General features: G+C 34.6%; 1 protein-coding gene across 3 annotated transcripts; it reads left to right on the forward strand.

Moving 5' to 3' along the window:
• Positions 1 to 11,103: 11,103 nt before the first annotated feature.
• Positions 11,104 to 29,748, forward strand: LOC148953622 (uncharacterized). Of its 3 annotated transcripts, XM_089087756.1 has the most exons (4): positions 11,122 to 11,207; positions 21,178 to 21,302; positions 27,766 to 27,921; positions 29,504 to 29,748. In XM_089087756.1, the coding sequence occupies exons 1-4, from the start codon at positions 11,173 to 11,175 to the stop codon at positions 29,545 to 29,547; spliced, it is 360 nt and encodes a 119-aa protein (XP_088943882.1). In that variant the 5' UTR covers positions 11,122 to 11,172; the 3' UTR covers positions 29,548 to 29,748. The 3 variants fall into 3 exon arrangements, 1 of the variants encoding a protein (XP_088943882.1); XR_016141660.1 differs by lacking the exons at positions 21,178 to 21,302; positions 29,504 to 29,748 and adding an exon at positions 18,437 to 18,632 and having other exon boundaries at positions 11,104 to 11,207; positions 27,766 to 27,968; XR_016141661.1 differs by lacking the exons at positions 21,178 to 21,302; positions 29,504 to 29,748 and having other exon boundaries at positions 11,114 to 11,207; positions 27,766 to 27,968.
• The last annotated feature ends 37,300 nt before the right edge of the window (positions 29,749 to 67,048 follow it).

Raw genomic sequence — 67,048 nt, forward strand, 5'->3', positions numbered from 1 at the left:
TTTAATCTAAATAAATGGTAGACAAAAAATGGATTTATAGACACTTAATTTTCAGGACCGGTATTTCTAGCAAAAAATATAGTTAATTCTAATTAATGGTACGCAAAATTGGGGTTTACAGATATCTAATTTACAGATCTGGTTATCTCTTAATGTCTAAGGACTGCTAAAAATAACTATTTCTGGCAAAACAAATAGTTTATTCTAAACAAATGATACCCAAAAATGAATGCGGGCTCGGGGGGTGTGGGCCCCGCATCTCTGATCGGCCTAGACTTACGGTGTAATTAGAGAGAGAGAGAGAGAGAGAGAGAGAGACAAGGGAACCACAATTAAGATAGAGCGATGGAGAGGGTTTTGGGGATGCTATGCTGATTAGTGACGCTCAAAAACAACCCCATTATAAAAAAATAGACCAGAAATTAGGACCAATGGGAATACCCCCTCCTCAAGACATCACTCTTTACACAACTTTTTTTAGAATTTAAAAACAAAGCTTATTATTATTAAAAATATTGAATGAAACTTTTCTATTTGATTATCTGAAGCTTAGTTTAATGTTTTACTTTGAACAAACTACTTTGTTAATGCATTACTTTTATAAACAGAAAGTCTAAAGGCATTTAATTATTTAGGTGTTTGAAAACCAAGTTCAAAACTAACGATACTGTTTTTTAAAAATTAGGTCCAACGCTTCGGCGTTGCTCGATAGAATTAAATGCTGAGAGTTTATATATTAGTTTATGTAAGTAGGCTATTGTTTGTGTATAGTTTAATCTAAATAAATGGTAGAAAAAAAATGGATTTATAGACACTTAATTTTCAGGACCGGGTATTTCTAGCAAAAAATATAGTTCATTCTAATTAATGGTACGTAAAATGGGGTTTACAGATATCCAATCTACAGATCTGGTTATCTCGTAATGTCTAAGGACTGCTAAAAATATCTATTTCTAGCAAAAAATATAGTTTATTCTAAACAAATGATACCCACAAATGAATGCGGGCTCGGGGGGTGTGGGCCCCGCATCTCTGATCGGCCTAGACTTACGGTGTAATTAGAGAGAGAGAGAGAGACAAGGGAACCACAATTAAGATAGAGCGATGGAGAGGGGGGGGGTGCTATGCTGATTAGTGACGCTCAAAAACACCCCCATTTTTTTTTAAATAGACCAGAAATAAGGACCAATGGGAATACCCCCCTCCTAAAGACATCGCTCTTTACACAACTTTTTTTAGAATTTAAAAACAAAGCTTATTATTATTAAAAATATTGAATGAAACTTTTTTATTTGATTATCTGAAGCTTAGTTTAACGTTTTACTTTGAACAAACTACTTTGTTAATGCACTACTTTTTATAAACGGAAAGTCTACAAGCATTTTAATTATTTAGGTGTTTGAAAACCAAGTTCAAAACTAACGATACTGTTTTATGAAAATTATGTCTAATGCTTCGACATTGCTCGATAGAATCAAATGCTGGGAGCTTATATCTTAGTTTTTGTAAGTAGGCTATTTTTTGTGTATAGTTTAATCTAAATAAATGGCATACAAAAATGGATTTATAGAAACTTAATTTTCAGGGCCGGGTATTTCTAGCAAAAAATATAGTTAATTCTAATTAATGGTACGCAAAATGGGGTTTACAGATACCTAATTTACAGATCTGGCTATTCCAAAATAGTCTCGTTTTTGCAAGAAAATTATAGAAATAAAATATATTTCTCTGGTTCAAATATGTAATATCCATAGGGGAAAATATAAATTAAAATTTAAACGTACATTAACCATCGAAGGACCGGTGAGTTCATTTGGACTATTCATTACTTTATATATATATATATATATATATATATATATATATATATATATATATATATATATATATATATATATATATATATATCTATATTTCAATATGCACTGAAGTTACAGCCATCAAAACACTAAATAATATGCGCTAATAACGGTATATTTCCTTTCCTTAATCAAATTAATAAATACTGACCTATAGGATCATGGAAAACAAGTTCATTTTATGTCTTCTTTTCATTTGCATAAGACCCCCAATGACATAAGCCATTCTATGACTTGTTTTTCAGAAATAAAGTTATTTCTATGTGAACAAAGTAACTTCTTATATTTGAAAGTTCTTGTCATAATGTGAATATTTTTCCAAAATCGTCTAATCAATTTTTAGATGGATTTTTTCTTCAACATAATTAAAAGGCACAATAAATATGTCTTTAGAGATAAAACGGACTCTTCAGCACCGGGGGGATAGGTTTTTAAGTTATGAAATTTATACATAAGCCGATAAAAGTTGGGGTTGAATAAGATTTGTACTCCAACTCGAAACACAACAGTCGAGAGAGGGTTCATTCTAATTGAAAAAGATTCTAGTGACCCTTTTAAGTAACAAAAAATAATTGGAAGGACAACTAGGTCCCCCTCCCGCATCACCTTTTCCCAAAATCGTCTAATGGGAGCCACGGAGCTGAAGGCCGACCACGGACGGGACCCACATCACCCTGGATCACAGACTGAAGGCCCACCGCAGGTGGGACCCCCCCCCCCCCGGAGTCATAGGCTGAAGGCCCACCGATGGTGGGACCCCCCACCCTCGGGGTCACAGGCCAAAGGCCAACCACGGAACAGGATCCCCCAGGGGTCACAGGCCGAAGGCCAGCTGCAAACGATCGGAGCCCCAGTGGGACCCCCACCCCCCGGAGTCATAGGCTGAAGGCCCACCGATGGTGGGACCCCCCACCCTCGGGGTCACAGGCCAAAGGCCAACCAAGGAACAGGATCCCCCAGGGGTCACAGGCCGAAGGCCGGCTGCAAGCGATCGGAGCCCCACATCCCCAGTTTAGTTTTGGTTAACTAACTTTTTTTGGGTTAGAAACTTCGGTTAGGTTACAATAGGTTAAGTGAGGCCTCACTTAACCTAATGTAACAAGGGCCCATAGAGAGGGGGGGGGCATACTATTGAAAATACTAGTCCCTAAAGATTTACATCGTATTTTAAATATTTTCGTTGGAAAACATACTGAAAAGCCATACTAAGAGCTATATTTGTGAGGTTAGGTTAGGTTAGGTCTAGGAATAACAGGTTAGGTTAGGTTACCCTCGCTCTTGAAATCCCCCCAGCCCCCCTCCCCCCAAACTCAAATTTTCCAGAGGATTTTAAAATCCTCCACTGAAAAGCCATATTAAGAGCTATATTTGTGAGGTTAGGTTAGGTTAGGTTAGATTAGGATAGGTTAGGTCTAGGAATAGCAGGTTAGGTTAGGTTAGATTAGGTTAAGTGTTCGGCCACTTGCACAAGTAGTAGTAAAAACTGTGTAGTTTTTAATCAAGTAGTTTTAAACGAAAAAACTGTGTGCTTGCAAGAATTAAAAGGGCATTTAAGCAATATCATAGCCAGCGCTGCTCTATCATAGCTAGTAATATCATTGAAATTTTGAAGGAGCTAATTTGACTGGAAATTAAAAGTTCTTGTACCCTTTGAAGTTAAAACTTACAAGGTTTGTTGTGGGGGATATTGAACTAACCAAAAGACAATATTTGCATCATAATACTACTGCTTCTACTCCTACGGCTAATATTAGTATTACTGCTGCTACTGCTACTAAAGCCATGACTACTACTACTAAATATCCCGCAGTATCCCGCAGTAGTCTTTTGGCTAGGATAAAGAGGGAGCATGCATTGTATAAGGTTACCAAAATTTCTGACCGAGAATTAGACCCAAATATTTATAAGAATTATAATAACGCGCTTAATAAATTGTAAAGAAAAGCAAAAAAGGATTATTATTCGGAAATATTTGAGTTGTGTAGAGATAGCACTTTGAAGACTTGAAAAGTTATTCGGTTGATAATTGGAGGAATTGACAAGGAGCCTTGTGCAAGTGGGGGGGGGGGGGGCTGTCATCCTCACAGACCTAATTTCCAGAACTTTCTACTACGTTGAACAAAAAGGCTATCTGAAAATTTTGATTGGATGTGTTTTGGGGAATGGTGGGTGTGAGAGAGGGGTTAGTTACCGTCTAATCGCTTTCAACTATTAAAAAGGACACTAGCCCTCTGAATTTCCAATTGAATGAACCCCTTTTGAAGTTTTTACGACAACTCTATCATTAAAAACCTTATATGCCCCGAGGGTATAACTTACAACCTTCGCCCTGGGGACTCTGGGGGGTTTGTCATCCTTAAATACATAATTTCCAGAGATTTCAACTACATTAAACAAAATGGCCATCCTAATACTTTGATTGAATGTGTTTGGGGAATTGGTGGGCGTAAGAGGGGGGTTAATTACTCTCCACTCACTTTCGACTATTAAAAAGGGCAATTTCAATTTCCAATCAAATGAGCCCCTTTTGAAATCAACAACTTTCTATATAAACCTTATGTGCCCCCAGGGCATAACTTACAACCCATGCGCTGAAAGCTCTGATGGGGTTATCATCCTAAAAGACCTAATTTCCAGATCTTTCGACTACATTAAACAAAATTGATATCTCAAAATTTTTATTGGATGTGTTTGGGGAAATGGTGGGCGTGAGAGGGGGGTTAGTTGCCCTTCCACTTTCTACTATTAAAAGGGCACTAACCCTTTCAATTTTCAATTGAATGAGCCCTTTTGGATGTTTTTACAACATCAATTTCAATAAAAACCTCACATGCTCCCAGGGCATAAATTAAAACCCTTGCCCTGAGGGTTGTGGGGGGATGGGTTGTCACCCTTAAAGACCTAATTTCCAAAACTTTCAAGTGCCTTGAATAAAATGGCTATCTAAAAATTTTGATTGTATGTGTTTGGGGAAAGGGTGAGCGTCAGAGGGGGGTTAGTTGCCCTCAAATCGCTTTCGACTATCAAAAAGGGCACTAGCCATTTCAATTTCCAATCGAATGAGCTCTTTTTCAAGTTTCTATGACAGACATTTCAATAAAAACCTTATATACTCCATCAGCATAACTTACAAGCCTTTTTATAAAGACTGTGGGGGGAGTGTCCTGCTCAAAGATACAATGTTCAGAAGTTTAAATTGCATTGAACAAAATGACTATCTAAAAATTTTGATTGGTTGTGTTTGGGGAAATGGTGGGCGTGGAAGGGTTGTTAGTTGCCTTCCAATCACTTTCGACTATTAAAAAGGGCATTAGCCATTTCAATTTCCAATCGAGTGAGCCCTTTTTGAAGTTTCTACGACGACGTGTTCAGTAAAAACCTTATATGCCCCCAGGGTATAACTTACAACCCTTGCTCTGAGGGCTGTGGGGGGAGTGTCCTCCTCAAAAAATATAATTTCTATCTGGAAATCCACAACACTGAACAAAATGGCTGATCTAAAAATTTTGATTGGATGTGTTTGAGGAAAAGGTGGGCGAGAGAGGGGGCTAGTTGCCCTCAAATCACTTTCGACTATTAATAAGGGGACTAGACGTTTGAATTTCCAATCGAATGAGCCCTTTTTCAAGTTTCTACGACAAAGATTTCAATAAAAACTTATATACCCCCAGGGCATAACTTATAATCCTTGTCCTGAGGGTTGTGAGGGGGTTGTCATCCTTAAAGACCTAATTTCCTGAACTTGCGTGGAACAAAATGGCTGTTTCCAAAATTTGATTGGATTTGTTTGGGGAAATGGTGGGCGTGGAAGGGGTTTTAGTTGCCTTCCAATCGTACTTTCGACTATTAAAAAGGGCACAAGCCATTTCAATTTCTAATCGAATGAGCCCTCTTTGAAGTTTCTGCAACAACGCTTTCTATAAAAACTGTATATGCCCCCAGGGAATAACTTACAATCCTTGTCCTGAGGGCTGTGAGGGGGTTGTCATCCTCAAAGACCTAATTTTCAGAAATTTAACTATGTTGAACAAAATGTCTATCTCAAAATTTTGATCGGATGTGTTTGGGGAAATGGTGGGCATGAGAGGGGGGTTAGTTGCCCTCCAATCACTTTCGACTATTAAAAAGGGCACTAGCCCTTTCAATTTTCAATAAAATGAGCCTTTTTTGAAGTTTCTATGACAATGCCTTCTATAAAAACCTTATATGCCCCCAGGGCATAGCTTACAACCCTGGTACCGAGGGTTTTGGGGGAGTGTCCTCCTCAAAAACATATTTTCTATCTGGACATCAACCACACTAAACAAAATGGCTATCTCAAAATTTTGATTGGATGTGTTTGGGGGAATGATGGACGTGGGGGGGGGCTAGTTGCCCTCCAATAACTTTTGACTATTAAAAAGGCTACTAGCCCTTTGAGTTTCCAATCGAATGAGCCTTTCTTGAAGTTTCTACGACAACGCCTTCTATAGAAACCTGATATGCCCCAAGGGCACAATATAAAACCCTTACCCTAATGTTTTTGGGGTAGTTTCTTACTCAATAACTTATTTTTTCCCAGAGAATCCAGTATGCTGGACAAGACGATTATCTAAAAATTTTGCTGAGCGGTAATTGTGGGAATGATGGGTATGGGGGGGAGCTAGTTGCCCTCCAATCACTTTTGACTATTAAAAAGGGCAATAGCCGTTTGAATTTCCAATCGAATGATCCTTTATTGAAATTTCTACGACAACGCCTTCTATAAAAACCTTATATGCCCCCAGGGCATAAGTTAAAACCCTTGCCCCGAGGGTTGTGGGGGAGTTTCCTCCTCAAAAACATATTTTCTAATTGGAAATCAACTACGCTGAACAAAATGGCTATCTCAAAGTTTTGATTGGATGTGTTTGGTGGAATGATGGGCGTGGGGGGGGGCTAGTTGCCCTCCAATCACTTTCGACCATTAAATATGGCACTAGCCCTTTGAATTTCCAAACGAATACACCTTTTTTGAAGTTTCTACGACAACGCCTTCTATAAAAACCTTATATGCCCTCAGGGCACAACTTAAAACTCTTGCCCCGAGGGTTGTGGGGGAGTGTCCTCCTCAAAAACATATTTTCTATCAGGAAATCAACTAAGCTAAACAAAATGGATATCTCAAAATTTTGATTGGATGTGTTTGGGGGAATGATGGGCGCGGAGGGGGGGCTACTTACCCTTCAATCACTTTTGACTATTAAAAAGGGCATTAGCCACTCGAATTTCCAATCGAATGAGCCCTTTTCGAACTTTCTACGACAACTCCTTCGATACGAAGTGCCCGGGTATGGAGAAAAAAACCAAAAACACATTGTGCCCACATCGTTCTTTAATTAGGCAGCGCATGATTTCAATTTCTAAGGTAAACTCTAAATTTCTATCATATGTCTTAAGGTGATCTAAAACATTCCTAAGTTTATTTTGCCCATAATTCCAATGTGATATTACGTTATCCATGTATCGTCCTTAATAGATATGCTTCAAGAAATATGAATTTAACCCCCAATTTTCAAGGTGTTCCACCCCTTTCCATGATAACAAACAGTAGCTGAACTAGAATTTTACACAATGGAAAGGGTTTAGGTTAGGAAAATGTTGAGCGGGGAGGGGGGGGGATGTTAAACTAAATCAGAAGACACTAAGCCTTTTGGATTTACACTTAAAGCAAGAGGTTAGACCTTATAGTTGAAATGAAATAAGCAAAATTGTTAATCTTCATTTGGACCGATATAATAATTCATTAATGGTTTAAAAAGGCATAAGAGGATGATGGATGCCCTTGAATCACTTGCCTCTTAGAAAGACGCAACAACGATTAATTACCAGTTATTTCACTCCCTACTCCCTTTTTTGTGGCCAGGTTTAGCCTGTACAAAAAAACGTGTGTAGGGGGGGGGGCTACAGATTTTTGAATTTACTATGTGAAATTTTGTTGTTTTTGAATTGTGTTTTTATCATCAATGAAATTAAATGCCTTTCACTTAAGGAAAGCTAGTTTTGAGCATATTTCAAGACGATTTAAAATTGGCAATACAATTTACTTTCTGTGCTTGGTTATAAACTAATATAGAGCCATGATTATAAGAGCTGCACATTAACTTGCCCAAGAGAAGTTGTTTAATTTATTTGGCAATACCCTAATTAAATTGGCCTAAGGCCCAAAGTTGATACAGCTTATGTGTATTGAATATAATTTAATAATCTACCTAAACCCTCTATAACAAAAATTATAAAAGTTTATAAAAGAGGAGTAAAGGGGAGAGAGGAAAAAAGACACACAAAACAAAGAGACTAGAAAAAACAAAACTAGAAAAATATAAGAAATGAACAAAGAAAAATTAAAAAAACATAGTCATAAAAAAGTAAGAAATACAAACAATTCAACACGCTATAAAATATCTTTATTAGAAGGAGATGACAAGGGATGGACCTAGCTAATTAACGATGCCATTTGAAAGTTAGGAATTTTACTATTCCTGCAAAAGAAACGGTTATGAATACCATCCATTTCTAAAGTATGTTAAAAATACTAAATACTATTGAGATTTTGAAGTTCCTATACCTTGGAGGTAATTGTAAAAAAAAACTTTGCAAATTTAAAATACATTAAATTAATGCATCTTTTTCCTTGACTGGAGAGAAAAGACCACACAGTGGCCAAAAAGAAAATATGTGGGCCAAAGAGAGTGTTCTAAAAGTAGCCTAGTGTACTTCGGTCGAACTGACCTCTGACTCAGGCAAGGGCTCCATATGTCTTTCTAATTTTTTCTTTGAGACTATGGATTAATAGGTGTTTTGTATCACAAAGAGTTTTGCCATAAGGAAGGCCAACATATACCAAAGAATTTTCTTCCAGAAGTACAGTTCCATCTATATTAATTGAGAGAGGACCTCTAATATGTCGGTTAATACCAAAGATAAAAACTTAGTTGTGGATGGTGCAATGGTTAACCCTATGGAATTCAAACTCCTAGAAATTGAGGCCAAAGCTTTCTGCAACCCAGATAGATTCTCCCTAATAATAGAAGGTCATCAGCGTATGATATATGACTGATATTAAGGCCATCTAGATTGACCAAAGGATGCAAAATTGTTGTAGCCAAGCAAAGACCTACATTAAAAATTATTGTACTAATCACTGACCCCTAGTTAACCCCTCTCCTAATGGGTATCTTGCTGGAAGTTAAACGGCCACCTCTGATTCGAGTGGTAGAATTTTATTTCCTTGACCAAAGAGACTTGAAATGAACAAATTCACCCCGAATTTCAAGAGAGATAAAATGTATTGGGGGTGAAATATGGAGTCAAAGGCTCCAGATATATGGAGTGCACAAGCGAATAATTCTTTCTTGGAGTACTCATACTGACGAAGAATTGAAAGAAGTGTACCATGAGCATTCCGAGCACCAAGACCTCTGCGGAACCTGAACTAATTGTCCCCCATATTTGCTCTATCATAAATCTGTTCAAAAATAATTTTTTTCTAAAAGCTTCCCAAGAACCAAACAAACTGTAATAGGCCCGTAGGAAGATCAAACAGAAGTGTGTTTACCTTGTTTTGGAACACAAGAAGTTAGACCCTCACAAAATGAATTTGGTACGTAATTGTGAGACAAAGCAGCTTGAAATGATAAAGAAAGCTGTAAGAAAAGCTTGGGTGAGCCATGCTTCAAATGTTCGGACATGATCCCATCAAGACCCGCAGACTTACCAAATTTCAGAAGTTGTATCCGGTTTTTAATATCAGAAGGTGAAACTGTAATAAAATTTATATGGGGATTTCAAATTTCTATAGAAATTTAAATCACGAAATCGCTTAATAGTTTTGATCTAAAGATGATGTCTTGCAGTTGCAAAGTATTTAGAAAAAACTTTTGCAAGGTCAGTTGCAAAAACTTTAGAAAAAAGTTTGATCCAATCGTCCATTGAAATAACATTAGGAGAAGAGGTTGAAAAGGATGTCAATTTAGACAAGTAGTGCCACAAATAGAAAGGGGTTATACTGAGATTACATGATAGCTCAGTGAATTGATGCTTTTACCGCGAATGAATGAGCTTACGGAATTTGTTCTTTGTATACTTTGTACGAAGGAAAAGGACCCCAGACCGCGGCTTATGAGCCTCAATCCACACATTACGTGAGAAACAGTGACATTCTTTTGCCTCTTTAAGGCCTTGATACTTAGACCATCCTATTTTCCTGGTACCCCTCCTTATTCTTCCACGTTTAACGAAAGCAGTGGCTGCGATTTTTAGAAAGCGAACTATCTGGGCCAGATAAAGCTCAAGATCTAGGAGATCAGATGAAGGAGAAGTAGCTAGAAGATGGAAAAAACGTGACAAGTTGGAGTTTTAGAGAGAAACGATAGCGAAAAACTATGTGCTTTTGCTTGCTGCTTTCTTTAGTACGGTACAACGAAAACTGAAGCTAGTGTGATAGCCACCACCTTCACCCGAACCCTGTGGCAGGGCTCCTGTTTTGAAGAGCAATAATCATATAGACGGAAAAGAATGTCCGTTTATCACAAGGTCTCCTGGTGTTTATACCTTATTAAGTCCCATTAAGGCTTTTCTGTCTATTTTTTTTTTTGACCATAAGAACACGTTTTTTATCTTTCAAGGTGATGGGTCAAGATTACTTTTCTAAGAATTATCTATTTTGACCAGCTGTTGATTTAGATGAGGGGAAGACCCTCATCTAATCAACATCTAATCAAACCTAGAATTATTTTTTACTTCCTCTCTGCTCAAAGAACATTCCTTTGAAAGCTGATTAGAGTAATATAATTTTACTACATTGCTAACTAAAATAATGGACTGTGGAGTCATCTAATATAAACACCATATATTTCAAATCTATTTAGAACTACCTTTTACTCATTGTTTTATGTTATACAGCAAACCAAAAGTAGTAAGTAGTAAAGTAATAAGTAAAACCAAAGTAAGAGAAGTAAAACTAGTAAACAAAACCAAAGTAATAAATAGTTAAGCCAAATCAAATTTTGTAATAAAATCCAGTTGGTTTACAATTTATTTCTTGCTAATTGCTTTCTCTCAATTCTTTTCTTACAAATTCATCTACTCTGATATCGTTAGAAAGTAACTTCAATTGAGTAATTGTAGGTCAAAAACTTAAAATTTAGTTGAGCTTTTAACCTCAGATCAAATGTATTAGGCATAAATTAGAATGATGCTTTGACTAAAAAAATATTAACTGATAATTTATTTCAGGATTCATGTCAAGAGCTTGAAGATGATATAAGTGAAGCAGTATTTATTAATTCATGGGATGAAGGTGAATTGGAGAAGAAAGTTGCAAAAAAGGTATTAATTTTTTTCTTCATTTGGATTTTGAATCTGCATACTTATCTGTGCCCATCCAGTACGTTTTAAGAGTTTAATAGTTGTCTAAATATACTCCAAATACCTTTGTTTCTTTAAGCATGGCTTTTTTTTACTGGAGACATAAGCATAAAACTATAATAATCTGATGTCCATTTTTATTAAGTAAGTAGGGCTTGAATGGTTGTGGTGTTGGGGGAAGGGTCTCAGAGGTTAGAAGGGTTTCAGATTCAAAGAAATATTATTATTATCAGTAATAATATTTTATTTTAGACCAAGGCTGGATTTTGTATGGTCTAACCTTTAAATAAACTTGAATCGAAAGGGCATACACTAATATCCTGGGCACAGTGCTGGTCAGTACAACCTCAGTGACGGGGGTTAGGGGGAGGTGGTGCTGGGGGAAAGACTGAAAAAAGTTTCTTTCGTAAAATATCTGGTCAAAACTATGAATTTCGGGAGCCAATATGACACTTTCTGAAATCCCCAAAGCCCTGTCTATTTCCGGGAAATAATAATGTGTAATAATTTTTAGATATAAGACTTTGGAAGGCCAACGAGCTAACAAAAACGTTTTGGCTCAGTTGTTTATGCTTTTTACTGCATTATTTTTAATTACTTTTTATCTACAGTTCAAATTTGAAAATAAAAATTAATATAAGATGAAAGTCACTCATTTCTAATAGGATATATGCAAAAAAGCAAATACATGCCACCAGGAGCTCAGACTTTGTCAGGCAATAACTCAAGAAATGCAGAAATTAATTTTGAAAAAAGAAAAAGCTGTAATACTGCCAGAAATTAAAAATTACATTACTGAAAGTGGGAATTATGATCGAGTTATAATGAGAATGCCAAATTACATCAACGGCTAACCTGAGCATCATCCTGAAAAGAAGCCAATTTTGACCAATTTTGAAGTAAAGTGGGTCAGTACTAAATGAGGAGAGCTGCCCCCTCCTCAACCCTTAATCTAGAATTGACCTACTAAGAATTGTGCTCGGACAATTTTTGTGCTCAGACAAGCCAGGAATTCCCCTCATCCCCCACCTGATTGAAAGTAATCAAGTATTTTGCAGTAGGTTGCATCAAGACAGGGCTAATTGTAGAAAGAGAAAAGCCAAGACAGATAGTCCAAGTAATTGAGAGGCAAATGTTTAAATGACTGTGGCACGGGTAAATGGCGGGAGTAAGCATGAGTCTCTTATTGGACACATACTTGTTTGTTAGTTTTTGCAAAGGCACACCTGCCTAGAATCTCAGGCATGTTGACCAAGAATTTAAAATTGACATAGGACCGTTAGATTGCCTGGAATGAGAGGCAAACAAAGCACGTCCGCCTATGGTTTTAAGAAGGTTGACCAAGAATTTAGAATTGACATAGGACCATTACTTCGCTTGAAATAACAGGCAAACAATTGTTTAAAACCATCTTTATCTTCTAATAGTACCTATTTGTTGCCTAAGCTCAGCCCCACATTCTGAGAAAATTTAAATTTTTCACAAAATTTTTAAATTTTTGGGTCACTTGCCCGAGACTCTGGGCGGGTTGTCAATTGTTCGAATCAATTAAAGAATCAATTAGTTCTTTGGTACATTTTGGTGAAAATCAGATTGAATTTACAGACGGGGTAGGTTGCCATCAGGCCCATCGAATTTGGCCAAATTTTTCATTGAGGCTATTAAAGACGGATTCGAAACACATTTTTGCGCTTTAGACCTTTCCTAACGTTTCGACACCGTTAGGGTGTTTCAAGCTATTTATCCTCTTTTTAGTCACGGTACAAACACTTCGGTAATTTGACATTATACGGAATATCTTGAAAATATACCGAAGCAAAGTGAGTCAGTACTATATGAGGAGAGCTGTCCCCTCCTCAACCCTAAATCTTTACACTGAAGTCTTAAAGTTCTTTAAAATGCTTCTCATTCAAATTACACGTCTTTCATAAAGAACTGTAACAGAAAGTGAAATTTTATCGTAAAGAGTAAGAGTTGTGGAAAGGGCAGCCCTCTCTTGTACATAATAGCTTTAGTTCTTTCTAGGTTTTAATGTTGCTTCTTACTTTCAGTTTAAAAAGAGTGTTTTTTTTTATATTTAATTTCTGATCGTTTTCAAATCATACTAGGCAATTCCGTCTCCCCTCTTGTAAAATTTCCCACGGAAAATCCCCCCGGAAACTTCACTTCCCACAAAAAATTTTCCTCGTAGACCCTCTCACCTCCAGAATATACCTCCCAAAAATATCCTTATATTTCCCAATGACAAATACTATGTATTCAATGTGAAAATTGCGTTTCTTACAATCCTCTCCTCAGGGATAATGGGGTGGGGGAGGGGGGTCATATAGTCCCCCAAGGCATCTTTGTTGAACCATTCAACTATGCTGAATCAAATGGCTATTTCAAAATTTTGATCGTATATCTGGGGTATATCTGGGGTATTGATCGTATATCTGGGGGAAAAAAGGGGCGTGGTATAAGACAATAATTTTGGTCACTTATAAATGACAGTAGAACTTTTGATTTCAGATCAAATTTCCACTCTCTTGATCACTGGTTTGACATGATTACCCTTGAAAAAAAGAAAACAAACAAATAAACACGTATCCATGATGTTTCTTCTAGTAAAAAATGCAAAATTCCAAATTTTGTATATTGGATCTTGAAACCTGTATGTGCTGAATCTGATAGCGTGATTTTCATCCAGATCTTGACTTCTTGTGGGCGTCTCCTTCTTTTTTTCAAAAGTCAGGAACATTTACTCAGGGTTGTAATTTTTGACGGGTAATATCAAACTTTCAGAATTTTATATGGTGGCCGGTGTTTACTCTCTCGGAAAGTTTTCGGGGGGTGTTTCCCTCTTTTGAAGAAAATATGGAAAATTCTCTCAGTGTCGTAATTTTTGACGGGTAATATCAAACTGACCGAACTTTATATGGTGGCCGGTGTTTACCACTCACAAAATACCCTCCCGAACTTAAGAAGAATTTAAACTTATCTTAACTTGAACTTCGAGAAGAACTTAAAAGAAAAAGAGGAATTTACACATCATAAGTATATTAAAAAGTTTGGAAAAAAAAACTGCAACTCCATTTTTGGTGAAAAGACTTCCATTTGAGCTTCTGTAATTTTTGGCAGTACCAGGCGCCAAATTAAAAAAAGAAAAAAAAGAGAAAAGAAAAATGTAGGTGAAAAATCATAAAAATTAAGCTAAAGACATATGTCATCAAAAAGCCTAAGAAGGTTTAGCTTTCCTTTGAAAGGATAGTTGCCCTTAGGAACCAACACATTCTTATTGTTTAAATTCTTACGGACGAAAGCGTTGTCAAATTCTACAAGTTAGTTTTTCTTATCTTCCAAGTGTAAAACTACCACAAATCACCGTTAATAAATAAATGAAACCCAGAGCGAACATAATTTATAATAGATAACCTAGTCAAAAGTAATTTGACTCTACTAAAAAAAACAAATAAACGTGGATTGTCAGTTTAACGTATTCTGATATTTCTTCCTTAAAGTCTCAATGCCTCTTTATTTATTACAGTAAAAAGGTGAAAACATTTAAAACCATTTTAGCTTTCAATAAAATGCAAATTATTTTCTGGTCTTGAGAAGGTGTTATGCACTTTTTTTGCAAAATTTTTATAAAAGCACATGCATTGAATAGGCCTTTTTTAAGTTTTCAAATTCGTGCTGAATATAGATGCCACTGTATACAAAACGCAATGGCGTTAATACAAATTAAGACAAAAAACGGCCAAAAACTTGACATTTAACAGAAACTGTCAGAATTAAGGCCGTCTATAAAACGGTTTTGTAGATGGCAGTCGTTTCACCACGAGTTTTAAAAATTTAAACAATGTATGTTCAATTCATGATTTTTTTCCCAAAAATTTGGCAGAAAAAGTGTAAAACATTGAAAGAAGTAAAGATAAAGGTTATCCCCATGCCAATTGTTTTATTTACATTTTTTCGTATGTCGAGTGAGGGGCATAGGCGTATACCTTTAAAACAGTAAATATATATAAAGTATATTAGTGTATTTGTGTATAAGTATATTTAAAGCCAAATTTACGGCCATGAACATAGTAAAATAACAAATGAATATAGTGAATGGGGGGTGTGTGTGTGTGTTTAACCCCCCAAAAATGCCCTCCCCCACGAAAAATATCCCTCCCCCTCCTTCGGAAAATAGCCCTGGTGGAAAATACTCCCCCCTGTGGGAAATAAGGTTTCTAAATTAAAAAATTTTATTTGAGTTTTTTACAGTTTTGTTGAAAAGTGTCAAGGATCGAGAAAAAGAGGAATTTACACATCAGAAGTGTCTTAAAAACTTAGAAAAAAAACACAAATCCATTTTTGTTGAAAAGGCTTCCATATGATTTTCTGCAATTTTTGGCAGTAGCGGGTGCCAAATTAAAAAAAAAAAAAATGAAGAAGAAAAACAATTTAGGAAAACAATCATCAATATTAAGCTAAAACATATGGCACCGAAAAGTTTAAGAAGGTTTGGCTATCATTTGAAAAGATAGTTGGTTTTGGAAACCAACACATTCTAAATTGATTAAATTTTAACGGACAAAAGCGTTGTCAAATTCTACGAGTTTGATTTTCTTATCTTCCAAGTGTTTCCCCTGGACGGAATGCTATATTTCTGTGTTTTCCCCCTGAGTGGATACGTTTTTTTTGTTTTGTTATCGATTTTTTTTCCAGGAGTGATGGTATTTATTTAGTTGTCACTTTAAAAAAAAATTAATTTTTTACAGTTATGAAGTTTAAAGGTGTCAAATATACTGGCTTTTGGTATTCAAAATTAAATTAAAAATTTTGAATTAAATATTTTTATTTGATTTTGTTAATTTTAATTTGATGTTTTACTTTGAACAAACTACTTTGATAATGCGTTACTTTTTATAAACGCTGAGTTTAAAGGCATTAAATATTTTGGTGTTTGATAACCAAGTTCAAAACTGTCGATATGGCTACAAAAATATCCGTCCAACGCTTCGGCATTGCTCAACAGAAGTACTTCAATGTATTTAAAACAAAATATATGTAATGTATTTATCAAAATAAAATCCTATTGTAGAGGTTGTGATGGCTTCAGTTATGTAGAAGATCAAAAGTCTCACATAATTTCCATCCATCCAAACAATAATCCTCCTTTTCTTCCAACCAAAATTCTTTAGTAATAATATTAACAAGGACTTTTCACCATAATTACTACTCATCGCCAATTTTATTAAGTGTATTCAAATTTTATCCAAAATTGAAATTACAAATTTAAACTTAGAACGGTACTAATCAACGTACAATTGTTGATTTGCACATTTTAAAAGCAATTGACCAGGGATTTAAGGGACCGGTACCTCAAATTATATTTTGGTTAGGCCTTGGTATGATTTGGAAAACAATCAGAAATTAAATAAAAAAAGAGCTTTTCAACTAAAAGCAAGGAACAGATTTGAAACCTATTTGAACAGATTATTGTTTGTATGAAGGGGGCTGTCTCCTCCTTATCTTCTTACGCTTTACTGTGAAGTTTTGCTTTTTTCCAAATTTGTTTTAGAAAAATTTGCTGTTGGAAAAAAAAATTCAAAGCGCTAAAAAACTTTTTTTTTAATGAGCAAGGCGTTGAGAAGGGGGCAGTCCCTCTTATATACAGAGTGATTTGTATTTGTTTTAAGTTTTAAACTTGCTCCTTACTTTAGTTGAAAAACCTTTTCTATTTGTTAAATTACATTGTATGAAACTGTGTGACTTGGCTCAATAATAACCAAAACTCTTAAAAACGGAATTGTGATACCAATAGAAACACGAAAGGAATTGGCTTATAATACTGAATCCAAATTTATTGGTTTCATTAGGTTTAGTCTTGACCATCATAAGCTATAAGCCTGAGAAAATTTATCGAATTTTTGGAAAAAAGGTAAAAGACCCCCTTGAAGTCACCTAATTTTAATGATAATAACGCCATCAGATTCAGCGGGTTCATTAGAACAGAAATTAAAAGTTCTAGTGCCCTTTCTAAGTGATCAAAAAAATTGGAGGGTAACTTGACCCCCTCCCACGCTAATTTTTTCCCCGAAGTCACCCAATCAAAATTTTGAGATAGCCATTTTGTTCAGCATAGAGGAAAATTTGATAAATATGTCTGTGAGGATGACTTGATCCCCCACAGTTCCCGGGGGAAGGGCTGCAAGTTATGAACTATGCCCATTGTTTACATATAGTATTGATTATTGGGAAGTATACAGACGTTATCAGGAGGGATAAACGCCAGGGGGGTAGGTAAACGCCGGCCACCATATATATATATATATATATATATATATATATATATATATATATATATATATATATATATATATATATATATATATATATATATATATATATATATATATATATATATATATATATATATATATATATATATATATATATATATATATATATAGAAAAAAAAAAAAAAAAAAAAAAAAAAAAAAGAGAGAGAGAGAGAGAGAGAGAGAGAGAGAGAGAGAGAGAGAGAGAGAGAGAGAGAGAGAGAGAGAGACAGGTGTGTATATGTATATATATATATATATATATATATATTATATATATATATATATATATATATATATATATATATATATATATATATATATATATATATATATATATATATATATATATATATATATATATATATATATATATATATATATATATATATATTAAGATATATATTAAGAAACATTGAGAAATAAAATTGCAGGAATATGTTGAGGGGTGGGGGGTACTAAAAGCCTTAAAAAACGCATGAAAAATATATTTTTATGTATCTTTGTTACTTTTTTCTAAGTCAACAAAAATTTCGGGGGATGGGCTCAAACCCAGTTGAAGAAAAATCCCAGATTTTAAAATCTTGAAAAATAAGGGCAGGAAAGAGAACTTATAAGACTTTAGGGTAGTTACACATGTAGCACGGAAGGTCTGTGTCACCGTATAAAAGCACACTTCAGGGTTAGCACGCTAGGACTGTTCTTAGAGTTTTTAAATTGACCAGCACATTGTGAACATTCTTTTGGATTATTTGAAGTAGCAGAAATACGGCCAAATGGCTGGAATCTTTAGGACAAATGGGGGGGGGGGGAACTTATATTCTAACAGAGATAACTGCTCATAGCCAATCTTACATGGACTGTCGTTTGCCTTTGCAGGTGTTCTCTGGTTTGAAACTTCATAGGAAAGATTTGGCTGAGCGAACTTGAGACTCTTCACTTCAGTTCTTTAGAAACCTTTGGGATGTCATCAGCTGACGCTCCAAGGGGAGTACGCCGATTAATGCCAAAATATGAGTTAGATTTCAGTTTTGCATATACCCCTTGGTTAGAGTTTGCTAGAATTTCCGCAAATGTAATTTTGACAACTGCTAGCTAGCTATAGAAATCGCATGAAAAATTTTAAATCGGGTCTACCCCACCCCCTTTAATGTGCAATACCTGTCCCTACAATCCAATTCTGAAATTAAGTTCTTTAAAAAGGATACTTTTAATGCGATTTTTCGCGATTTTTTTCTGGTTACTGGTAAATATTATGCAAACAAGTGCAGAAATTTAACTTATTCAAGATTTTATTCTTCCTGAGTAATTTTCTGTGTAATAAATAAACTTTAATAGAATTAATGAAATGTAATTATAAATATACTTATAATTTATAAAGTTTATATTTAATATAATTTTATTTAATAAACACCTATGAATGCCTTTATTTACACCAGTGTTAGTATAAGTATTTATAAACTTAGAAACCTTCAAGAATCACTCCATTTTTTCCATAAATGTTTTTTATGTTTTGTTGATTTATTTGCTCCGACACACGTACGATCGTGATCTACGCAGTGCTCACACATCACTACAACCCCAGTGGGAGGATGTACTTGCCGCAGCGCCAATAAGTAACGTTTACCGAGGCTTCGTCGATGCCCTATGCGCCCCAAATGGCTCAGGAGGACCCCTGAAAGTAACTAAGTACTAAGTTGTACTAAGTACTAAGTTGGTTTATTTCCTTTTCAGATTTATGTTCAACTACAGTGTTTTCCCATATAACGGCTAAGTGGTATTAAATTACCGCAGTCAAGGTATGGTGAGTGGGAAGATGAACTAAATCAGAAGACACAATGGATTAATCTGCAAGGTTGTCAAAAGGGTGTATTTTTGACATCTCTGAAAAGGCTAAAGGAATTGAGATGAATTTTTTAGGGCATATTGAGGGGAATGGTTGATTAATATTGGTCTATAGTTAGCGATGTAACATAATTGGGTCAGGATTGAATACTATTCCCCCTATTCTTCCATCCAAAGTACTATAGTACAACTATCAGCAAATTTTGTATCAAAACTTTGAACAACATACAAATAGTAAACCAAAATCTTAATTCTTATGGAGAAAAGCCGAAAATATTTAAAAATATTCTTCTCTTAACTAATGAAAAAGACTAAGTTAATTTAAAACGAAAAGAAACTAATTTAAAAACCACAAATAAAGTTTTTCAAAAAAAAGCAAAGAGCTTGATTAACCAAAGACGAATAGAAATAAAATATCTCAGTCATATATTTAAATATTATTTCGTATATTCAATAATATTACAAAACTATATTAGATGGTTATTGCTTAGGTTGTGCTATAGCGCTGCCTGCGTAAAGATCGCTGCGGGAACAACGGGTTTTGTTGCCTCCTCCTCAATACCTCGCTATTCACGCTGAAGTTTTTTAGCACTTTTTATTGCTTCTTATTGTTCTAATTAAATTTCTAATTAAATAATTAAAATAAGCTTCTTATTGTTCTAATTAAATGATCTTTGTGTTCCAGGAGTCTCTCTTAAAGAGTTGGGACGAAATTCAAATTTTAGCGTTAAGAGCGACGTGTTTAGGATAGGGTGATCCCCCCGTATACTTAATAATATCTGTTTGTTTTGAGTTTCAAAGTTGCTCCTTACTTTCATTTGAAAAAAACTTGCTTTCTTATTTAATTTCTATTCGTTTGTCAGATAATGCCCGGAAATCTGGCTTTACCTCCACGGGAAAATTGTCCCTTCCCACAGAAATAATTTCTTGACAATTCTATCTATATTATCTATCTATATTCTATCTATAGACTAGACAATTCTAGTCTATATTGTATATAGACAATAATTTACCTCAGACAATTACTCCACGCGTAAAATTGAGTCGGCATCGAGGAAGCAAGACATGCAAAAAGAGTTTCGTGTTGGAATTTTGGCAAATTCTCCTAGTTTAAAATTTCCTGTGGAAACTCCTTGTAAATACCCCCTTCCCCTCTTCCTAACCGAAATATGTATGCATAATTCCCAATAACAAATACTATACGTAAACAATGGGCAAATTTAATACTGAAAAATGTTTCCTCAGGGGCTTTAGGGGGGTCAAGATATCTCCAAAGGCATGGTTATTGGGCCTTTAAACAATATTAAGCACAATGGATATCTTAAAATTTTCATCAGGCAATTACGAGAACAAAGGGGCGTTGGAGAGGGACAAGTTGCACTCCAATTTTTTTGATCACTTAAAAAGGGTACTATTTAACTTTTAGTTTTCGCTTGAATAAGCCCTTTCCCGAAATTCTAGGACTTCTTGGTTGAAACGATCATCCCCGAACAAAAAAAAAAAAAAATGAACACGCATCCGTGACCTTTCTTCTGCTAAAAAAAATATAAAATTCCAGATTTTGGAAGATAGGGGCTTGAAGTCTCTACGTTAGGGTTCTCCGATACTTCGAATCTGATGATAAGGTTTTCATTAATGTTCTTTGACTTTTAGTGGGTGTTATCGCGCTGGTAGAATTTAATGGGCAACACTAAACTTAATGAAGCCTATATATTTGGAATCAGCGTAATAAGCCAATTCTTTTGATATATCAGTATGAAAATTTCGTTTTTTAGAGTTTCGGTTACTACTGGGCAGATTTGCTCCTTACTTACAGTTCATTCCCACGAACTATTTGATATCTCCAAGCCACAGTATTTATATTATGGACCAGATCAGGTGTCTCTTGGAAGAAGTCAGGGTAATAAAATCTGTTATTATTTGTCTGATGTTTTACCTCAGCCCTGACCCACGACAATTTTCCAGACGTAAAATTTTTACCTTTGGGGATGATATGACCCCCCCCCCCCCATAGTTCCTGAGGGTAGGGCATAGTATTTGTCATTAGGATATATACGGATATTTTTGGGGGGTTTATTCTAGAGGGGGGAGGGTCTACGGGGTTAATTTTTTGTGGGGAGTAAAGTTTCCAGGGGGATTTTCAGGGGATATTTTACACGACGGAGAAGGGAATTTTCTAGTATGATTTGAAAAACGATCAGAAATTAAATATAAAAAAAAAAAACATATTTTTCAACTGAAAGCAAGAAGCAACATTAAAACTTAGAACGAACTGAACTATTCCTGTTTTGAGTTTCAAAGTTGCTCCTTACTTTCATTTGAAAAAGAACTTTCTTTCTTATTTAATTTCTATTCGTTTGTCAGATAATGCCAGGAAATCTGGCTCCACCTCCACTGGAAAATTGTCCCTTCCCACAGAAATAATTTCTTGACAATTCTATCTATATTATCTATCTATATTCTATCTATAGACTTACTAGACAATTCTAGTCTATATTATATATAGACAATAATTTACCTCAGACAATTACTCGAGAGGGCTGTCCTTTCCTCAACTCTTACTCTTTACGATAAAATTTGACTTTTTGTTTCAGGTCTTTATGAAAGACTGTTCAAACACAAGGCCCGTTGAATTTCAATGAGAATCATTTTAAAGAACTTTAAGACTTCATTGTAAAGAGTTAGGGTTGAGGAGGGGGCAGAAATCCTCAAACAAATAAACACGCATCCATGATGTCTCTTCTGGTAAAAAATGCAAAATTCAAAATTTTGTTGTAGGAGCTTGAAATGTTTGTATGCTGAATCTCTTAGTAGGATTTCCATCAAGATCTTGACTTTTTGAGGGTGTTTCCCTCCTTTTTTGAAAGTCGGAAAAATTCTGTCAGGGTCGTAATTTTTGATGGGTAATATCAAACTTACCGACTTTGATATGGTGTCCCACTTTTACCCCCTGGGAAATACTCCCCCGGAATTTTTGTCGGTGATTCCCTCCTTCTTCGAAAATAAGAAAAATTCTCTCAGGGTTGTATTTTTGACGGGTAATATCAAACTTACTGAACTTGATATGGTGGCCGGTATTTACCACCCACAGAATACCCTCCCGAACTTAAGAAGAATTTAAAATTAAACTTAACTTGAACTTCGAGAAGAAGTTAAAGGAAAAAGAGGAATTTACGCATCATAAGTATATTAAAAAGTTTGGAAAAAAACTGCAACTCCATTTTTGTTGAACAGACTTCCATTTGAGCTTCTGTAATTTTTGGCAGTACCAGGCGCCAAATTAAAAAAAGAAAAAAAAAAAAAGTGTAGGTGAAAAATCATAAAAATTAAGCTAAAGACATATGGCACCAAAAAGCTTAAGAAGACTTAGCTTTCCTTTGAAAGGATAGTTGCCCTTGGGAGCCAACAAATTCTTATTGTTTAAGTTCTTACGGACGAAAGCGTTGTCAAATTCTACAAGTTAGTTTTTCTTATCTTTCAAGTGTCAAAATACCACAAATCACCGTTAATAAATAAATGAAACCCAGAGCGAACAGAATTTACAATAGATAACCTAGTCAAAATTAATTTGACTCTACTATAAAAAACAAATAAACGTGGACTGTCAGTTTACCGTATTCTAATATTTCTTCCTTAAAGTCTAAATGCCTCTTAATTTATTACAGGAAAAAGGTGAAAACATTTAAAACCATTTTAGCTTTCAATAAAATGCAAATTATTTTCTGGTCTTGAGAAGGTGTTTTACACTTTTTGGCCAAATTTTTTATAAAGGCACATGCATTGAATAGGCATTTTTAAGTTTTCAAACTCGTGCTGAAACAAATGGGATCTAAAAAATCTGTTTATAGATGCCACTGTATTCAAAACGCAATAGCGTTAATAATAATTAAGATAAAAAATGGCCAAAAACTTGACATTCAACAGAAACTGCTAGAATTAAGGCTCTCTATAAAATGATTTGTTAGATGGCAGTTGTTTCACAACAAGTTTCAAAATTTAAAGAATGTTTGTTCAATTCATGTTTTTTTTCCAAAAATTCGGCAGAAAAAGTGTAAAACAATGAAAGAAGTAAAGATAAAGGTTATCCCCATTCCAATTGTTTTATTTTAATTTTTTCGTATGTCGAATGAGGGGCATAGGCGTATACCTTTAAAATAGTAAATATATATAATGTATATTAGTGTATTTGTGTATAAGTGTATTTTAAAGCCAAATATGCGGCGATGAACACAGTAAAATAACATATATGAATATAGTGAATGGGGGGGGGGGGTGTTTAACCCCCCAAAAAATGCTATCCCGCATGAAAAATACTCCCCTCCTTCGGAAAGTAGGCCCGGCGGAAAATACCCCCTCTTGGGAAATACCCTCCCCCCACCCCCCTGTGGAAAATAAGGTTTCTAGATTTGAAAATTTTATTTGAGTTTTTTTATAGCTTTGTTAAAAAGTGCTAAGGAACGGGAAAAAGAGGAATTTACACACAAGAAGGGTCTTAAAAACCTAGAAAAAAAAAACACAAATCCATTTGTGTTGAAAAAGTTTCCATATGATTCGCTGCAATTTTTGGCAGTAGCGGGTGCCAAATTAAAAAAAAAAAAATGAAGAAGAAAAACAATTTAGGCCAACAATCATCAATAATAAGCTAAAACATATGGCACCAAAAAGTTTAAGAAGGTTTGGCTATCATTTGCTAAGATAGTTGGCTTTGGAAACCAATGCATTCTAAATTGATTAAGTTTTTACGGACAAAAGCGTTGTCAAATTCTACGAGTTTGTTTTTCTTATCTTCCAAGTATCTCCCCTGGACGGAATGCTATATTTCTGTATTTTCTCCCTGAAAGGATACGTTTTTTGTGTTTTATTATCAATTTTTTTTTACAGGAGTGATGGTATTTATTTAGTTGTCACTTTGAAAAAAATTGATTTTTTTACATTTATGAAGTTCAAAGGTGTCAAATATACTGGCTTTTGTTATTCAAAATTAAATTAAAAATATTGAATTAAATATTTTTATATGATTTTCTTAATCTTAATTTTGATGTTTTACTTTGAACAAACTACTTTGATAATGCGTTACTTTTTATAAACACTTTGTTTCAAGGCATTAAATATTTTGGTGTTTGATAACCAAGTTCAAAACTGTCGATATGGTTAAAAAATATCCGTCCAACACTTCGGCATTGCTCAACAGAAGTACTTCAATGTATTTAAAAAAAAGATCTGTAATGTATTTATCAAAATAAAATCCTATTGTAGAGGTTGTGATGGCTTCAGTTATGTAGAAGATTAAAAGTCTCACATAATTTCCATCCATCCAAACAATAATCCTCCTTTTCTTCCAACCAAAATTTTTTAGTAATAATATTAATAAGGACTTTTCACCAAAATTACTATTCATCGGCAATTTTTTTAAGTATATTCAAATTTTATCCAAAATTGAAATTACAAATTTAAACTTAGAACGGTACTAATCAACGTACAATTGTTGATTTACACATTTTAAAAGCAATTGACCAGGGATTTAAGGGACCGGTACCTCAAATTATATTTTGGTTAGGCCTGGTTATGATTTGGAAAACAATCAGATATTAAATGAAAAAAGAGCTTTTCATTCGGAAGCAAGGAACAGATTTGGAACCAATGTGAACAAATTATTCTTTGTATGAAGGGGGCTGTCTCCTCCTTATCTCCTTACTCTTTACTGTGAAGTTTTGCTTTTTTCCAAATTTTTTTTTATAGAAAAATTTGCAATTGGAAAAAAAATATTTTCCAAAGCGCTAAAAAACTTTTCTTTAATGAGTAAGGTGTCGAAAAGGGGGCAGTCCCCCTTAAATACAGAGTAATTTACATTTGTTTTAAGTTTCAAACTTGCTCCTTACTTTAGTTGAAAAACCTTTTCTATTTGTTAAATTAGATTTCAAGAAACTGTGCTACTTTACTCAATGATAATCAGAACTCTAAAAAACGGAATTTTGATACCAATAGTAACACGATATACAAGACAGTGAACAGTGATATATATCAGTGTTTCTTTAGCCGTGGAAAATAAGAAAACAAATAAATGCGCATCCATGATCTTTCTTCTCGTAAAGAATTCCAAATTTTGTATATAGGAGCTTTAAACCTATATATACTGAATCTGGTAGTATGATTTCCATCGATATTTTTGACTTTTTGGGGGTGTTTCCCTCCTTTTTTGAAAATACGGAAAATTCTCTCAGGGTCATAATTTTTGATGGGTAATATCAAACCTACCGAACTTTATATGGTGGCCGGTGTTTACCGCCCGGAAAATACCCCCCCTCCCGTGGAAAATAGGGTGTTCTAAATTTGAGAATTATATTTGAATTGTGTTTTTTTTAAGTTCTTTGAGAAGGACTTAAAGGAAAAAGTGGAATTTATGCACCATACATATATTAAAAAAAAGAGATGCAAATAAATTTTTGTTTAATAAACAAAAATTGAAGTTCTGTAATTTTTGGCAGTAGCAGGTGCCAAATTAAAAAGAAAGAGGATTAAAAAATTTAGGTAAAAAATAATAAAAATAAAGCTAAAAACCAAAAAGTTTAAGACTTATCTTTCCTTTGAAAGAATAGTTGGCTTTGGGAACCAACAAATTCTTATTGTTTAAGTTCTTGCGTACGGAAGCGTTTTCAAATTCTACGGGTTATTTTTCTTTTCTTCCAAGTGTAAAACTACCGCAAATCGCCATTTATGAGTAAATGACACCCAGAGCGAACAGAAATTACAATAGATAGCCTAGTCAAACTCAAACCAAGCAAAAATTAAAGCAGTAGGGCTGATAACCCCCGTTTCTTCTCAAAACTAGAACATAATTTGCACTCAACCAAAAAAAAAATAAAAATAATAAGCGTAAAAGATCGTGGCCGTATCAAATAAAAAATGTTTTAGATGGATTATCATATATTTGGAATGAGGGGCTAGGACCCTCAGATCAGGGTGAGTCGTTTTTGGCTATGATTGTAGAAAGAATAAAAGACCAGGAAGTCCAAATGTGGACCCAGGCAGTTAAAACATCTGAAACATTGAAGTTTTATTCCCATGTAAAAGAGATATTTGGATTCGAATTTTATTTTAAACTAGGATTACCGAGGGAGACATTGAGGACTTGGTTTCGGATCCGAGTGAATTGCCTGCCACTTGGAGTTCCTAACTTGGGAGGTTCCTGGGGATCCTGAAAACGACTGTAAAAAGGTCAATCAGGCAGTTGTGTAAATATGTAAATGAAGCGTTGACATCAATGAGTGAAACTTGATAGTTATTTTTCTTGTGGAGTGTAATTAAGAATACTGTTCTGTATGACCTGTTTTTTGGCTTATAATAAAATTATTGTTATTATTAAAATTATTAAACGTGGACTGTCAGTTTAATATACGTATTCTGATGTTTATTCCTTAAAGTCCCAATGCCTCTTTATTTATTAAAGTAAAAAAGTGAAAACATTTAAAATGTATTTAGCTTTCAATAAAGTGCAAGTTATTTTCTGGTCTTGAGAAGGTGTTTTACACTTTTTTTACCAAATTTTTTATAAAAAATTCGCGTTGAATAGGTATTTTTTAAGTTTTCAAATTCTTGCTGAAACAAATTGGATCTAAAAAATTTGTTTATAGATGCCACTGTATACAAAACGCAGTAGCGTTAATACAAATTAAAATTCAACAGAAACAGCCAGGTATCGATGCCGTCTATAAATTAATTTTGTGTAGATGGCAGTTGTTTCACCACGAGTTTCAAAACTTAAAAATGTTTTTTAATGCATTCTTTTTTTTCAAAAATCTGTCAGAAAAAGTGTAAAACACTGAAAGAAGTAAAGATAAAGGTCAGAAAAAGTGTAAAACACTGAAAGAAGTAAAGATAAAGGTTACCCCCATGCAACATGCTGCAAATGTGCCAGCTTTGTTAGGCATTACAGCACGCCATTCATCCTTTCCAGGTTTTAGGATGATAATGCTTGAAGTAGAAATGCTAGCTACAGGGTCCAGAACATCTTTATGGGCATTTGGGCTGTCAAAAATGTAAAATTCGTTTAACGAATGACTAAATGTCTCAGTAGTTTCCTCCGGATCCACAGGCACTTTAACTGATTCTAATATGACCAGTTTGGGGAGAGACGCCATTTTTCTTATCACAGATATCAAATGCCAGTACAATATCTTGGACGTTGTCGATCAGTTGGTTGCGTTAACATAGAGAGAGCCCACAAAGCTTTCTTTAGCTCAATAATTACTTCAGCATTATATTTCCATTTTGTTACAACTGATTCAAGACAGAGCAAAGTCATTACCAAGTCACTACATATCCAGAGGCAATGAGCGCTAATTAACTTGATATATTTATTTAAGGTTCAGGTTACCAAGGGAGTCCGACTAACAAGGGAAATGTCAGTTCCTTCTCACCGGATCCCCACAGTTTAAGGGAAAACTCTCCCAGCAGTTGCAACGGTGTTTGCGATAGAAATTTGAAGTGGAGATGCAACCTGAGATTCAGAAATATAGTTTGTATGTAAATGTACTTTGAACATACTAGAAATGAAAAACCAATGAATTTTCAAACCAATAAAAGATTCTCAAGTGTTCCAGTATTTCTTTAAATTTCATTTATTTATCTATTTATTGTGTCACTAATCCCACTTTTTTTATTTATCACTGAGAAACTTGACTACAGATTATCATTACATTTTGCTAATTTTTCCTTTTAATTCACTTGAATTTTCAATTGAATATTTTGCTGATTTTGTTTTACATTTCTTCAACTTAAGAATAAAGAATATAGCAGATTTCTCAATTCAGTTTGTTCTACTTAAGTGACTGAAAATTATTTGAAGTGTATGATATATTCCATAGTTGTTCTTAAGGAAAGAAGTAACTTTTATTCCCCTAATTGAATTTAACGAAAACTTGAATGTGAAATTATATATTGACTATTTTTTAGTGTGTGATCTATTGGTTCATTTCCCATTGTTAATTTTCTTTTTAATGTTGCATTATTCTTTTACGATTCTTTTAATATTCATATTTTATCATAGTATGTTATATTTTATCAATATAATTGTTAACCAAAGATTTAGATTAGAGATACTTTATAAAGCCGTTTAAAAAAAAAACTTCAGACCTTACATTAATGCTTAGTCAAATATATTATATTTCCAAATAATTTAAGTATATTAAGTTTAAACAATTATTTTATTATGGTTAAGGTAACTGGACTTTTTTTTATATCAATTAATTGAACCAAATTTATTTATTTTTTGTGTTAGTTTTGTTTGTCCAACAAGACAATAATGTCTTATATATATTTTGGAATTGTCGTCCTATTCAAAGTATTTATAATATTCTTATGTGAGAAGCCATGTATGAAATAATTATTCACTGTAGACCAATTTTCTATCTTAAATCAAATTCTTCCATCTTTTAATGAAAAGCTGAAAAACAGCTTTTATCAAGGCTTTTAAATTAACTTAACTTTGATTATTAGAAAAATTTTGTGTAAAATTATAATTAAACAAGCAAGTATGATTCAGAAGGTTTTTCTTTGGCCCAGAATCTAATTCCACGGATTCGAGGTGTTGAATCTTTTAACAATTTGCTGTAATGAAAAAAAAGTTATATCGTGAATGAAGTCGATCAAAACTGAGCAGTCACTACCACCCTCAAAGATAAAAAAAAATTAGATACATGCTTCAGAATAAAATATCCTCTATCTGAAGTATAACTTTTGGTGTAGCTTGTGTTTAGATATATATCTGTTCTGGTGTTGCACATTCCACTTTAAACAAACCTAAATATACAGTATAATTAACGATTCGTATTTTTTAATCATTACGATCATTACAATAAATATTTTACTATGACTTTATCTCACTTTTCCTACTATTTATAATTTATATAATTTTCTTACTATTTATAATATATTTATAATATTTATAATAGTATTTAATGAGTAATTACTTATAATAATTAGAAGTAAGAATTTAAAAATAATTTCGAGAATAGTTTAAGACTTCCTTCATATTTTCACATGGCATTTACTATTGATCGTATTTATGTTGTCAAATTGTTTTGCTAATTCTATCATTTCTAGATTATCCTTTAATTATGTCCAATTTTCTTGTTGGAAGTATCTAAGAAGAAGCTGATAACTCCGTCTATCAAAAAATGAATAAGCTTATGATCATTTTTGGCTAATATTACCAAGTATCAACTTTCAAGATTGAAACTTCAGAACTGCCAACAAGTATGCTTCATTATTAGTATGATGATACTTTGCTACTTAAGTTGATTGATATGGTAATATTTATATGTATTATTCAAAAATAAATGAAATTAAATTTATATTCGTTTTCTATCAAAAGAAATACGCTGTTATATTAAAATCCTAAAACTCTTTAATCTAAAATCTATTTGTAGTTTTTCACTAAATTAGTTTTTTGGTTATGAGTTAAGCATGGGTTCAAAAAAGAACATTAAAATGAATTTTTAAGTCTGATGTTGCCTATTTTCTAAAAAGAGTTCATCAGCTTGTATTGCCAAAACATATTTTTTTGGTTATTTTTCGTAGTGAAATTTAGAAATTTACAACTTTATTCTAGTACTAACAAAGATTATATAATATTAGTAAGATATTTTAAAGCGATGTTTTTTAATGTAATCTTTCGTTTATTTTGCGTTAAAAAAACTAAGTAGCTTTATAAACTTTTTCTACATTTAAAATAAATTAATTTAAAAAAAAAAAAAAAAACAAATAAAGCTTCATTGGACATTTGCTTTATGCAAACGAACATAATCTTCAAACTATGCTCATCATAGGCAGCGCAATAGCGCTACTTAAGTAAAGAGCGATGTGTGCACAATGTATTATTTGTTTATTTTTTCGTCTTAGGCCAGGCCACTTCGTAACGAAGGACTTGTCGTAGAAACTTCGAAAAAGGCTCATTCGATTGGAAATTGCAACGGCTACTGCCCTTTACTCCCCCCCACCATTTCTCTAGTTCAGTCCCCTTTTTAAGATTCAGAGTGATCGGAGGGTGGATACTTCCCTTCACACCTCATATTTTCCCAAAATGTATCTAATAAAAATTTTGAGATGGCCATTTGTTGTCCTAGAAACTTCAAGAACAGATCATTCGATCGGATATTGAGTGCCCTTTCACAACCCATTGATTTTTTCTTTTTAAGCTTTCGTATAACTTCACTCAAGTTTTCGGTACTAACTACAGAGGCACCCGGTCCGGGATTAAACAGTCGATCGCTTAGTTCTCTTCCAAATTTCTCAAATTTTTTAGCATCAGCTTCAATAAACTGATTCATAAAATACGAATACCATTGTATCTCACTGATAGTAGCTATATTTTCCCTAGTTTTATTATTAGCCGAACGAGTCTTCCATAACTTATTTGGGTCATTTGATATCGATTCGGCAACTACAACACTTTGAGCAAGATTTGAGCTCCTTCTGAAAACGCCTTTTTGTAAGTAGCCGCAAGGTATTAACAATTCCATTTCTAGGTTTGGAAATATGGAAATAGTCAAAAGTGATCGGAGTGCAACTAACCCCTCCCACGCCCACCATTTCCCCAAATACTTCCAATCAAATTTTAAGGCGATTGTGGGAGAATCTTTCCATGAAGGAAGTTTTCATGGGGGAAGGGACATTGCTATGAAGGGGAAGCCGGAGTTCCCAGCATTATTTAAAAAAAAGATAAGAAATTAAATAAAAAAAAAACAAATTTCTCAACTTAAAGCAAGCAGAAATATCAAAACTTAAAACGAAAAGAAAATATTACGTATATGATTTGTTTCACCCCCTTGTCAATACCTCGCTCTTTAAGCCAAAGATTTTTAGTACTTTCATAAGATCTATTTATTCAAATTAACGGCCTTTGTGATTAAGCGGCCATTTTTAAAGAATTGGAACAAAATTCGAACTTTAGTTTAAAGAGCAAGGTATTAACTACTGGGCCAACCCCCTAATATACGTATTAAAAGTATATGAATATAGAAGTTCGTTACACAAGTTACTAATTCGTATATCGGTACCTAGGTTAGGTTACGTATTTAATATATGCTATGTTTTACCCCCCCCCCCTAATGTGCAAATATATAGCCCGAATTTGTTTTTATGCAAAACGATACTTTTAATGTTATTTTTCGCGATTTTTTTTCTGGTTACTGGTAAATATTATGCAAACAAGTGCAGAAATTTTACTTATTCGAGATTTTATTCTTCCTGAGTAATTTTATTATTAATAAATAGATAGATTAATTAATAAATAAATAGATTAATAAACTGTTTGATTAGGCTATATTGTTATAGACTATATTTTTACTAGGCCTTAAAATTTTACTAAAATTTTTACCATTAAGCTACATTGTTGAACCTACAATAATAAATTTATTTGGATGGACGAATCAAACAATTCGTTTTTTAAACACTTCAGAAGAAATTGCTAGTCAAAAGGCATTTCCATGAAAATTTTGCCCACGACATAGCTGTGTCCCAAGAGCCTTCCCTCACAAAGGAACACAAGTAGAAAGGGGGGTCCGACTCCCACGAGTACCACGTGGTTTATGGTTTTCTCAGTGAGAATGAAAAAACAGGAATTTTCTCACTTAAAAAAACATGAATTTTTTCACTTTTATAGTTGTTTTCTTGGACAGTTATGAGTGTTGGTCAATTTATTTGATGTTGTACATGGGTGTCAACAGCAATTCATGTCTGTTTAATGGTTTTTGTCAGTGAGAATGAAAAAACAGGAACTTTCTCACATTTAGGGATGTTAACAGCAATTCATGTCTGTTTTATGGTTCATTGTCAGTGAGAATGAAAAAAAAACAGAAACTTTCCCGCTTTGATGGATGTTAACAGCAATTTATGTCTCTTTTATGGTTTTTGTCAGTGAGAATGTACATGCTCGACGTGAAGGTTATGAGATTGTTTGGCTAACCTAACCTGAGAAATTGATTTACATAATCGGGGGGGAAATTACTGGTTCACGAAAGGGGAATTAAGAAACAATCATAGCTTCTTTGATCTTTAGGCTAACCTAACCTGAGAAATTGATTTAAATAATTGGCGGGGAAATTATTGATTCACTAAGGAGGAATTAAGCAACAAACATGGCTTCTTTGATCTTTAGGCGAACCTAACCTGAGAACTTGATTTAAATAATCGGCGGGGGAATTATTGATTCACGAAGGGTGAATTAAGAAACATTATGGTTTCTTTAATCTTTAGGCCTGAGGGATTTATTTATTATTGTTGTTTTGGACAAGTGCATGCTAGGGATGAATGTCAAGGTGTCCTGGAATAGGAAACCGGAAGTACATGCATCCTTCTCAGCCAATCAGCGAGTCGGATACATCCTCCTTCTCAGCCAATCAGAGAGCTGGTTACATATGGTTTTCCCCGTTACATAACAATTCACCCTTGAGATTTCGTATATAACGGGCATGCATTGTGATTAAATTATCAGAAAGTATTGTGACACAATTGAAACAACAATGAATGTTATTGATGAGCTTGAAGCCTTGGCAGCCACAATTATCAATGTGAGTACATTTTAATTTTTGATTGTCAAAATAAAATTATTTTCCTTGGTCACCCTATACTATATTTAGGTCAGTACCTCCTCCCCCCCCCACAAACCTAACCCCCGTGCAATCTTTATACTCACTAGGAAACATAAAATATGTTTTTATTACATAAACCTAACACCCCTCCCAGCCCCAGTGTAATTACATGTATAATTCTTGCTAATATAAATATTTCTCTTTTTTTTTCGATAAATTTATTCTTTCTGTAAGCCTATCAAAAAGTGACATTCAACTTCTGTCTATTCCCATAGCTATTAATAAACTGTTTCCATTTAAGCCACCATCGCCGCTTACTTCACTCAAAAACATTTTTCCGCAATGATTTAAACAGCTGACACCCCACAAGTGCACTTCATGCATGTTAATCCTTAACGTTAGCGACTTAACCAAATGGTTTCAACGATAAAAAGGATTTGTTTTTCTCTTTCTCAAGTTAAAACGGTTTTAAGCAAAAAGAGATTACTGTTTATTAAGCTTGTGGATTCGTAACCTGTATTTGCCGGAGAACAGGTGAAACGGGATTATTTCCAAAAATAATTACCAACAATATATTTAGGACATTGGGGAAAGGGGGGGGGGGTTTGACATGCCTCAATTCTATCACCATTATTGTAAAATGAAAACAAAGTGTTTGCATGAAAAGTAAGGTTAGTTTGGGATGTCTATGAATAAGCCTTTTTTTTAATTAATTAAAATAGCATTTGATTTCTGAGTTTAGTATATTTTTATTTTTTGCTTTACTGAAAATGCTGGCGTAGGGGGGGGGGGGGCTTTCTTAGTGATAAATTCTTTTATAGACAAAATGATGGTTCGTGTGGAAGGTGATACTAATTTTACTTATTTTGAAAAAGGGGGGAAATTATTTCAATACTAACTTTTTTATCTTCTTTAAGGCAAGTTGTGAAGAATGCCCGTCGCCGCCACCCAGTAAGAGAGCAAGGGCTAATAATGCGGCCCCTGCGAAGGCTACAGTCATACAATACGGTCGCTGGCCGAAGCCTCCTAAACAAGTGATGCCTGCCCAAGTCATGTTGGTTTGTGACATCATTTGCGCATCTGCTCTTCTCGGACATCTAATAGCTGCCCCATCAACGCTAGGTCAGGAAGCTACCCTTGGCCATGTTCTGTCAGATCCATCCGACACCCAAGCCCAGACAGAATTTGAAAATGTAAGCATTTTTTTCTTACCTATCATATAGAAATATCTACCAATTTCTTCCAACTTTTTTAGTCCTTTTCTACATGCACCATTTTCGAACACTGTGTAAAAGTATATCTCAGCGGGATATTGAAAGATTTTTCTCCCCAAAGGAAATATAATGTTCTCCCTTTTGAATCATGTCAGGTGCATGCATTCACCCTTTGCTAAATTAGATTAGTGAAGCCAAAAAAAAAAAAAATGTACTGTATCCCGCTCATAATAAGTAGCAAAATCCATTGCATTATAAATTGCTCTATTAGCGAATGGTTCACATTGTCTCTACAATAAAAAAAAAAAAACTTTCTATCGGAATGAGCTGTGTATCATGAGAGGAGATGGCTATCTATTTCAAATCATGTTTTTTTTCCAGAGCAGATAAAGAGTATTAATGTGAATTTTTATTTGGAGGGATTGTTTGAACAATATCAAATTGCCGCCTTCTATGTCAAGCGACGTTTTAGATTGTAAATATCTTATACTAATATAAGATATGCTATGGGACCGAGAAGCGCTGCGGGGCCGAGAAGTGCCGCAGGAAGCGATGCGGTCCCGAGAAGCGCCACGGGAAGTACCGCGAGAAGCACTGCGGGAAAGCGCCGCGGAAAAAAAATAAAAAAAAACAGTTGGGCTGATTTGAACACTTTGAAAATAAGCTATTTTTTTGTTGGAACAAAATCAAATTACCGCCTTCTATGTAAAGCGATGTTTTAGATTGTAAATATCTTATATTAAGTTTGATATTCTTTAAGTTGAATTAACCAAATGCTACTATGCGCATACTGCTACTACTACTACTACTAAGCGTTGACTTTAAATAATACGTAAATAATAATCCAAATTTTAAAAGCAGTAGGGGTGATTTGAACACTTTGAAAATAAGCTATTTTTCATTTATAGGTTGGACGACCATTGGTCCCTTATTCTTTGTCCTCCCCCTCATCAGTTGGAGAAGGTGAGGAGCTCTCCAACAACATTTCACCATGGAGTGATATCGCTAATTCCGACGAAATACCTGATAATATTGATGAGTATTTAAATGATTTTTTAAATGTAGATAATAGCACAGGGGGGCAGGGGGGGGGACTTGAGCCAAAATACACTACAGCTTTTGGAGGATTTAACAAACGAATTAACGGGGAACCCTGCTCCTCCTCCTCCAGCCTTCGATACCCTAACGGGTCCACTTCAACCAACTGAAGTGGAACATTCGCCAAATATTGATGAACAACTTGGGGGTGGGGTTGAAAGGCACGAGGGGGAGGGGGGTACAACTTTCTCCAATTTTCAATTGTCCAACACAATTTTAAATACAATAGTTGTTTACACCGCGACTTTTGGAGACCCTTTTAATTCACTTATGGGGGGTAAATTTGTTTTTTACCACATAGAAATTGTGGACGACTCTGTAGATAAAATTTGTGCACTACTGGAAAACCAAATTCAATTGAGGGGGAGGGATTCAATTAAGGTTTCTATTGTTTTAAAAGTGTTCTATTTAAATGAGGGGAAAAGCGAAGTTTATTACAATTATGTACATTCTGAGATGTGTTTGGTTTATTCAAATTTAGAAAATTTTGAGGGTGTTTTCATTGATTGGGTAGATCAAATTATAACGAATCTTGAGAACTTCAATGAAAATGGTAGTGGGTCTCTAGTTCTTTTTGTTGAAAATTTAAGCGTAAATATTTGTAAATTTAAGAAAGATTTTATTTTAAGAGGGGGGCAGGGGAAGGGTAAGTAGTTTTAAATTATAATCCAGATCTAGTAAGTTGTCGTGGTGTCCAGGAGATCTGTTTTGAAACAGGTCAAAAATGTTACAAATATGCTTTCCTCATATCAGCATTTTAGCCTCTAGCAGATGACGCTACCAACACAAATTTACACGAATGGGCTGTACATGGGAAGGAAGGTTCCGATTTTCCCATTGTAGATTTCTCGTGTTTAGAGTGGAAATACCCAGTAACGCTTCGATCCATTGATATTTTTGAAAGGGCTAATGCCCATTTAAATATCGGCGTTACTGTGGTTCAGTATGAAACTGAATTTGAAGATGGGGTTCGTTCTAAAAAGAAGGGGGTGGTCTTCCCTGTAAGGGGCCCGTCAATTGATTTGGTCAGACACTGGGTTTGGTTGTTATACACACCCCCTAGTGACCCTGCCAATTCAATTGGCCATTTTAACCCTATCACAGACATCAGTAGAGTTCTGGGGGAGGGTAAGAAAAGGGGGAACGTTTCTATTGTCCAACATGCCTATCACGAGTCTCTAGTAATATAAAACTACGAGATCATATGAAGAATTGTAGACGGCATTGCAATCAGACAGTGGAAATGGTTTCTGGGTATAAGGCCATTTTACTATTTACAAATTTACAGAGCAAACTTCTCCAGTGCAACAAAATATCTTTAGACTGTGAAGCTAAGCTGGTGGAGGTGAATGATCCACGATTTCCAAATCGAGTCAAAGAACATCAGGCTATTGCAGTGTCCTATGCTCACGCGCAAAGAGATAGTTCTAACACCATGCGGTTGTTAGAAATAGTAGAAACATTGGATGAGGGGGAGTGTATGGTCAAGGCACTAACTAAACTAATTGGCACGGCTAATGGTGCTTTTTCTCGTTTGAGAAATACCCATTATCCAATGGTGCTGTCTGCAGAGGATCGTCTCGCTATTAAAAATAAAAAAATTTGTTGGGTTTGTATGGGGGATTTTGTAGAGGAGTATAAGGGGACTAAAGGGAAAAGAGGGGGGAGGGGGAAAGTCAGATATCATAATCACTTGTGGCAGGGAATATCCTCGGGGGGTAGCAATTTTAGGGGGGTTGCGCATCAATCGTGTAACTTAAATGTTAGACAACAGTTTTTTATCCCTGTTATTATCCACAACTCTAATTATGATTTAAAATTTATTGTACGGGCACGAGCACGTAGGAAAAGGAAGGGAGGAGGAGTTGATCGTTCATGAGCAAATAGTTCATTTACCTATTGTATTAGTCCCAAATCGGTCGAGAAGTTAGTGCTTCTCAAACTGAAATTACAGGCAGTGGATAATGGACATACGTGCTGGAATAAAATCAGGTTTTTAGATTCTTTTAGTTTTTTTCCCAAGGCATTGAGTCAATTGATTCAAGTGCAGAAAAGTGACAATTTTGATAGCTTTCCCTTTCTTAAACAGCACTTTCCAGACAGTGAAATGTATGATCTGTTGACCTGTAAAGGTATATATGCATACGACTATTATATGTCTTGTGCTTGCTAAAGTGAAGTGAAACTACCTCCAATTGATGCTTTCTACACGTCAATTACCAGCAGTGAATTCACTGCCGTGGAGTCCGAGTTTAACAAGACTTATGGAGCTAAGGGGGACTGTGAAAATGGGTAGGAGTGTTTTAGAGTGTACCTTGCCAGTGACGTTTTAACTCTGTTGGATATAGTCTGTAATAACACAGACCAAATCTATTCGGAGTTCGGGTTAGATATAGGCTACTATTTTTCCACACCCCATTTAGTGATGGATTTGATTTTAAAAATTAGCAGGGAGGACCTAGGCATAATCAATGATGTAGATCAAAACCATTTTTTAGAGTGTTCAATGAGAAGAGGGTATGTTGTTTACGGGGACCGCGTCTTGTCAACCGATCCGAGTGGAAAAAGCACCGGTGCAAAGTCAAATGTAGTGATTTTGGGCAAGAACTCGTTGTGCCCCTCGGCAATGTCCCACTACTCTTTACTGTGTGGGAACTATCAATGGCTTGAGAATCCTTGTGAGTTCCCCGATATTACCACCGTCGAGGACAATGGGCCACAAGGATGGTTCTTTGAAATTGACGGTCACATTCCGCTGGCGCTTCACAACTCAGTCAAAGATTTTGTTTTTCCCTGTATCAATCGGCCCGTGAGCAGGGACTCTCTGAGTCCCTACAATCGATCATTGGTTGAGGATATGGGGATGCACTGGACTCCCTCTAAACAAAAACTGTTTGCTGATTTGGACCCTAAGGAGAATATCGTTGTTAACCATGTGCTTTTGCATTGGATGATGAGCGATGGTTTCAAAATCACGAAAAGGCACCGGGTCCTACAATTCAATCAGCGACCATATTTGAAGACGTTTATCGATACTTTTTGCAATAAACGCTCTAGGGCAAATTCAACGGCGGAGTAGGAAATGTACAAACTCATTCTAAATTCAGCGTTTTGTAAAATATGTGAAAGCGTTCGTAACAGATGTCGCTGTGACATCGTGACTGACGCACTAGAGTGTGCATGAATTGTTGCCGACCCCAATTTTACATCGTTCACGAGCATAGAGACTGGCATGGTTCTTCTACACAGGTGAAAGCGAAGTGCAGTACTGATCAAGAATAGTGTAGGCGGTTGTTCAGTACTGGAAATTTAAAAAAAGCTCATGCTGTCGTTATTTCAGAATTTTTTCAAAGTGCAATTGCACCAGGAGGGGGAGGTTCAAGTTTAGTATGGGGTTACGTATTCTCTGCTGTTAAAGATAAATGGGACTGAAGATTTATTGGGTGATTTAGAAAAGAGGGAACACATCAGCTCGCGGATGGATTTCACCTACTGGAATCCATCACTCTACCCCGAGTTGGTGAAACGTCAAGCTCCCAACCAACTATTAATGTTAAAATCAGAGACGGGGAGTGATTTGATATCCAGGGGGGTGGTCCCGGGCCCCATAGTTTATTGCGTTTAAATCCATTATGGGGATGAAAAGAAGGCGTGTAAATGGGTGCCTACACACTTTGTAAAGAACAATTTCAACATGAGCGGGTACAGAGACTGTGTAGAAAGTAGACTAGTGCCGAGAGCATAAGTGCTTGCAATTCGCTCTCTACAGTATAGAAATTATACTGTGAGAGTGGAAAAGAATGCAATGTCGTGTATATCCGACAAAGTCTATGTGCTCGAAAATGGTGTGAGTGTCCTACCTCATGGCCATTACCGTATTTCAGACCGAGTTGAATGCATAGACTATCGCAATCAACTTGGTCTGGATAAATTAACCTAACTTGAACTAACCCAACCACTAACCACCACCATCAACCCGTTCATAAAGTAACTAACCACCCAACCCGTTCATAAATTAACCCAACCTCAACTAACCACCTCTGACCCCAACTAACCCAACCTAACCTGTAGCAGCAGTGACAGGACAACTATTGTATACAATCCATTTTCCATCGCGGCTCCCGGGGGGTGGGGGTCCTTCCCGTGGCCGGCCCCAGGGGGGGGTGGGGGCCTTCCCGCGGCCGCCCAGGGGGTGGGGGGTCCCGCCCGCGGCCGGCCGGCCTTCGGCCCCGCGGCCCTGGGGGGGGGCCACCTTTAAATTCACTGGAATGTTCAACTGTGCCAGTTCATGTTCCAAGTGTTTTTTTTTTGTTGTTGTATAGAAAAGTGTTTTTTTTTTTACAGAAAAGTGTTTAAATAAAATAATTGCTGCTGATGGACAAAAGTGTTGTAAAGAAAAGTGTTTTTTTTAAATAAAATAAGTGTTTCTCTTAATGGACAAAAGTGTTTTTTTATTTATATTGTACATAGAGTGTTATCATTGCAGTTTATGTTGAACAAATAGAGCTTCATCGATGTATAGGCAATTGTCGTGAACCACTAATGCTGGTAAGCCATTTGGATTCACTGCATATTGATCTTGATTGAATACAAAGTCAGGTTCACATTTTCAACAGTACACTGTAACTTCAGTCTTGTCATATCTCTTTGTATAGTCAATGATGCTATTTGCATTCATGTTATGAAATTCACGATTTTCAATCTGTCTATTTGAAGCAATATCACATACAATGTTTTCAAGTGGTGAATCACATTCGGTAACTGCCAAATAAAAATCACTTGGTTTATAGTCATAGTAGGCAGTGTCATCACAACGATGACGTAGAAACCAGATTGTCTTGTTACCCCAACAGTTGAATCGTAGACCAGACTCCTTTTCCCATAATAATTTAAATCCACGATGATACCAATCTCGTATAAATAAACTAAAATCACGTTTGTGATTCTTTCCAATCATAGAGGGGTAAGTATTCTCCCACTGATGACATTTATCATAGTGGCAATTGGAGCAAAGCTGCCCTCTAGGATGAGAGTCACACACTTCTTCAAGACATGAATTACATCCTTTAATTTGTACTGCATAGCCTCTATGTAATTTACAAGGATTACATAATTTACACTTTTCACTCTAGTCATCTATAATTGTACAATTCTCACACTGAGTCCAACTGCCAAGAGTGTACATGCACAACAGGCATATGTAGAACATTTTGGTTTCCGATGTCAACTCTATCAAAGCTAAAACGAAACCGATCGTCCTCGTTCCATAAATTCAATGAGGGGGCATGGGAGTGAGGAGTAGCTCTGTAACGTTACCCCTTTCGAATAACGGGGGAGCCATTTAAATTGCCAATCTATTGTCAATGTTTTCAAAAGTATAACCACACTATCGTTGAGCTTTGTTCCAATTAATATATCAATAAATTGACTATAAGCACTTGAGTCACATTTTAAAAGTTTCATACAATAGTCCAATGGCGGATAATCACTCCTCATTATATTGTCAAGTTTTCCCTGACAAGAGAATATCCTGTGTTTAAGAGATAACTCGAGAAAATCATCATCCAAAATCAAATGCTGTTCCATAAACACTAGATTTGATCTAATTCTCTCTTTCTCAAATTTATTCATTTTTCAATCGTTTCACTCCGACTGCTGACTCTAGACTAACCCTGATTCGTTAGCCCCATAGCCTAACGTCACCAGAAAAGAAAGAAAACATTTTCGATTTCGAAACATTTTTATAGAATAATTAAAACAACATCAATAATACAGAGCATGTAGAATCAGCGATAGTGTTTATTGTCTTCAATATGTTTCACCAATGCACTTAAAGCACATTAAAGTCTATTCACATGTGCTATATCAATTGTTGCGGCGAAACAAAATTGATCTCTAATTTTAAATTTGGAGAAGGATATCATATATTTTGCATATACTACATCACATTCCAGACATCGACGCGACCCTTTCGTGATTTCCACCGCAATATTTGGTGCTCTTGTACTATTACAATCAACTCCACTATCAACTTCTAAGAGGGTAAACAGTTCCCTCATCGCCATCAACACACATATATATCCTAATGAGTAAAGTCAAACTGTTCTTCTTCTCACTCATTTTAATTATCTTCACAGGCTGCTCAACTGATCGCAAAAAACCCTTTCTTTGTAGGCACACCGCTGCGACGATGTAGACAAGCTATCTCATGAGTCGAGAAGGGAGATATATCCAAATCGGTAACTGGCTGAGAAGAACCCACGTGATGTAACTGTTTCCGGGGAACTCATAACATTCGCGTCGACCATGTCCATTCTCACTGTCAAAAACCATAAAACATACATAAATTGCTGTTGACATCCATAAATATGAGAAAGTTCCTGTTTTTCCATTCTCACTGACAAAAACAAATGAAACAGATATGAATTGCTGTTGACATCCATCAAAGTGAGAAAGTTCCTGTTTTTTCATTCTCACTGACAACGAACCATAAAACAGACATAAATTGCTGTTGACATCCATAAATGTGAGAAAGTTCCTGTTTTTTCATTCTCACTGACAAAAACCATAAAACAGACATGAATTGCTGTTGACATCCATGAAAAACATCAAATAAATTGACCAACACACATAACCATCCAAGAAAACATCCATAAAAGTGAGAAAATTCATGTTTTTTTAAGTGAGAAAATTCCTGTTTTTTCATTCTCACTGAGAAAACCATAAATCACGTGGTACTCGTGGGAGTCGGACCCCCCTTTCTACTAACACACTCTAAAAGAGAAACATGATCAAATGGAGAGGGAATTAGAAATTAACTTCCCTCACCCCCTTTACAATTGTTTGGAAAATTTTGAATAATAAATTTCCAAATATGAATATTTGAAGTTTTTTTTTCCGTCCAAATTAAGTGTTAGCTAAATGATTATACAAATGGAATATTGGAAACATTAGTGAATTAAAGGGATTTGTCTCCATCAGCAGCGTTGAATGGTTTCGGTAGGCCAAAAGAACTTAATCTCTAACTGTCATGACAACACAGGCAAACATTTCCAATGAGATCCCCACTAGTACTTGTGTCATCTTTCAAATATTTGTCTTTCCAGCATTCAACGCAACGATGACTTTATCATTTGCAAACACTTTCTTTGAATATTTTATCTTCACTTTTTTAATTTGATGCAAGTGTTCAACCTTCCATATGTATGAAAATTACTGATTTAATACAAACAATAAACTAGGAAGTGTCGACAACCAGCCATAGAGTACCACTGAGACAGCCGGGTAGTGTCTGTGAGCAACCATAGAGTACTATTGATGAAGCCGCATAAATAAAACAAGTCCAAAAAATTCTAAGAAAAAAAAGAAAAGTGCTACAACAAACATTATTTTTCTAAATAATTTAGATCATGACTAACATATGAATATCATTCTCTTTTTGTATTTCAAAAATATTAGAGGCGATTTTTTGTTTTAAGTATATTCTTTGTTATTTTAAGACATATAAAAAAAATTTGAAAAAATGTCTGTTAAAAAAAAAAAAAAAAAAAAAAAAAGCAAGCCAATTTGGTCAAATTGGCTTGCTTTTTAGGTGACCCTGTTTAAAAGGTCATTCAGACGTTTCTCGCATTACTGTAGCATTGTAATGTCATCTGCAAGGTCTAAGTCACCAACTGTCACTCTGGCAGAAGGTTTGATACCATCGGTCGTGGAGTTGCGGAGAATGAAGTCGAGGATTATCACAAAAAATAACAGCGACAGTACACAGCCTTGTTTGACGCCAGATGGAGTTCAAAAGTATCGGGTTTGGCCTTGGGATGTCCTGACGAAGCATTCGCTATCCTCGTTATGAGCTACGATAATTGTGATCATTTTATTTCGGATCTCATAATAAAGATGAATTTTCCACAAACTTTCCCGATCTATATATTCGATGGCCTTTTCAAAGCCTATAAAAATCATGTAAAGCTTTGAGCACCATTCCCGACTTTCTTAAAGCGCTTAAATTAGATTGCTTTTCTAACTATTGTTTTAAAGAAAAGGTAACTATTTCCAGTTTTGGATTGTTCAATCGTCTGAGAGGTCTTGTTGATTTTCATTTCCAGTTTTGGATTGTTCGATCATCTAAGAAAAGATTGTCATGAATATTAGTAGCACACCCATTATGGATACGAAAGGTCTGCCCTTCCTCAATTTTTTTTGTGAATGCTCTAAAAAAGGAATACATGCATTATCATAATCAACAGGGGACTGACTATATCTCCCCCAAAATCTGCCAAAGTATTTAAACCTTAGCCATAGCAGTACTATTAGAAGAATATGTAATATGAGTATGACAGGGTCTATACCCCCTATAAAGTATTTCTGGTGGTGAACAAGAAATCGATAGACACGGTATTGTGATGAATATGACTAGGCTCCATACCCCCCCCCCAATTTAAAAAAAAACGTCACAAAAAAATGTTTCGAAGTTAAAAAAACCTCACATATTACCTTATGAATTAACAAGTAAATGATAGGGTCTCAAGAGCGATTGTCATAAATTGGTAGTATACCCATTATGGATACGACTGGTCCGCCCTGCCCTTCCTCATTTTTGTGTGTGAAAGTTCTAGAAATGAATATTTGCATAATCATAATTAATATGACTGGGTCTATGTCTCCCCCTCGAATCTGCCCAAATTTTTGAACCCAAACCTTAACATGATTATTCGTAGAATATGTAATATGAGTATGACAGGGTCTATACCCTCATTTAAAATATTGTTTTCTGGTTGTGAACAAGAAATGAATAGAAACTTTATCGTAATGAATATGAATTGGCCCCGTACCCTCCCCCCACCATTAAAAAAATAGCTTGAAGTTAACTATAAGCTCACGTTTCATCTTGTGAATTAACAATTGAATGATATGCTCTCGGGCCAGATTCCCTTTAAAATTAGTAAAACACCCATCATGGATATGACAGATCCGCCCTTCCTCAATTTTTTAGTGAATATTCTAGAAATGAGTACATTTATTATCATAATTAATATGATTCAATCTATATCTCGATAAGGATTCTAAAAAATTTTCTCTAGCAATACCAAGATTTTAAGCGGGGCCCTATCCTTGTCTCAAGCGAAGGAGTTACTACGAATTCTTCTTACAAAATACAAAATACGCTTCTTGGTCCGTTTTACACAAAAAGTTCGATGAAAAGAAATCTAGCAGTGAGGGTCTTATTGATTTAAAAACGCCCATAGTTGGTATACTATTGGAGCTACAACAAAAAGTCGTATACATTTTAGGCAAAGATACGACAGCCCTTTGTCAGTAGTGACCCAACCTCCAAAGATCCCAATGACCCAGACTCCCTGCCCCATATTTTTGGTCTCTCTTCCCATTTTTGGCATACTTTTTTGAAATTCAATTTTTAATTTTTTTTTAACAGACATTTTTTCAACTTTTTTTTATATGTCTTAAAATAACAAAGAATATACTTAAAACAAAAAATCGCATCTAATATTTTTGAAATACAAAAAGAGAATGATATTGATATGTTAGTCATGATCTAAATTATTTAGAAAAATAATGTTTGTTGTAGCACTTTTCTTTTTTTTCTTAGAATTTTTTGGACTTGTTTTATTTATGCGGCTTCATCAATAGTACTCTATGGTTGCTCATAGACACTGCGCGGCTGTCTCAGTGGTACTCTATGGCTGGTTATAGACACTACCTAGTTTATTGTATGTATTAAATCAGTAATTTTCATACATTGGAAGGTTAAACACTTGCATCAAATTAAAAAAGTGAAGATAAAATATTCAAAGAAAGTATTTGCAAATGATAAAGTCATCGTTGCGTTGAATGCTGGCAAGACAAATATTTGAAATATGACACAAGTACTAGTGGGGATCTCATTGGAAATGTTTGCGTGTGTTGTCATGACAGTTAGAGATTAAGTTCTTTTGGCCTACCGAAACCATTCAACGTTGCTGATGGAGGATATACGAGAGTGAGATATTCAGAAATGATATCACTCAAAGAGAATGCCAGCATAAAAGTAGATGAAGAGGGGCAAATTTTAGCTAAAGGTTCTGGTTACACGTTACCCGTTGATAGATCCTATCTTCATGTTTCCGGTGTTAGTTTTCAAATGAAAGCAAATAAAAAAGAAAGGCCTACTGTTGCACTAATATCATAAACCACATCTTATTTACATGCCACAACTGTTACTTGTGTACAAACAACGTAATAATAGACAGCGGAATTGCTGGCAAAATTAAAAAAAATTGGCAGGCAATATCACTAATGAATACAAAGATAAATTGATGTAAAAAAAGCAAATGTGAATATTATTACTACCTTTGATCATATACCAACAGATATAGTAAATGAAGCCACTAATACCAAAGAAGAAATGCATATTGAACCTGTAGCTGACACCACAGTAAAAGTTGTGACTGACTCAAAATGGATTAATGATTAGTCCACTGGTTACGAGCTGAGAGAAGAGAATACCTACACTCTGAAGAGAGAACATGATGAATTATTTTATGGACCAGATTCAAAATGTCTAAAGTTGTTCAGTGATATTAATAATGTATAATAATACATGTAACCAATTTTTATGATAATATTCTACATATCGTTATTTCAATAAAAATATTTTATGCATTACTTTGCTATGTTGTCATTATTTTTAAAGTAATTTAGCAAATCGAATATTTTAGAACATTTATTCAAAAGTCGGAGATGTAAGAAAAGGAATTTTCACAAACAAATACTACTTGGAGGCTCATAAGGGGTATATAAGAAAATGAGACAGGTTAACAGAGCTTTTACCAGAGTCTGAGAGAGATTAAATGATCAAATATTCTTAATAAATCAAACTTGAAACATGCAAACACCAGCCCAGACACACAGACACAGAGAGTGAGCGAGACAAAACCAAAGATTCAGACATACAAACAGACAAAGACAAACACTGGGACAAGCACAAATCTGCCCAGGCAAACAAGCCAAGAGAGACAGAGAGACAAAAACACATAGAAGTACAAAGATTCAGACATACAAACAGACAAAGACAGATAGTGTGACAAGCAAACACACACCCAGACACACAGAGAGTGAGAGAAACAAAAACACAAGCACACAGAAAACAACATCACAAAGGAAAAAAATTCGAAGTGAAAAAAATTTCATGAAGAACTTTATTTCTTATGAGCTCAATAATACCAATGACAAAACACATATTGAAGATGTGACTGAAACCATGCTAAAGGATTTGTATAACCTGGAAACGGAATAAGTCAACAGAAGACATGATGAATCATTTTATGGAATGACTTCAAAACATACAATTTCTTATAATTATATTAACAAACATGTAATATTTTACAAGCTAAGTTGCGTAACAATTTCCACGCTTCATTTGCATGTAATAAATACCAAGAGTTTTATGACTCCTCCTTGCAATGAATTCTACGGGTTTTATGACTCCTCTCCGCAATGAATTTTGGTAGTTTTACGACTCCTCTTCCTAACCATAGGAAAAAAAAAACAGCCGTGTAACTATTGGAGTCATTGAACTCTTGCACGATCGATTTCTTCGGAATCAAACGTTAGTTGCGCAAAGATTTAACCCTAAGTAACTTGGATTCTGTGGGAGTCAATGAACTGCTACTTTTGCAATTATGAAACAAGTCTTTTTATCCTTGAGCAAATGTATAAAAGTCTAATCAAGTACTTCTTTGCTTAAACACTAAATTAATAGCTTCCAAGATGATAGGACTATATCACACAGAATTTATTGGTTTAAAAAAATCATCTTGTGGTGTTATATTCGAATATGCATTTTTTCTATTGTCTATGAAACTCGAAGAAATTGAGTGTTATTTTTGGAAAGTGAACTATAATATGTTGTGTATATATAATATATAATAGTGATTACATCTCATAATAAAAGTGGTAAAGAACTGAGAGCTGTTCAGGAAGAAGTCAGAGAAATATACAATTTTTTAGGGTTGAAGCAATGTACGTAAAGGGTAAGGTACCTACAGATAAAGTTTTAAGTGAAAACTGTGACCCGAAAATTCCCTTTTTTAATTTAGAAGAATTTAAATGTCCAAGGGGTTCTTCACGCAGTGAATACTGAGGGACATACATGATCGTGATAAGTGCATAAGACATGGTAAAAACTATTCTTGATCATGGGATCTTCGTTTGTGGATTTTTAACAGTGAACTTTAAGTATTATATTTATGTAAATATATCTTTTTTTCAAAAAAAATTCTTTTCATAAAAAGCAATAAATATCTTTAAGCTTAATCCATCTTTATTCTTTAGAATAGTTCTAGTTCCTCTTTAAAATTTTACTGGAGGTATACCCCCCCCCTCTCTTCATCAATAGTCTGAAATAGATGAACAGGATTTTTTTTTCAAAGCTCTAGAGGTGTGAACTGAATTTTTTTCAAAAAGTCATAGACATTTCAATTGGAAATTTCAGGGTTTTATCTATATTTCCGGAGAACCGTCTGTCATTTCAGCAACATGTTTCAGAAAGTCTGTTACCAAAAGCAATGACTCAGCAACTTTCAAACTAAGCTGTGATGAAAGAAAATACTGAAATAAAATTATATTTGTACTGCGATTGTAGTATCTGTAATGGCCGTTATCATGATTTCACCAATGCTAATGAGTCTAATGCACCCAATTTAATACATATGGTCACGTGAAATTATGAGAAGAATCTGGAAGAGATTAGGATCAAAATATTGAATGAAATGAAAACAACTAGAATGGAGAGAAACTCAGTTTTAGATTGGTCAATTAAAAAACTATTGGAAGAAAAGATACCCTAGCCTACCCAAGAAAACTTGAAAGCACATCAAAGGTCTTAAAAAAGGCGGTACAGGATACTAGAAAGGGATCACGAAGAGCAAAATAAAAGATCAAAAAGGTAGAGTCCCCCTAAAGGAACTCTTCACGTTCTTAGAAAAATCACAGAGAATCTTCATATAAAAGAAATAGGGCAAACAAAAATTGATCATTTTTATAATCATTGGTGAACACGATTTTTTGTGGCTGCCCCCGTGGTGCTCTATGGTTGGTCATTGACAGTACTTAGTTTATTATATTTATTATTTCGAACAGTATTATTCGTCCATTGGAAGGATAAACAGTTGCATCTTATTTTTTTAAAGTTGGGATGAAATATTTCAAGAAAGATTGTGGTCATGATAAATTTGTCATAGTATTGAATGTTGACAAGGACAAATATTTGAACCTATGAAACAAGTACTAGTGGTAACACTATTGGAAATGTATTTTTGCGTTGTTATGAAAGTGAGAGATTAGATTCATTTTGGAGTAAAAAAAATTCAACACTTATAATGGTGGATATGCGAGAGTAATATTTCCAGAGATGATAGCGCTCAAAGATAATGCAAGTCTGAAACTAATAGTGAACGTCGAGGGGCAAATTCTAGCTTTTGTTTCTGGTAACATATTACCTGTTGATAGATCCTATCGATATGTTTCTGGTATTAGCATTCAACCGAAGAAAAAGGGAAAAAGAAGAGTCTAATGCACCACCAATATTATAAACGATATCCTGTGTACATGTCAAAATTGTTACCTGTGTAAAAACAGTGTTGTAATAAACAATGAAATGGCAAGTAAAATAAAATTGGCATTAGCATACAATATTGCCAAGAAAATTAAACGCAATTCAACGAAAAGCAAAGCATCAGTGAGCGTTAAGAGTCAAGATAAAACTTGATGCATTATTTTTGAGCGGTTTCATAGCATCCAAATTTTTATTATGATATTAATAACATGTAGTATTTTACGTGTTATAATTTCAATAAAAATATTTCTTTGAATTGCTTTGTTATTTTTCCAATATTTTTAGGGTACGCCAGCAACTCCATCATTTAGAATATCTATTCAAAAAACAGAGATGAAGAACTGAATTTTCAGACACAGATTCTTCTACCAGGCACACTCCAAATATGTCATTTGCTGCCATCTATTCATTTATAGTCAAAGATGGCAACTATTTTTATTACTAACCCAAGTGCTGCCATCTATTTCAATTTAGATATAGATGGTGGCAAAACAGATTTTGTACCTTGATCCAGGTACCTGCAACCAACCTATAATCACACCCTTTTTTTTAAATAACTGCATTCAAGTTAGGTTCATTTAGGTTCACTTAGCGTAGCACGCCTCTAATTGAACCGCCAGCAATTCCATCATTTAGAATATCTATTCAAAAGTCAGAGATGCAAGAGGAATTTTCAGACACAGACACTACTACCAGGTGCAGTTCAAAAATTTCATTTGCTGCCATCTATTTATTTGCTACCATCTAATCATATATGGCAATATTTTTTTTTTTACTAACCAAGTGCTGCAATCTATTATTTTAGATATAGATAGCAGCAACACTGATTTCTTACCTTCACCCGGGTATCTGCAGCCAACCTGTAATCACACCCTTTTTTCAAATAACTGCATTCAAGTTAGGCTCAATTAGGTTCACTTTGCTTGGGGTGCTACGCTAAGTGAACCTAAATGAACCTGACTTTTATTAGACATTCTAAATTATGGAGTTATTGGTGTACCCTAAAAATATTGGAAACATAACAAAGTAATCCAAAGAAATCTTTTTGAATAGACAATAATTTTGAATAGAAATATTTTTGGATACTGGAAACCCTAAAAATATTGGAAACATAACAAAGTAATTCAATGAAATACTTTTATTTAAATAATGCTACGTGCAATACTAAATGCTATTAATATCATAATAAAAATTTTGGATGCTGTGAATCCACTCAAAAAAATAATATATCGTTTTTATCTTGACTTTTGTGTTCACTGATGCTTTGCTTTTCGTTGAATTGTCTTTAATTTCCTTGGCAATATTATATACTAATTCCATTTTATCTTGACTCTTAACGTTTACTGATGCTTTGCTGTTCGTTGAATTGTCTTTAATTTCCTTGGGGATATTATATGCTAATGACATTTTTATTTTACTTGCGATTTCATTGTCTATTACAACACTATTTTTACATAAGTAACAGTTTCGACATGTAGACTGGATATGGTTTATATTATTAGTGGAGCAGTAGACTCTTCTTTTTCTCTTTTTCTTTTCTTGAATGCTAATACCAGAAATATAGAGATAGGATCTATCAACAGGTAATGTGTTAACAGAAACATAAGCCAGAATTAGCCCCTCGTCATCAACTAGTAGTTGTAGGCTTGCATTCTCTATGAGTACTATAATTTCTGGAAATGTTACTCTCGCATATCCACCATCATAACTGTTGAGTGTTTTGATACTCCAAAGGATGCTAATCTCTCACCTTCGTGACAAGGCAAACATATATTTCCAATAGTGTTATTACTAGTACTTGTTTCTTTTTTCAAATATTTGTCCTTGTCAACTTTCAATCCTACGACTTCTTTGTCAAGAACACACAGTTTTTTGAAATATTCCATCGTAATTAAAAAAAAATAAGATGTATCTGATTATTCTTCCAATGTACGAATAATACTGTCCAAAAATTATGATAAACTAAGCATTGTCAATAACCAACCATAGAGTACCACGGGGGGCAGTTGCAAAAAAATCATGTTTACCAATAATTACAACGATGTTTTCGTTTCATTCAGTATTTTTTTCCTTATCTTTTCCAGATTCTCCTCGTGATTTCCAGTGTCCACGTGTTATAATTTAGGTGCATTAGACTCGTAAGAATTCGTGAAATAACGATAACGGCCTATACAGATGCTACAATCGTAGTAAAAAGATATTTTGATTTAAATATTTTTATTCGTTGTAGCTTAGTTGGATACTTGCCGAGCGATTGCTTCTGGTATTAGACTCTCTGAAACATGTATCTGAAAAGACAGTGGGTTCTCCTGAATCATAGATAAAGCCCTGAAAATTCCAATTGAAATGTCTCTGAAAAAATTCAGTGGAATTTTAGGGTCACAGTTATGAATTGAAACTTTAGTCGTAGGTACGGTACCCTTTACGTACAGTGGTTAATCCAAGAAAAATTGCAAATTTCACTTAATTCTTCGTGATTAGTTCTCAGTTCTTTACCACTTTTATTATCTGGTTAATAGAAAATTTCAATTCTTAGTAGTTCAAAGAAATATTTTTTGAATAGATAACCACTTTTATTATGTGGTATAATCACTCTCTCGTAGAATCTCAGTTTGTTCATATTGCGTAATTTAGTACTCCACAAGCTTTTATCATGCTAAAACATATTATAGTTTACTTTCCAATCATAATAGTCAATTTCTTCGAGTTCCATAGACAATAACAAAAATGTACATTAAATATAACAACAAAAGATGATTTTTTTCAAACCAATAATTTCTGTCTCCTATAGTCCTATCATCTTGGAAGCTATTAATTTAGTATTTAAGATAAGATGTACTTCATCAGACTTTTATACCTTTGTTAAAAAGGTTAAAAAGACTGGTATTGCAATAGCGAAAGTGGATGTTCATTGACTCCCACTGAATCCAAGTGCCTAAGGTTTGCATCATTGCGCAACTAGCGTTCAACGTCAGAGAAATTAATTGTGCAATCATTCATTGGATCCAATAGTTACACATCTGTGTTCTTACTTCTAATGCTAGGGGGAGGAGTCGTAAAACCATCTGAATTCATTTCGGGGAGGAATCATAAAACCCTTCAAATTCATTGCGGGGAGAAGTCATAAAACTCTGTATCTATTGCATGCATTTGAAGCGTGGAAATTTGTACGCAAATTAGCTTGTAAAATATTATATTTTTGTTAACATAATCATTAAAAATTGAATGTTTTGAATATATTCCATAAAATGATTCATCATGTTTTCTTTTAACTTGACACTTATTCCGTTTCCAGATCATCTTTACTTTCATCGAACAACTTTAGCATGGTTTCAGTAACAAGTTCATTATATGTTTTGTCATTGATATTATTGACTTCATTAGAAATAAAGTTCTTCTTGACATTTTTTTAAATTCGAAATGTATTTTCCTTTTTAATTTTTTTTTGTGTTTTTGTCTCTCTCACTCTCTCCATCTGTGTGTCTGGTTGTGTGTTTGCTTGTCACAGTATCTGTTTTTGTCTGTTTATATGTCTGAATATGTGTACTTCTATATGTTTTCGTCTCTCACTCTATGTTTGCTTGCCCAGTGTGTGCCTTTGTCTGTTTTTATGTCTGAATCTGTGTTTTTGTCTCCCTCACTCTCTGTTTCTGTGTGTCGGGATGGGTGTTTGCATGTTTCACGTTTGATTTATTAAGATTATTTGATCATTTAATCTCTCTTAGACCTTGGATAAAAAATCTGTTAACCTATCTCAATGTCCAATACACCCCCTCTGACGATAAATAGAATTATCTACCCCCTCTGAGCCTGCTAACAGTATCATGTCTCTCAAAATTTCTTTTCTTACATCTCCTACTTTTTAATAAATATTCTAAAATGTTCGATTTGCTAGCATACTCTAAAAATAATGGAAACATAGCAAAGTAATGAATAAAAAACTGATATTGAAGTAACGATATGTAGAATATTAACATAAAAATATGTTATGATATATTATTATACATTATTAATATCATTGAACGATAGGATATATCAACGGGTAACGTGTTACCATTGGACGTGAAACCATTACAATATCATTGGACGATAGGATATATTTGAACGGGTAACGTGTTACCAGAACCATTAGCTAGAATTTGCCCCTCTTCATCAACTTTTATGCTGGCATTCTCTTTGAGTGATATCATATCTGGATATCTCACTCTCGTATATCCTCCATCAGCAACGTTGAATGGTTTCGGTAATCCAAAAGAACTTAATCTCTAACTGTCATGACAACACAGGCATACACTTTCAATGAGATCCCTATTAGTACTTGTTTCACAGTTCGAATACTTGTCTTTGTCATTATTCAACACAACGATGACTTTATCATGTGCACACACTTTCTTTGAAGATTTCATCTTTCCTTTTTTTCATATGGTGCAACTATTTACCCTTCCATTGTATGAAAATTGCTTATTTAATACATACAATAAACTATGTAGTGTTGATAACCAGCCATAGAGTACCACTGAGACAGCCGTGTAGTGTCTATGAGTAACCATAGAATACCACTGATACAGCCACAAAAATAAAATAAAGTTGAGAAAGTTTGAAAAATTCTAAGATAAAAAAGAAAAGTGCTACTACAAACATAACTTTTTTTAATAGTAAAAATCATGACTAATATATCTATATCATTCTCGTTTTGTATTTCAAAAATATTAAAGGAACGTTTTGTTTGTTTTAAGCATATTCAATGTCATTTTAAGATAAGTAAAAAAAGTTGAAAAAATTTCTATGTTAAAAATATATATAAAAACATAAAAGTTAAAAAAGAAATTGAACTTCAAAAAAATATAAAAATAGTTCGGGGAGGGACAAAAAAAAATGGGAGAGGGAGTTTGGGGCATTGGGGCCTTTGGAAGCTGGGTTATCGATGACTATGGGCTGTCGTATCATTGCTGAAAATGAATACGTCTTTTTGTAATAGCTCCAATAGTATACCCACTATGGGCGTTGTCAAACCCATAATCCCTCACTGCTAGATTTCTTTTCATTGAACTTTTTGTTTAAAACAGAACAAGAAGCGTATTTTGTATTTTATAAGAAGAATTCGTAGTGACTCCATCACTTGAGATAAGGATAGGGCCCTGTTGGAAATCTTGGCTTTACAAGAAAAACTACGAATATCCTCATCAAGATATAGACCAAGTTAAAATTATCATGATGATGCATGTATTCATCTCTGGAATATTCAAAGAAAAAATTGAGGAAGGGCGGACCTGTCATATCTCTAATTGGTATACTACTAAATTTCATGACAATCTGTCTTGAGAGCCTATCATTTAATTGTTAATTCTTAAGGTGGTATGTGAGGTTATTTTCAACTTCGACACGTTTTTTAAATGGGGGAAGGGTATGGGTGCAAGTCATATTCATTATGATACCGTGTCTATCCATTTCTTGTTCAAAGCCAGTAAAAAACATTATAAATGGGGGTATGGAACCTGTCAAAATTATAATACATGTTCTATTAATAGTCTTGTTGAGGCTTGGGTTCCAATTTTTGGGTGAATGTGGGGAGGTATACACCCAGTCATACTAATTATGATAATGCATGTATTCATTTCAAGAACGTTCACAAGAAAAATTGAAAAAGAGCAGACCGGTCGTATCCATAATGGGTATACTACTAAATTTCATGACAATCTGTCTTGAAAGCCTATCATTTATTTCTTAATTCATAAGGTGATATGTGTAGTTTTCTTTAACTTTGAGATGTTTTTTGTGACGTTTTTAAATGGGGGGGGGGGTTAATGGGCCAAGTCATATTTATTACGATACCGTGTCTATTAATTTCTTCATCACAACCAGAAAAAAAAATATTTTAAATGGGGATATGGACCTTGTCATACTCATAACACATATTCTACTAATAAACATTTTAAGGCTTGGGTTTAAAAATTTAGAAGGATTTGGGGGGATCTGTAGACCCAGTTGTATTAATTATGATAATGCATGTATTCATTACTAAAAAACTCACACAAAAAATTGAGGAAGGGCGGACCTGTCGTATCCGTAATGGGTGTACTGCTAATATTCATAACATCCGGTCCTCAGATGATTGAACAATTCAAAACCAGAAATAGTTCCCTATTCTCTAAAACTGAAGTAGTTACCTTTTCTTTAAAACAGTAGAAGTTGTCTGTCTTCCAGTTGACCACCCCCTCGCCCCTTTTAATGGTATTTGAAAGTCAACAAGACCTCTCAGAGGATTGAACAATCCAAAACCGGAAATATTTACCTTTTTTAAAACTGTCATTATAAGGGCAATCTACTTTAAGTGCTTTAGGATTCCACTATGTAATTATCTTCTAATTGCTTTTAACTTGTAAGAGTTTGCAAGAGTGCCTTAGGGAATAGCCTTGATAAAGTTTGTTAAGCCTCAAAAGTGCCTTAGGGGATGACCATGATAAAGTTCGTTAAACACTTCAAGAGTACCCTTGTGGATGGCCTTGATAAAGTTCATTCAAGCCCAAGAGTGCCCTAGGGGATGGCCTTGACAAGTGCCTTGGAAAGGTGCCAAGGAACCGGCCGTACGTAATGTATTATCTAGATATCTACTACTAGTAGTTGTAGTATGAATAGAAAGATTAGAACTAGGATGCAAACATTATTTTTAGGATATTTCAACATCCCCTACAACAAGCCCTGTAAGTTTCAACTTCACACATAAAACGGTTCCTAGGATATTGCTGATATTTCTTTTTGTCATCCTGCAAACCGACGGTCCGTATGATTCAGTTTATAACTCCCCTAAATTCCCCAAAAATTTGGCCTGCATTGTTTTATAGTTTTAATAGTAGTCACTGTAGTAGTGTTAGAGGTACACCTACTAGTAGCCGTATTAACAGTAATAGGACTAGTACTAATTACAGCAGTAGTGTTAAAATATTCCGCTTTGGGCTGTTGAACATCCTTCTCATGATGTTCTAGATGTTTCAACTTAATAAAAATAGCCATTCATAAGAACTTGCCCATATGTCCTTTTAATAACCTGTATATACATATAATTCTTGAAATTTTCATCTTAATGTTACTCTTCTCCCAAGTAGTTGCATTAGAAACAGCAGTTGGATTAACAGTAATAATAGTGGTAAAATTTGTAAAAGTAGCAGTGGTAGTGGTTTAAAAGTAGCAGCAGTAGTGGTGTCAGTAGTTGCACGCAAAAGTTAGCTTTTTGTCGATTGATATTTTGCATTTAATCTTTGCAATTGATTCTCTTTAAGCTTTCTCTGACAGTTCCAACTTAATGCTCAAAATAATTTTGAAATACGGCGTTTTGACAATCTGCATGTACATAGCGTGTTTTGATTTGGTTAAAATTTTTACTTCATATTTTTTTTAATTTTTACCTCTATACGCGTAGCCTTAACAGTACTAAACAGTAGTAGCAGTTATGGTGTTGTATTAGTAGTAGTAATAGTAGTAGCAGTAGTATTATTCGCAGCAGTAGCAAGTATATGATGCCTTTTGGTCAGTTGAACATCCTCCAGAATTTTTATCTTGATAGGGTAAGTAGTTCCAAAAATATGGCTGAATCGCCTGTATCGGCAATTTGCATCCATAGAGTAAGTTTTGATTTAGTTCAACTTTCCCTCCAACGTTTCCCGAAGGTGATCATTTCAATATCCTCAGCCTTTTTAGTACTAGCTACGTATAAAGTTGGTTTTGCTGTAGTATTCGTAGTAGTATTAGTAGCAGTAGTAGAAGTAGTAGTTGTTGTAGTACCGTGCAAATATAGCTCTTTGGTCAATGGATCATCTCCTTTATCATTTCATAGGAGTTCCAATTTAATATGTTTAGTCTTTCCTGAGTTACGCCCTTTTGACATCCCATATACAAACTATATGTTTTAATTTAGTTCAACACTCCCCTATACTTTTCCTGGAAGGTTCACCGGAATGCCTTTTGACTTTTTGAAGAGTAAAGGTGAAATTTGGATTCTTTTCTCAATAATATATAATAAAGGAAACAATGAGTGAATTGTCTAACTTACAGCCCTGATTCTGAGAGTTGTCGAGGGAGGCTGACATTCCCAAAGGCTTAATTACTGAATCTTTCAACAATGATGAATAGACATAAATATCTCAAAATTTTGATTGGATGTTGGTTTTGGGAAATGATGAGCAGAGTGGGGTGGGGCTAGTTGCACTAAAATCACTTTTGACTCTGAAAAAGGGCATCATAACTTCTAATTTTTAATCAAATGAGCCCCATACGAAGTTTATACGAAAACCTATTCCTTAAAAGCTTCTATACCTAAGGGCATAGCTTAAAACTCTTACCATAAGGCTAGGAGGAGGGATTTGTGCAAATCCCCAAAGCATTATTATATGCTCTTTGGGCTCTCTTGACGAAAATGTCCTCGGACCGCTTTTGAATTTAAAAAAGAGCACTAAAACTTCTCATTTCCGATCCCTCCGAATTTTATATGAACACTCCTTCCATTAAAACTTTATTTGTTAATAAAAGGCAACTAGTATATCTTGTAGCCCATGTCCTGAGGGTTTTGAAGGGGGGGGGGGTTAGTCAGCCCAAAAGACATAGTTATTGGACGTTTCAACTATATTGAATAAAATGGCCACATAAAATTTGATTGGATACGTTTAGAGAAGTGATGGGTGAGGAGGCTGTTTATCCTTCAATCACTTTTGACTATTAAAAAGAGTACTAGAATTTTCAATTACCAGTCAAATGTGTCACATTCAAAGCTTCTACGACAACTTCTATTATACGAAGTTCCCTGGCAAAAAAAAATCACATAAATAACATATTGTGCCAAAATAGTTGTTTACCTAGGCAGTGGCACTGCGCCACGTTTCAAGCAGAGAGGTTATACTTCTTTGAACTTTTCCTAATTTTGTCACCGAGTTTCGGGATATACGGTAGAGTGGTAAAAGTTTTGTTTTCAATTGCCGGAGTAACTGAAGAAAGGGGGATGGGTTAATTATTGCCTTGTTTTACTTTTTTTAATCTCTTAGCTATGATGCTCTCAATAAGTTCAATGGTTTACTGTAACCATTACAGAATAAAATATATTTGACATAATTCAATTCAGATGGCACATGAATCTGTGAAAAGATTTTTAGAACTCTGTCGACTATAGAGATTAGCACTCTGTTCAGAGAAGAAGGGTTGTTTGACGAGAAATACTGATAGGCTGTGGGTAGGTTGCTTTTAGATAGAAAATTCAAAATTAGAACTAAATTTTAGAAATAAAACATCTAAGGAAGGATGCTTCCCTTAATCTTCTAGCTCTAATGTAAATGGACGATATAAAAAAAACTATGGCGATAAAACGCAACCGAATATCTTTTTTATGAATCTTGTCAAGACTGTAAAATTTGGGATAAGAGCAACCTTTGAGCTACAATTTTCTGTTCATTTGAGGGTAATTGGTCTGTTATGTTTTAAAGTTTCTAAGTCCTTTCTCAATTGCTGTTTTTATTTATTTATGGGGTCAATTTTGATGCATTTGAATACTTTAGTTATAAATCTTTAATTTACATTAAAGCTGGAAGATTTAGGGAAGCTTACTTCAAAATAAAATCCCTTATTCGTACATTGTTGCCTTACCGTAGGATCAATAAGGAGGCCAATTTTCATCATCATGTAACCAGCCATATGGAAGGCAATTTTAGCTCATCTAAATTAACGTTAATTAGTCCCTACTTTAGGCAAAGATGACAAGAGAGAATGAAAAAGTATTTAGATTGAACAGTTGAAAGTGTACTAAAGGGCACTTACCTCGCAAGATGGTCATCCAGAGTTTTTTTTAAATGATAATTCCAATCCAAAATTTATGTGTTTTAGGCCCAGCTTGAACGAACATGACTATAGCTAGTCAATAGTTTTCTAAACATTTTAACAAGAAGTTTGTGCTTAAAAGAAGCCCTGACTTGGACTGGGCTCCGACAAATATAAAACAGAAAAATATGTACTAAAATAGCTGTTATCTGTTAGATATCAACAGAAACTTCCATTTTGTAAGTTGCTTCTTCGCATTTTTTTCAAACCAGGCATATGATTTTGCAAGCGTAAGATGAAGAAAAGTATAATGGAGTGCAATACGATCAAAAACAGGTTTCCAAAATTTCTAATTATACGACCATTAAAGATAAAACTATATTTTATAAAAGAAGATAATTTTTAAGACGTCAGGTTTGAACGATGGTGCAGTTTATGAACCAAAAGAAATAGAAAAAGGACTTACAGCTATCATATAGATTACAGCTATCAATATAGAAAGGGCTTAAATCTAGGCACAAGGTGGTTTCGCCTAGAAGAGTAACATGAAAAAAGGCATTTCTATTACCAGAATAAGAGAAATATACTCCCTCTGAATTATGAGGCCTCATAAACACAGGTTTATGAGGTAAAATTTTACCCAGAGGAAAAGTACTTTTTCAATTTTTTTTTTTTAAAGAAAAAACCAATATTATATATTGGGTCTCTGAAGCTAATCACAAGTCTACAGAGATTCTGGAAGTTATCTTCAGCTGACGGGGGAAATACAACTTTGTATTTGATCATTGTATAATGTTAAACAGCAAGTATTAGCAATACAGTATATAGTCATAGTCATAGTAAAGCACAGTATAGTTATACAGTAAGCTGTTATTTCTAATTTGATAGTACAAGAATGCCTTTTGTGGGACGACAAACTTGCATATACCGTATTAGTATATAAACACTTAAATGCGGTACCTATCTGGGTTCCTGCTGAAACACATGTAGTGAACACAAGAAGAGAGAGGATAGTTGGAGGTTTCATGCACTCTTTATCACTCAAGCCTTTTACATAGAAAAAAAATCCCTTCCTCTTCAGAAATGTACAGTGTACCCATTTTTTATTTTGTTGTACATATAATGTGGAGATTGTCATTTAGCTAATCTTGCTAACTGAACTATTCTGGGCCTAAGGTCACGCAGGTTTAAATTATTTGCACATTTTATATTTATAAAAGGTGGGGCATGGCCATCTTTTGACTAAGAAAGTTTAAATCAGAGGGGCAGATGTGTGATAGGGTCTCGGGCCCGATTTGACCCTCTGATTGCAAAGGTAAGGTAATGCTTGAATTACAAGAAGTCCAACAACGTCCTATATACCTTCAATTTTTCTAGAAAAGCTTACGGTTGAGAAACATTTGCCCTTCGGTTCCCAGAGCATAAAAATTTAAAAATCTTTTCATGACTACAGTTGAGTAAATATGGATCATAATTATCTTTCTGCGTTGAAGTTGATGAAGGGGAAATAGAAGAACGTTGGAGGTGCCAAGGGTTAACATTCTTGCTCTGACTTATACATCGAAATTCTTTTCATATTTCCATTTCAAAGGAGGTGAAATGTAACTGCCTTTCTGCACAAAAATGGTACTAGTATGGTGGAAACAGTGACTGATGTATGCTTTTTTGCCTTCAATGAAGCTTCTAGAAAACTTTGTGTGATTTTTTCAAAAACAAGTTCTCTTTTGATTAGATTTTCACAAACAGTCTTGTGCTGATAAGGCCAGAGTGCTGGGTGTGCTTGATGGTCCATAGAGGAACTTTGTACTTTTAAAAACATAGTTTTGTAAGGCTTCTTTCCTTCAGCTTCAAACAAGTTGCAGCATGCGTAACCTTCAACAAAAAGTAAAAGGGGGCCTTTAGACGGACTATAGTTCCACTTGGTGCCTCCTACGTGTATTTGTTTTAGATCAGGGCTTTAGCTCATTTTTGGCCAAAATCCTAATTAATGGCAAAAACAAATTCCCAAAAAACAAAGGAAGTATATTATTAATATATTTATATTTGAAAATACTTACTTGATAATCACTAGTTTTATAAATATAAAGAACTTCATTTTTAGTAAACATTCAATAATATTGTTAGTAATGAATATTTTATGAGACAGAAGTTTAGCACCTTTATTTTGAACATTTTGAATTTTTTATAACATGACACAAAATTACTTACCCATGTAGAGCAACCATAAAAAATACACGGGTAAGAAATGACAAAATAAAGTAATCTAATAACATTCTTTGAAAATAAGTTATTAACTCGGCAAAACACACACGCAGAACTTGACAATTTCAAAGCTATAGTATCTGAGTGTGTTTTCTATGAAAGATTTTCGGCATTAATAAAATCCAAATACTTTGTTAACTTTACTCTTTTTATTTGGTTTACGTTTACTATTATTTCTAAGTTAATTTCAATACTAAGTATCCTAGAAAATAAAATGTAATTAATTTTGGTATAATTTAATGTTACAAGATTAAAGTCTGCCCAATAGATAAACTTGGCCGATGCCTTTCTTATTTTACAAAAAAGTGGACTAACTGATACGGCAGCAACAAGTAAAAGAGTGTCATCTGCAAAATCGTTTATACGAGCCTCTAATAAATAATACGTAATTCGATCAATAAAAATTAAAATAAAAACGACCTAACATAGACCCTTTGGGTACACTGCGTGTTATCCCACTAGCTATAGAAGCTGATCACCCGTTCACCGTAAAACATAAGAAGGTCTTTCCATTCACACCGATTTTATCCAGCTAAAGCAATATTTGTTTTGTGGTCAATATTGTCAAACACTTTTTTTAAATGTAGGGACAAAGCAGCTAGAATCAAACCCATTTCAAGCACCTCATTTACGTAATCAACAAATTTGATTTTAGCCATTTTGGTTGATAGTTTTTTTCCTGAATCCAAATTGAGTGCTTGTAAGAATTAATTTTTTTGAACGTAATTATTTAGCCTAGATCTAATTAAATTCTAATATATTTTCCGAAAAAAGGAAAAATAGTAATGGCTCTTTCATTTGAAGGGTCATCTCTCTTACTTTCGTTGTGTAATACTTTTATCTTATTGACCTTTAAAACTTTCACGAAAATCCTTTTTTCCATTGATTTATTCGTGTCATAACTGAATGAACTAATTTGGCAATCTTTAGGGAAATCCCATCTACACCACTTTAATTTGATTACTTCTTTTACACTTTATTACTACTTAATTTACTCACTATTTTTTCCACCTCATTTACATAATAATGATTGAAAATCTACATCTACCAGAATTTCAGACCGAGCTACTTTGGGAGCCTGTTAGTTGTTTTTTTCTGAGCTTCTTCATATAATCTTGTAACCTCACTAAAAAAAAATTTCAAGAAAAGAATTCGCAATTTTTTTCTGGGTGGTTACATTCGGTGTAGTTCAAACACCTCATTCAACTCCGAAGAAACTAGCCCACAATAGGTCTAACGAAAACAATTTGGAATTTATCAGAGTCCATATTAGGTTTTTCCTTGCTTTTCAGTCCAATTATTCGAGGGTTCACACCACCAGAAAGTAATTTGAATATTACGAATATGTTTGACCTTTTCAAGGCAAGGAGTGACGAAGAGAGCAGAAAAATCTTATCCCTCATTGAATACGGACAAATTGTTTTACAAAAACTTTAATCTCGGATTCAAAATCCCAGTCAAATATTTCTGTGGACTACGCAATTTCTTGAAAATAAAAATTATGGCATATCTTGATCTTAGACAACCTGCAATGTTTCAAAAGAACCAACATAAAAGTGTCTTTGAAGTTTTTTATGACAGAAAAAGGAAGACAAAGAAAAAGCTCCGAATCCAGAAGGGATTTCTGACGAGGAGCCACATATGTCAAAGTGAAATTTGTTTTCTATAGACATCAGCTTTGGACGTACACTTAGCACATGACAGTACATCCAATTCTGTCTTACATTTTGTTCAAAATTGCTGTTGAAGACATAAGAGTAGTAGACAGGAAATCTCTTAAGGTAGGTCATACACATGTAGAGTTTGGGGGGGGGGGCAAGAGCCCCCTGCCTCCCCCCCCTATATGGGTGCCCATGCTTAGGAATAGTCCAGTTCAAAGCTTTTAAGAAAGAAAAAAACACTATTTCAAGCCATGAATTCACGAAAAAGGGGTTGAGTTGCTACCGTGGGGTCAAGCGAAAAAAGAAAGGTTGAATTGATTTAAGCCCATTTTACGAATAAGAAAAAGTTCAAAATTTGAGTTCTTCGTTTTGTAAGAATGGCCTTTTGCAAAGTCCCTCACCTTCTAAGTAATAAAGAATACAGCAACTTGACCCAAAAGTTAAGTAGGAATCAGTCTTTAAAGTTCCAATCTACTTTAATTTGTATGAAACATATTTGTGTGAATGATTGTGATTGATGATAAAAGAATTTTTCATTGTTTTGCTCTCCTGTGAAATTATGAAAAGTAGGCTCATATTCTTTTTGTAAGACGCTGTGGTTTGAAAAAAATTAGGCATAAGATACATGGCCTTAATCCCCACATAGACTTTTGTTCTTCTGATCCATAGTGACGTCAACTTAAAGAGGGTGTTAGCTAACACAAAAAAAGAAAATGTCCTAATAAATTTTCTCGTCAAGACTTTTAAAGTGAGGTATCACAGAGAAAGGTTCGTATATACCAGAGAAATGAGAAATTTATACGAAATTTTCAGATTGGATTTGCTGCTATCATTGAAACTCGTCATATGAAGATGCCCGTGCACTCGTTCACGGATATAAACAATAAATATAAATATGTATTGATACTAATTTTTGGTAGTTTTACGCTAGGTAGATTGTTTGATTAAATTCTTGCTCATTAGTAGTTTAACGGAGTTCATTACTTTTCTTCGAAAAACTTATTTTGTGATTTTTTTTATTATTTACAAAAAAAAAACGTATGCTTGCATACGTTCCTGCATATTAAACATATGCGAGCACATTAAACAATATGCAAGCATATATATGTTCCAAGCATATTAAGCATACGCTCCAAAGGTTGTGTTTAAAATAAACGAATGCTCCAAACATTTGAAGAAACAGTAATTTGAGTAGTATGAGCATAAGGCCTCTGAGCCCAGCCCTATCCTTGGATTCTGTGCGCAGCCCTGTGACGCCACGACATCCCTGGCAAGATTCCCATGACAGCCCTGTTTCTACCGGTCGACTGGCAGAATTCCTATGAAAACCCCTGTTTCTAAGTGTTCCCATTTTGTTTCAATATTTCCAAATGATTAATTCAACTTCACATTTTGAATGAACTTTTCGGGGTATTTACACACTACCATTAATAGGGAATTAACATGGGATTTCTGGAAGTCGGATAAATGGAGCTACTAATCCCTCAAGCCGTTGAACCTATGCAATACGGTCCCTGTTTTCAGGTGTTTTATTAAAGGGAACGCAGCTGGCAAGATTCCCACGACACATCCTCGCATTTTAAACGGTCATATAGGGAAATTAGCATGGGATTTAAAGGGTCAGATAGGGAGTTTATAAGAGCCCCTCAGGGTGTCGCACCTGTACAATGCGGCCCCTTGTTCCAGGTGTAATATGCTTGACGCAATCTTGTTACAGATGGCGAAATTCCCACAACAAACCCCTCTGGACTTCATGACATCAAACGTCACACCGCATTTTAAATGGTCAGGTGCAATATGGATGACGCAATCTTACGTAACGTTGCGTCGAGACCGGGTAACATGTAATGACAGTGCAAATCTTGCGTAATGACAATTCGGAAATAACCTTATGACGGCACACATCTTACGCAATTCTTACGTAATGACGGTGCATATCTCACATAACGGTAGCGCACACATCAAAGTCACCTAATTATTTTCTAAAATTTTATTTTTTGCCGTAAAGTTCAAAAAGTTGTTTCTTTCTTTCTTTAGTTCTTTGTCCTCGCTAGGACTCGAAAAGTCAATTTCCTTTAAATGGAAAAGCGCCTTAAATAGCAGGACTAACAAGCTATTCCCTGTATTCTGTATCGAGAAATGCTTTTTAGAAATAACACCTGAGATTCCTGTGACGTAACAAGACACATATCTATTTCATGACACACCTGGCAGGATTCCGAATGCATAGTGTGTTTTTCGTGCACCTGCGATAATTGGCACGAAGAAGGAGAACATTTATTTCCAGACATTATTGCTGTTAATGTATTTTTAGCGATAAAAGACAAAAGGGATGCTTAAATTGTGTAAATACCTAGGTATTAAAGACTCGTCTTAAACAACATATCTAAAGGATTAAGTTTATTGTAAATAAAATTTCTATTTACTAAAGAAAAGAAAAAGCACTTAAAACACGACAAACCAAAAATAAAACGTGAAAAAGATTATAAAGAATGAAGTATAACCAAAAGGAACCATGCATTAAAGACAAATACATCCTAGCTATCATTTTCAGACGGTCAAAGTTAATATTAGATGCAAATTTAGGCCATATTGAGGTATTTCTGAGAGCTATTAACGAAAGTGCCACATTTTCATTGACCTATGCTTACGAATATTCACAAACCTTGACAATTCACAAGCCAAACTTTCCACGATGCTCCACAAAACACCCCCACAACACCATGGCATTACTCGACTATCCCCCGTGTTATCCAGGTTGTTATTATCCCTAGGACATTTACATCCTTTTTCTCTTAAAGATAAATTTTGTAAACTAAAACCGACCATTGTTTGTAATTGGAAAGTGGAAACTTACCATTTCATTGCTAAACTGCGATTTTCCAGGCTAATTCCGAGCCTATGACACTGAATGGTTGATACACTACAACATCTAGAAGCTATTATTGCACATATGAAATTTTTCGAGGGGGGGGGAGGTATTTTTTCATCAAAACTATTCACTTACACTAGAATTGATCGTTTTAACTTAATGAAAAAAACGCCATTAGCATTTTTTCCGATGAATCCTAAGAATTGAGGTCATTGTGAAACACTATATGACTTCAATATCACTCTCGGGATGGGGGGGGGGGGTAAATTATAACACATGGATTTTTCAAACTTTTTCTCTCAAAAATGAGTTTTGTAAACTAAAAATGAACATTTTTTTTATTGAACAGTGGAAACTTGCCAATTTATTGCTACATCGTGATATTCCATACTAATTCCGAATCTTTGACACTGAATGGTTGACGCACGACAGCATCTAGAAGGCATTATTGCACATATGACATTTCTCAATGACGTTATTCCAGCAGAAATATCAAAACAAGCCGAGGAGAAATTCTATTTCGAGAGATTATTGTTTCCTTTGCAAATATGTAATTAGGGTAATTCTGAAAATAAAGTGCTTTCGAGACGAGACTATGAAATGGAAAAAACGAAAAAATGTGTGAATAGAAGAAAGGTATCGGTCCTAGCAGGCAATTTCAGGGAGGAAGGGGTAATATTAGAGATAAATTTAAACCATATTGAGAGATTTTTCTGAAGAGCTTTTATTGAAAACGTATCATTTCTTTGAATACATGTTAGTAGAACAATATCTTATACTCCCACGCCCACCACGTGGTTTATGGTTTTCTCAGTGAGAATGAAAAAATAGGAATTTTCTCACTTGAAAAAACATGAATTTTCTCCCTTTTATGGATGTTTTCTTGGATGGTTATGTGTGTTGGTCAATTTATTTGATGTTTTTCATGGATGTCATCAGTAATTCATGTCTGTTTTATGGTTTTCTCAGTGAGATTGAAAAAACAGGAACTTTCTCACAATTATGGATGTTAACAGCAATTTATGTCTGTTTTATGGTTTTTGTCAGTGAGAATGAAAAAACAGGAACTTTCTCACATTTATGGATGTTAACAGCAATTTATGTCTGTTTTATGGTTTTTGTCAGTGAGAATGAAAAAACAGGAACTTTCTCACATTTATGGATGTCAACAGCAATTTATATCTGTTTTATGTCTTTAGGCGAACCTAATCTGAGAAATTGATTTACATAATCGGCGGGGGAACTATTGATTCACGAAGGGGAATTAAGAAACAAACATGGCTTCTTTGATCTTTAGGCTAACCTAACCTGAGAAATTGATTTACATAATCGCTAGGGGAATATATTGATTCACGAAGGGGGAATTAAGAAACATTATGGCTTTCTCTTAATCTTAGGTCTGAGGGATAAACGTTCTTTAGGTCAGAGAGAAAAATTAATATTCTATTTTTAAATAGGGCTTCATCGATCTTTACTGTCAGGAATTAGAAATGACATCACTTGTTATCTTGGAATTATGCGGGAGGCTAAAGAGATAGAA

The sequence above is a fragment of the Artemia sp. Qi Xiang Cuo genome, chromosome 4 (assembly GCF_049724085.1).
Source record: "Artemia sp. Qi Xiang Cuo chromosome 4, ASM4972408v1, whole genome shotgun sequence".
NCBI lineage: Eukaryota > Metazoa > Arthropoda > Branchiopoda > Anostraca > Artemiidae > Artemia > Artemia sp. Qi Xiang Cuo.

Bases quoted from the DNA above. Each gene is read 5' to 3' on its own strand.
- LOC148953622 (XM_089087756.1), top strand. From the start codon at position 11,173: ATGAAGGTGAATTGGAGAAGAAAGTTGCAAAAAAG. The intron at 11,208-21,177 runs GTATTAATTTTT...TTCGTTTTTTAG, and splicing joins AGAAGAAAGTTGCAAAAAAG to AGTTTCGGTTACTACTGGGC. The intron at 21,303-27,765 runs GTAATAAAATCT...TATTTATTTAAG, and splicing joins GTCTCTTGGAAGAAGTCAGG to GTTCAGGTTACCAAGGGAGT.